The following is a 60,948-nucleotide window of genomic DNA, read 5'->3' on the forward strand; positions in this document are numbered from 1 at the left end:
TAGTAGCATTCTTAGATGCACAGTTATTGAATTACATGTAAAAATTTTATGTTGTCAAATGACAACTACCTCCTTTGATATTCAGACCATAATCAAACCATTTCACGACTTAATTACGCAGTACAGTTACAATGTTTTTACTTTTGTTTGATTATTACAATAAAAAGCAATAATGCTCCTCACAGTGCAACACCCATCTTCTCATTGTTAGTTGCTGTTGGCTAATACACTGTGATCACAGTCACACCAAAATTCTAAGTAAGTTGAGAAATATTATTCTGTGTTGGCTAGATCCTCTTAACTTCAAATGGAAGAGAGAACAAAATGATTTTGATTGAATAAATTGTCAAATATCTGATGTACCTAAATTGAAATATAAATATTTAAATGATTCTTTCAGGGAGTAAAAACAATAGTGTTATAGCAGCATTTGTAACATTGCAGCTTCACATTCCTATTCATAGTTAATAATTTCAGATTACATTCCTATAGATATTAATAGTCGAAATCTTGTGTAAAATATATTTATTAAAGCTCCAGCCACTTTGAAAAATATTCCAGTATACAGTGATATGTGCCAACACTTAACTAACTCCTCCCAAACAGGCCATGAAGGCCCAACGGTACCCAACGGCCGCCATGTCATCCTTAGCCCATAGGCGTCACTGGATGCAGATATGGAGGATTATATTGGCAGTACACTGCTCTCCTGGCCTTATGTCAGTTTCCAAGACCAGAGGTGCTACTTCTTAATCTAGTAGCTCCTCAGTTTGCCTCAAAAGGGCTGAGTGCAACCCCGCTTGCCAACAGTACTCGGCAGACCGGATGGTCAGCCATCCAGGTACAAGCCCAACCCAACAGCGCTAACTTCGGTAGTCTGACAGGAACCGGTGTTGCCACTGCTGCAAGGCCAACACTTAACTAAGGAGGAGCAAAAACAAAGACATTAGGAATGCTGGACATCCAAATTAAAGTAAACATAATCCAGCACATGTAACTTATGTTATTAAAGCATGGCATAGAAGGAAATAGACGCTGCACAAGTGTAAGAAGAAGAATTTAACAAAAATGTTTTTACAGAAAGAGAAAGACTACTGTTACACAAGTAACATAGTGTGAAAAGTAAGAACCAATTTTTCAAGATATGTTCTTGTTCTGTGACAGTACACTAGACGTTGTTGACAACGGACAAGATATGACGATGTGATCACAGAGGATTATAAATACAAGTTGGAGAGTTTGAAAGAAGAAAACAAAACCTTTGGTTATATTTTTATGCAAAATACCTTAAAAGATATGTCTGAAGGAAAAATTCGGCGGAAAGGCAAAAAGAACATGGCACTGCGTAGTGGATCTAAGGGATCTACGAATTAAGGAACGAAAGACAGACGTAACGATCAAAATGCAGTCGACAAAAACTTTATTCGCACAGCCAAAGTGAACGTGCATGGGAAGAGTATGTTAACTACCAAACAGACGAAGTCAGCCTTCCCCCTAACAACGTCAACACTTTCTTCTCTACAATCGTTGACAGTGTCATCCATTCTGTTTTCTAAGAAGGGTATCACTTGAAATGAATTACGGAACAACATGAAGTTCTGTTCCCTTCTGTGTCGTCCAGTGGTAATCGACATTTATACAAAGGAAGTGAAGAAAAGAAAGCAGTAAATTAATCTTAAAGCCTGCACTGGACTTAAATAAGCACATAAATAGGTTAAACAACTTTCATTAAAAATACAGTTCTTTAACAGTGAATAATTCAGCTTTATTGATGGAAAAAATTTAGTTCTTAAATGATCGGACATTCAGAAGGAAAACTTAGGAAAAATAAACGTACGTTACGTTCAATGTTACAAAGGTTGTTTGACATGTAGGTTTTGTATGGCGTATTAATTTTTCGGTCAAACTAAAGCCGGGTTCACACACGCAACGAAAGTGTCGCCAAAAGTCAAGTCATTCTAAAGTGGCGCTGTGAGCTACCGTTCACACAGGACGCCACAAATTCTTCCTAATTGCGCAGTTTGCAAAATGGCGTCACCTGTCTCAGCTTATTAAACGGCTGTACATATTACTAAATAAGATGTTTTGGAAATATAATAAATGTAAAATATTACTTCCCAAAGTGTTTCTCGTCTCACTTGTCTCGACTATATGTTTTGAGAACCGGTCTGCAGCTTCAAACCAAGCAAGGCCGGGTTTATAAATACCGTCTGTGGACGCACCACTCTTAAGTGATTTCAGTACTTTTTTATGTTCATTCATGTAATCATTTCGAATGCTTCGAATTTTTAAATCTTGTTGTAGCTCCATCAATTCCAGGTACATATTCACGCATACTGTTTACTATTTCAATTAATGCAGCATCTCTCAAATTTCTGTCTTTGTATGATTCGCTTTTGTGGTTCCAAAGGCATTCTCGTTCTTTATACACCTCCAAGAATCTCATAATTTTAGCTGTTGACCACTTTTTCGACATATTAATAACAAACGCACAAACAAAAGCGCTATCTGCGAACGAATACGCAATAGAAAGGTTTGAATCCAGCCGCGAGGTAGCAATCGAATGACGTTATTCGATTATGGAGAAGGCAAAATGGCACAATAAAGTAGAACCAAGCTCACCTTTTTGTGCGCTTCTTAAATGGCGCCACCGAAAACTAGGAGTTCACACATGCAACTACAATGCAACTGCAGTTCGCCATTAGCAGTGGCGATACTTTTGTTGCCTGTGTGAACCCGGCTTAAAGCTAAAGTTTTTAAATGTTTGGTCCACAATTTTGTATTCTTTCAGTTCTCAGCAGTGTCGAATATTCACCTTAACCTTCGTCAAGAACAGTCGTTCTAAAGTTTGCTTTGGGCCTTAAGAAACTCCGCTATCATTACTTATTCCTTAATAATGTACATACTGATTTTGTGAATCACGTTTCGTGGCTTGTAACCTCACTTTTGATGTTAGTAAAGGGTACAGCGAAGAGACATTATGTTCACGTATCCTCTAGTTCCATTCCATGTTGGTGCTCGAAACAAACGGATCTACTAAGCAATACACTTTTTTGAGGATATACAGCAGTAGACAATACATTATCACGAATACTTTTATGAGGAAAACACAAATATGTTATTGCTGAATTTCTTAAAAAAAAAATTTAGCTCAATACCTTATGCTGCTGATGTGGCAAATAATATCTTTGGCGTGCGAGAAACCATTTTGTTGATGCAACCTTGATCTCTTCCGGTTCTTCCTGTCATTGTGCGGCTTTGATAGTAAGTTGTTGTTAAGAATTTGTTGGTTTTTGTTGGATTTAATTGCCGTGTTTTGCTGTAAATGTGCTTCAGATACTTATATTTGTTTCTATTTCTTTAGCAACCGCCAGGTTCCCAAGTTATTGAAGAAAGACCTGAAAAAAAAACTGATTTAGAGGAACTGCTAACGGACGTGCTGTAGTAAGCTAAAATGTAAGTTACAATTTGGAAGTATGGTATTAGCCGCGTAACAGTTCAGTTCAAGAGAGGAACATTATGAATGAGATGTTTTCACTGTGTAGCGGTAATGGTGGAGCTGTAGGAAACATGATCGAAGAGGCACATTGATTACCTCGAAATTCGATTCATTATGCTATGAATCTAATAAGGTTATAGAAAACAAAAAAATATCGCTTGCTATAACTGTTATTATCACATTTTTAGTTTTACAGAAAGTGTTTGTACCGGAGTTCTATGTCTTGCTCTTTGAGGTATGAGGAAACTTCGGTTGACTACATCGTCGCCATTTATGATTGGTATAGCTCAGGTTATAGTCCTGGCTACGTCATACTTCCCGTAACTCTTTACCAATAACGTTCATAAATTTGATGCGTGGATTTGCGGCCTTTACTAAACTCGAGCCTTCTATTTTACGTCACGGGAGAAAGCTGTAATTAATTGATGGCCGTTCGTAAACCACGCCAGATGAGTTGCGAGGAAATTTCATAGTTTGCTTATTAGTTCGGTTGAACGCAAATTAATAAAAACGTTTTCGTTTGGTGGAACATAATTTCACACTGTAAAATCGCAAGAGAATATCGATGCCGTTAGAAATCGGTGCACTGTTAACATTGTTGCGTATGTTAGTAATAAACTTAACTGCTAAGTAGGCCTCATTTAGCTCATTGTGTACGTCACCAGTCATTACCGATATTACATTCCTTGTTCGTGGGAGCAGTTTGTTGAAAGTTGTGGCAATGGATGTACTACATATGCTTCGGCAGCTAGAAATGTTTGCTACTGCCTTGGTGAATTGAGACAGACCTTTCTTGATCAGTAAAAAATTACATTTGTTCTAAAGTTACTTCTTAGCGTGTCCCCCCCCCCCCCTCCCGACACATTGTTACTGATAACTATTATGAGGCCTGGAAATTGCTGTAAAATACACAGTAACGAACATTATTGTTTGGTACTTATATGTAGCTCATTTCTTGATACATGGGCATGTCATGTGCTATTACAACTTTTGGTAAAACTAAACCCAGATTTCCAGTTTATCTATCCCATCATCTGTGCTATATACAACAAAACCTGTAATGTGTCCTCAGCTTTACACCCAAAAGAGACTTTGAGTGCCCAGGTTTTAGAACATTTCTTGTGGGGGGGAAATGGGCATGGAGAATGTCTGTGTAGAGGTGCGACTCGAAGCACGTTCACTAAAAGTACATGTTGTTTAATCTGGATGTAGTTGCTCACTTCTTAACTTAATTCACTTATGAACTCAGTCTGTTGTACACATGTAAACCAGCAGGTGGTGCATGTTCATTTGTAATATTATGCAAGTAGTAAAATTTGGCACTTTGTATGAGGATAGTTGGAAATGAGCATCGACAGCTCCTGCTTTGTGAGGCGAACAGATGTAAAACATTTACACGAGTTCCTATGAAATCTGAGCCAGTACTTGGAACTGACTATTGATTAATCGATTTTAGGTAAGGTTTTCACTGCACCAAAACAAATGAACTGCCCTTGAGCAAGCAATTGGTTTGATTACTTCTGAAGTGTTACACATGTTTTGCAAGTCTTAAACCGTACATTTGGTTGATGATTGTGAACATTATTGTAACACTGTAAATTTGGTTAGTGACATCAGGAATTTAGACCTCCAATGCTGAATCGGGCGTAACAGCAAGTCATATAGTTCTGGCTAAAAGTATTGAACCTCGTGATACCACTTATCAACTTTGGCACAGTGTCTAATCAAAGTAATGGACTAAAACCATTCATGAAAATAGAGTTCGCCCTGGTAGCTGAGTGGTCAGCACAGCGGACTGTCATGCCAAAGGGTCCTGGTACGATTCCTGGCTGGGTCGGAGATTTTCTCCCTCGGCGACTGGGTGTTTTCTCATCTCATCCTCAACAACACGCAAGTCGCCAAAGTGGCATCAACTCAAAATACTTGCATCAAACAAACGGTGTACCTGACGGGAGGCCCTATGCACACGACATTTCCAATAAAATAGTGCGTGTGTGAAATATGTGTTATGAGAGTTATAGTTATTTCCATGGCAAAACATTTGTTCGGTTTGTCAACTCTTAACCACATTTTCAGTTCCAACCAGTCTCTACCAGACCTTGGGCTATACTAGAGACCTGCATGTTGTCAGAACCTGCATTCTGAAAAAATGAAGCAAAATAAATATTTTCAGCGCCCTGTTCAATTTTCGTGGATCAATCAAATACCGTTACAGCAGGTTCTACCAGCTGCCAGCCTTGCAGTGAGATGCATACAAGTGAACTGTGTGTGTCAGCATAGGTGCATTCACTAACAACACTTGCAGTACCAGTGCATTTTCAGGAACTTGTATTGCCAAAGGAGGGGGGGGGGATACTTTAAACCCTCCCAAAAATGAATTTTTAAAAGACATAATTTATTGATTATTTTGACTTACATTAACAACATATTTCTTAAAGGAGTATTAATTTGTAGGTAGGGTATGGAACCTAACTGTTGTATCATATAGCACACTAAATACCAACTCACTTTCAGTAATGCTTGCTACAATGGGGGGGGGGGGGGGGTACTTTATGACCACCAGAAAAAATATAAATGCACATTTTGTTGGTTATGTTGACTTCCAAAATACGTTTTAAAGGGATACAAATGTATAAGTTTTTTTTCCCCCATGAACCATGGACCTTGCCGTTGGTGGGGAGGCTTGCGTGCCTCAGCGATACAGATGGCCGTACCGTAGGTGCAACCACAACGGAGGGGTATCTGTTGAGAGGCCAGACAAACATGTGGTTCCTGAAGAGGGGCAGCAGCCTTTTCAGTAGTTGCAGGGGCAACAGTCTGGATGATTGACTGATTTGGCCTTGTAACATTAACCAAAACGGCCTTGCTGTGCTGGTACTGCGAACGGCTGAAAGCAAGGGGAAACTACAGCCGTAATTTTTCCCGAGGACATGCAGCTTTACTGTAGAACGACTTATCTTAGAAGAAAGATTAAGGAAAGGCAAACCTACGTTTCTAGCATTTGTAGACTTAGAGAAAGCTTTTGACAACGTTAACTGGAATACTCTCTTTCAAATTCTGAAGGTGGCAGGGGTAAAATACAGGGAGCGAAAGGCTATTTACAATTTGTACAGAAACCAGGTGGCAGTTATAAGAGTCGAGGGGCATGAAAGGGAAGCAGTGGTTGGGAGTGAGACAGGGTTGTAGCCTCTCCCCAATGTTATTCAATCTGTATATTGAGCAAGCAGTAAAGGAAACAAAAGAAAAATTCGGAGTAGGTATTAAAATTCATGGAGAAGAAGTAAAAACTTTGAGGTTCGCCGATGACATTGTAATTCTGTCAGAGACAGCAAAGGACTTGGAAGAGCAGTTGAACGGAATGGACAGTGTCTTGAAAGGAGGATATAAGATGAACATCAACAAAAGCAAAACGAGGATAATGGAATGTAGTCAAATTAAATCGGGTGATGCTGAGGGGATTAGATTAGGAAATGAGACACTTAAAGTAGTAAAGGAGTTTTGCTATTTGGGGAGTAAAATAACTGATGATGGTCGAAGTAGAGAGGATATAAAATGTAGACTGGCAATGGCAAGGAAATCGTTTCTGAAGAAGAGAAATTTGTTAACATCGAGTATAGATTTAAGTGTCAGGAAGTCGTTTCTGAAAGTATTTGTATGGAGTGTAGCCATGTATGGAAGTGAAACATGGATGATAACCAATTTGGACAAGAAGAGAATAGAAGCTTTTGAAATGTGGTGCTACAGAAGAATGCTGAAGATAAGGTGGGTAGATCACGTAACTGATGAGGAGGTATTGAATAGGATTGGGGAGAAGAGGAGTTTGTGGCACAACTTGACTAGAAGAAGGGATCGGTTGGTAGGACATGTTTTGAGGCATCAAGGGATCACAAATTTAGCATTGGAGGGCAGCGTGGAGGGTAAAAATCGTAGAGGGAGACCAAGAGATCAATACACTAAGCAGATTCAGAAGGATGTAGGTTGCAGTAGGTACTGGGAGATGAAGAAGCTTGCACAGGATAGAGTAGCATGGAGAGCTGCATCTAACCAGTCTCAGGACTGAAGACAACAACAACATGTATAAGTAGGTCCTAGAGTTGAAAATGTGATACTCATTGTGAAGTCACATCTCTGCTACTAAGACTTAATTTTTGGATTACGTTTAACTGAAAAATTGATAATGTTTGTGGGCTCTGGTAGAAGACTTCATTAAAAACATTTTTTTCCAAAATTTAAAAATATTATGTCCCTGACAAGATAAAAATATTTTTAGAAAATGGGCACAAGGTATCCCCCCCTCCCCCCCGGTGTTGTAGGAGTTAATAGCCATGAAAATGACGTCCGCGTGTAACAATTAAAACATTGAGTGAGTGCTGGTAGTTTACCAGAGGTACTAAGGGTTTCGAAAAGTTAAGATGTCCAATATTCTGTTTGAGTTTAAGGCATTCCTTAAAAGTTTCTCTTAGCTTTCCTAGAATTGTAAGCAGCGATTATTGCAAACAATAGGGGAAAAAAAACTAGTTGTAGATGTGAAATTCCTAACGTTTGGAAGCTAATCACCATTGTTACTTCAAAACTAATAGTATATTGTGAACAGAAAGACCTAGTGTTCAGATAGTTTCTGGTGTTTTGTTGCCTTGCTGCAAGATGAACAAGGATATAATAAAGGCTGTGCTTGTCATTAACAGTACTTTTAAACCTGATTTTGTTTTTATGAGGATTTGCTGAAAAGTAATGCCTCCAATTTTTTTTTTTTGTGAAAGCTCTTAAAGCTTTGTTAATAAAATATTACTTTTCGGCATGCTTTTGTATATCCCTTAGATCATTAGTAGTTTTATTGTAACAGTGCAATCACATCTAACTATTCACACTGGTAGGTATGTATGGCAGGGTGGTTTTGTGGCATAGCAATAACATTTGTCCATTGCATAAATGTAGAGAATGATGTCATTTGTTGTTAATGACTTAAACAGTGCATGCCAAGGGAAACAAAAAATTGTATGCCAATACAACCTGCATTGCAGGTTGTTCAGGAAGTTATTGGTAGAGTGCGCTGGCCTTCTAGTTGTGGTAACTTGTGCCTGCCTGGTATTGCATTTGGGAGCCAATCTGCCATTCACCATTAGATGTCAGTGGCATCATTTTAACAGTGGTGTGTGGCCCTAATTCATTTAGTTAACCAGTCTGTACAAAGAATGCGCAAATTATATACCTCAAACCTTCCTCGCAAAGCAATCTTATCTGTTAGTGAAAACCACATCAGAAGCTCTGCAGAAGTTCCTGAGATTCGCACGAACATTTGAACAGAAACGGTGGAGGGGGACCCAATCTTTGCACCACTTTGAAATCTTATCAAGATCTGACTGAATATTTATGCAGCTTCTTTCGAACAGTACTTCATTATAGATAACTGCGAAAAATTGAGGTTGCTATTAATATTGTGTGCAAGGTCATAAATATGTGATGGCACACCCAAACTTACTTCTTCATCCAAGATAATATGGTGTCCTCCCTACCAAAATGTCCTCAGTCCAGTCACAAATTTCACTTGATGTCAGATGTGATCATACTTCTGTCAATAAGTTGGTGAAATACTGAGCCCAATACTTTTCAGTAATCAAGAAATTGCTTTTATCCATAGCTTACAGTATGTCGTGTGAGACAAGTGTGCATTGGTTTTCACTTGATTAGTGTTTTTGGAATCCGTGCTGGTTTACCAGGAGGAGATGGTCATTCTGTAGTAGACACTAATATGTTTTGAACGCAGAATATGTTCAAGATTCTACAACAAATCTCCAACCCTCTTGTAGACTGTTGTGACCTGTGCTTTTTTTCCAACTACTGCGCAGTTTGTTTTGTTAGAGGATCTACAGTAATTATTGTTAGAAGAGGGCCAAACTTGGATGCAAATTCAGTGTAGAATGTGATAAGGATTCCATTGGGCTCTGGAGCTTTGTTCAGTTTTAATAGGTTCATCTGTTTCTTAACGCCACTGACACATACTTATTTCAATCATCCTTTCAGTGATACAAGGATTACATTGGATCAGTTCTCCCGGGTTTTCCTTTGTAATGGAATATTTGATAACAGAGTTCAGCATTTCCGCTTTTACTTTGCTATCACACCAGAATTCTTTGGGTTTTGTGGAAGTTCATTTGACAATATTCTGCTACAGTTGTCTTTGAAGGCATTCTGTTGCTCTCTCAACAACCAAACTGATTTCATTCAGCACATCTCTTACATTCAGTTCCGTGCATTGTTTTATGCGTATTGTGCAAGTTTGTTTCTTTAGAAGTTTTTTTACAATGGCTCTATATCATGGGGGATCTCCCAATATGAACTGTTCTGTAGATCGGTTGGCCAAGCAGGCCACCACTTTGCCACCCCTGTAGCTGGGTCTCGTGGAAAGAGACCTCTGGTCAGCCCTACATCGCAAGGTCCACGATGTCTGGAGCTCTGAATGGTCTGTCTTGAACATGCCAAATAAGCTCCGCATGGTAAAGTCGTCCACAGCCGTATGGAACTCATCCTTGAGGAGCACGCATAGGGACTCAGTTGTTCTCTGCCATCTCCGAATTGGACATGCGCGGTTGACCCACAGCTGTCTCCTTCCCTGTGAGATCCACCCAAGTGTCGCTGTGATGCAGGGCTGACAGTGGTCCATCTCCTGATGGACTGCCCCCTTTTAGCCGCCTTGCGACAGTCCTTTAATGTACCAGCTGCACTTCCTTTAATTCTAGGCGACGATGCATCTATTGCTGACGTTTTATCCGTGCAGCTGAGTTTTATCACTCACTCTAGTGTGGGCACTCTCGCGTGATTTCTCAGGCTACATCCACTCCAGTGACTTTTAATTGTGATGTGGATACCAAAATAGTGTCTTTTATGGTAACAAGTTGTGTTGGTACCTCTATCAACGCTTGCCAGCAGGAGGTTCTTGTTTGTAGTTGAGTGGTTGGCCTTTTACCTGATCCATGAACCACTGTAGTCTGTTTTACTCTAGTAACTATTTTCTCTGCCCCATTTAAGTGTCGTCTATTTTGTGTTATTGCGGTTTTCATTTTAGCTCTGTACCCCATGGTGTTCCCTCCCTCTGGGTGCAGAAGTTACGCTTTTACTGTACAGGCCTTTTACAAGTATGTCTGTTTGGAACAGGGGACTGATGACCTCTATGTTTAGCCCCCATCAAACCCCAAAACCAACCAAACAATATGAACTGTTCTTCTGGGCACATACATATTCAGTGCATGGTCAGTTATTCTATTGAACCTGAGCCATAGTTCCTCTACATGCTGCTGCCCTGTGCTGAAAGTTTTAAGCTCCTCATTGAGATACGACATGCTGATTTTTTTATCTAGTTTACTGAACACCAACTAAAAATATTATGTAAGATATCTTGTGTCCTCCTAAAGTCACTAAATTTCGACTCCTTCCCCTACATTACAGCATCATCAGCAAACAATTGCAGATTTCTTCCCATACTGTTCGCCAGATAATTAATGTATCTGGAAAATAATAGTGGTTCTATTGCATATCCATGGGGCACTCCTAATAATACCTTTGTCTCTGAACACTCACCATCAAAGACAACACACAGGGCTCTATTGCTTAAAAGAAGTCTTCGAGCCACTCTCATATCAGAGAACCTATTCTATATGCTCCTACCTTCGTTAAGTCTACCATGGGGGACTGTGACAGATGCTTTCCTGAAGTCTTAGAAATATGGAATCTGCCTATGCCCATCATCCATGGTTCGCTGTAGACTGTGAGGGAAGGGCAAGCTGAATTCCACACAAATGATGCTTTCAAAAACAGAGCTGGTTCATGGACATAAGGTTTAGTTCTTGGTCCCAAGAAAATTTATTATATTTCAACAGAGAATATTTCCAAGGACTCTGCAGCTAACCAATGTTACGGATATTAGCCTATAGTTTTGTGGGTCTATTATCTTACCCTTCTTAAGTATAGGAGTTACTTGCACAGTTTTCTACTGCTTGGATCTTTGCACTAGGCGAGGGATTTGCGATAAATGCAAGCTAAGGAAGGGGCCAATGCCTTAGAGTACATTTTGTAAAACTGAATTGGAATTCCATCCGAACCTAGAAATGTAATTGTTTTCAACTCCTTCAGTTGTTTCTCTATGCCAGGGATGCTTATTACTAAGTGACAGTATGAGTGTGCGATTCTCCTGCATGAATGATTTCTTAAACACGAAATTTAGAACTTCATTGTTCACTTTGCTATCTTTAACTGCCACTTAAGAATGGTCAATGAGTGACTGGGTGGAAGCCTTAGACCCGCTTAGTGAGTTTACACTAGACATTATTTTCTAAGGTTCTTAGCTAGATTTGTTGCTAAGGGATGACAGTGGTAGTTCTATACTTCGTGCATAGATCTTATCATGGATGCGCGGATCTATTCTAACTTTTGTCTTTCATCCTTTGTGCGTTCTTTTGAATTGAGAGTGCAACAGCCTTTTCTTCCTCAGTGTTTTCCAACTTCATATTTAAACCATGATGGGGTTGGACCCATACTGCTCCAGAGCATGATTTACAACATGTTCAAACTTTGCTCGTAATTCCTTTATGGGTATCATACTGTGACTAATAGATGTCAGTTGATTGTCTAAGTGAGATGCTAACAAGCAGACACGCTCTTCTAGTCTTCTTCACTGATTTATTAATTTAGCAATTATGGTTGCTGTGATGACATTAAGTGCCAGCAGTTCATGTAAATTGCTTAAGCACCTCTCTATTTGCAGTAGAAAATATAGTATACAGTGATATTAAAACATAAAGTTAACAAAGTTGATACAGCCTGCAAGGTGAAGATGGCTTCTGAAGGACTACTACACCTTCATCCATTAGATGGCCATGCATGAGCAGATTTTAGTGACAGGCCTAGTTCAGCGTGAGTTTTTGTTGAGCTGGTGAACTGATGCGCTACTGTGGCATAACAGTGTGCTCACATTGGCTGTCATGCAATCTGAGAAACTATTTGGTAACGTCTTTTTGTCAGTTATGCTTTTCGTATCAGCTTCATGATAAAGCAGCTATCATTTTACAAATGCTCATAGTTATTGTGATCTTCACATGTAAGTAACACAGTGTCTGAAATTCGAAAAGTTTGCAATGAAAAATTGGGATGGCTATGAATAAGCATTTTGTGTATGTTAGACCATGTGTTGCTCTATATGAAATGTAACTGAAGTATTGAATTTTTCTTCAGGCTTGATAGGTGATCTCTTATCCCCAGTCTCAGGAAAACAGATGTTAACGATTGCACTCGTGTTTGTCCGTGTCAGCAGTAAGGCTAGACTGAATTACTATTGCTGTCACTCGTATCTCTCAAATGGTTTGAGAGGAGATCTTGCAAAGTGATAGCATGTAGAGGAGAGTATTTTGCAATGGTAAACAGGTGGAATTTCATTATCTACTGTGGTATACTAGTAACTGCTGACCGATAATTGGTGAAATGTGAATTAGTATAGCTTTGCAACAAGATCAGTGAAATAGGCACACTTTTGTATCGATACTAGGAATTTGCTTTCTCATAAGCTTTTGACTGATTTGTTCTCATTTCCTCATTTAATCAACTGCTGTTTCGTGTTCTATCACAATTGCAACTGTATTAGGGTGTCAAGAAGGTGACATTGTATAAACACTTGGTTGTGCCAAAAGAAGCAAATTTTAACACGGCAACCAGAGATATGAGTGGTTTTCAAGTGAGAGTAAGTTTTAGTTGCTACAAGTATAGTAAAATAGTTGGACCAGTGACCACATTGAAAAATTTGTACAACTGTACTGTGAAATACCTTTTTTGTGGCAAATGATACATGAACATTAGTCAAACAAGAATATAAAAGTTAGGGCACACAAAGAGATGGTTCAAACATTACTAGACAGTATTCCAACTATGGACCAGTGTTATATAAACTAACAGTAGTGCCAAACAAGGGAATATTTTTTTAAAAAAGTGAAAGCCTACGACAATTCCTGATGTGAGCAAAAATCGGATGTAGTATACCATGAGTAACATCATCATCTTTTCTAATAAACAGTTTTTGGATGCAGTAAGCAAACTAGATGGTAAAAGTGTTTCATTACAGACTGCCAAATACTTTTACATTAATATAACAAAATGCATTTGTGACAAATACACATTTTGTTGTAGTAGCATAGATGGATTTTAAGTACCTTCAGTAATATCAGAAATAATCCCAGAAAGATGTAGGTATCCTGAAAAACATGTGAAAGGAGGTTGGGGGAGGAGTTGTATAAATCAACACTGTAGTGAGTGCCAGTAAAATTTTGCATGTGCTGTGATGATTATTATTATTGGCTATTCCCACAACTTTATGTCCATTATTTTATGGGTATTATGAATTACTGTACTTTACAAAAGTTCAAACAGCTGGCTAATCTGCTTTCTTCCTAACGTTGTCCATATTTTCTCTCGAAGATATGAACTACTTTCCAAGTGCGAAAATGTTCTACAATAAAATGTTGTTGCATACTTCAGTCCAGAGACTGGTTTGATTCAGCTCTTCATGCTATCTTGTGCAAGCTTCATCTCTGAGTAACTACTGCAACCTACATCTTTGTGAATCTGCTTAGTGTATTCATCTCTTGATATCCCTCTACGATATTTACCCTCCAGTACTAAATTGGTGATCCCTTGGTGCCTCAAGAACATGTCCTACCAACCAATCCCTTCTTCTAGTCAAGTTGTGCCACAAATTTCTCTTCTCCCCAATTCTATTCAATATCTCCTCATTAGTTATGTAATGTACCCACCTAATCTTCAGCATTCCTCTATAGCACCACATTTCAAAAGCTTCTGTTCTCTTCTTGTCTAAATTATTTATTGTCCACGTTTCACTTCCATACATGGCCACACTGCATACAAATACTTTCAGAAACGGCTTCCTGACACTTAAATCCATACTCGATGTTAACAAATTTCTCATCTTCAGAAAGGCTTTCCTTGCCATTGCCAGTCTACATTTTATATCCTCTCCACTTCAACCATCATCATTTATTTTGCTCCTCAAATAGCAGAACTCATTTACTGCTTTAAGTGTCTCATTTCCTAATCTAATTCTCTCAGCATCACCTGATTTAATTCTTCTACATTCCTTTATCCTCGTTTAAATGCCTATAAAATGCTTCATTGTACGACAGAGTTGATGTGAGACGCAGTTGCAATTGTCGAGCATGCATGGCAGTTCTGAGTCGGTGTCAGAGATTGCTGTGCTTCTGGCCTGTGGTGGAAATCTTATAGTGTGTGCGGCTAGTTATTCAGCACCTTGTATGACTATGTTGAAGACGCCTGTACCAGAAGCTGATGCCTAAAGAAGACATATCTTTAAATGATTACATACCAGTATAATTCCTGTCTCTTATTTTCTAGAATTGTATTGTTGGAAGCTTAATACTATATTAAAATGTGATCCTCTATTTTGGTTTTATTAGGTACAGAGATCGAAGCAGGAATCGCGGCAGGCCAAGGTCCAATGATCGTGGTCCGAGGGGTGGAGGAGGAAGAGGATTTGGTGGTGGTGGTGGAGGGGGATTTGGAGCAAGCAGCCTCAAAGGAAAGCAGCCTGGTGAAAGATTAAGACGGCCAAGATGGGACATGTCAGCACTACCGCCATTCAGGAAAGATTTTTATGTACCACATCCAAATGTGTTAAACAGGTTGGTTTTGGTCGTTGCCCATTATGTTGCTTGTACATTGGTGTATATAAAAGTTGACACTTTTTTCTCATGTTTTTTATAGAAGCCCTCAAGAAGTTGCACGGTACCGTGCAAGTAAGGAAATAACTGTCAAGGGAAATGCTGTTCCAGATCCAGCTTTAACTTTTGAAGAAGGAAATTTCCCAGATTATGTTATGAACGAAGTTAGGTGAGATAGTTATAGTTACAGTGCATACATCATAACAGTTTAAGGTATAGACTTTTATAAGTTGTAATGGTTGATAAATAAATATGAATCAGCTTTGCTTTCCACTATCCAGAACTTAAGCATGTGTCAGTTGACACTTCACTGGCTTCTCATTACAGTTGAGGAAGGAATTTAAAAGCAAAATACACATGGTTATTAACAAGTGTAGATGTTTATGTTGGTGACTGGTTAGTGTTTCAGTAGCTGCTATATGGCAGATAGTTTTTTTATGTCTGTGTTGACATGGGTGAAGCTCTTCAAGGATTTTGTTAAAAGTGTACACATAACATGGTGATCTCAACAAAATATGATAACAGAAATGTGATATATTCATGTGACCTTTTCACATGGGGTACCTGATAAAAACTGCTGTATGTATGCTAGAAGATGGATAATGTGGTAACTGGTAAACAATTTTTATTTATCATCAAGAATTTCTGTAATAACAGTGAAACATCAGTCACGTGATCACAGATACAATGAACGTAATAAAGAGAATGGTCAGGTCTTTTCGCATATTTTTAATCAGCATAACTGACACCTGTTGTCACTTTTTTACTTTGAAGGAAATATGTTGTTTTTCTTTTAAATAGAAAGAGTTACAGAACTTGTGCTTATTCACTCAATTCCCCAATGAGACTATTGCTTCAGCAGTTTTCTACCAGTCGTATTTCTTTTCGTTTCTCCTTCGTGCTGCAAATCTATTGGTTCCCAGAAACACGTGCGATACCTACATCCAACAGTACATTCTCTTAGGACTACTCCATTGCTCATGCAACTCCAATCAACAATAACAAAAGCAGAGAAGATAACAAACATGTTTTTTTGTAATACTAGGGCCAGTATAGAGATGACACAAACTGTCTTCAGTGGTTTGCAGAAAAATTGATAGCCGCAAAACACAGGCAGATATGAACCAAACGTGACTAGATGCAATTTGACCAGAGATAAATCACGTTTGCTGTTGCACGTTCCTTGTGTTTGTGTTGGTATAAAGGAACCTCAGTATGACAATAGAAGACATTGAATGAATGATATTACATGTTGCACTAATCACAAACGGAGAATGCTTCTTGTACTGTTTTCCGAATTTCTTTGGATAAACTGTTTTCTTTTCCAAGTATCTAAAAATCGTGTCTTCATATAATTGTCAGATTGTTTGACAAGTTATTACCATGAGTGACCTTTTCACATGGGGTACCTGATAAAAACTGCTGTATGTATGCTAGAAGATGGATAATGTGGTCACTGGTAAACAATTTTTATTTATCATCAAGAATTTCTGTAATAACAGTGAAACATCAGTCACGTGATCACAGATACCATGAACGTACTTCTACTACCCACACTCCATCTGTAAATATTTTGAATCATGAGTTTTAAAAAGATCTGTATGTGATGATTAATGCTGCGCTTTCATTTAATTTGTTTTACCCTGACCATATAAGACTTTGCAATGTGCATGCAATGAAATGTGAAAAATCTTTAACTGAAATTCTCTTTTGTGCGTACCTGTTGCAAAATAATTTCATACATTAATTAACCATAATATGTGTAATACTTGTATATAATAGCTTCAGGTAACACTTCCTGCATAATTACAGTATATTCAGCCTGATGTTCTTATAACTACTTTGATTTATTTGAGATTTGCAGAGCAGTTTACTGTTATAAAACATTTTTGTTATTTTTAATGTTGAGATAATAAAATTAAAGTATTTGCATATGAAGTGAAATATAGACATTAAATTTGCCTTTTTTTGTTAATCTTTCCTCAATAGACGGCAAGGTTTTGAAGAACCCACTGCCATACAAGCACAAGGATGGCCCATTGCTCTTAGTGGAAGAGACATGGTTGGAATAGCACAAACCGGTTCTGGGAAGACACTAGCGGTAAATAATGAGTATCAAATAAATACTTGTAAATCTGATTCAGTCATCAATTCGTGTCTTAATTTATTATTTTTTTTCTTTTTAGTACATTTTCCCAGCAATTGTCCATATCAATCATCAACCACGATTACAAAGAGGTGATGGCCCTATTGCACTAGTGTTGGCTCCCACTAGAGAACTGGCACAGCAGATTCAACAGGTTGCCTCAGAGTTTGGTGCTTCATCTCTTGTAAGAAACACTTGTATCTTCGGAGGTGCGCCAAAAGGACCACAGGTGTGTTATAACTGAAATGTTTCTCATGGTCAGGCAGAGTAATTCTCTCTCTCTCTCTCTCTCTCTCTCTCTCTCTCTCTCTCTCTCTCTCTCTCCTGTGTGACATTTCGTAAATATTTGAAGATACTATTGCTATTGCTATTAACCTTGAACGTAAAAGGTCTGAGACATTAACTGACTGTATTGTAACATTTTGTGTGTAAGTTCTGGACTACAAAGGTCTAGAATTTGACTTCGTGTCATTGATATAATCTGGTAACTTATGGTTTGTGAAGAGGAAAAAGTCCATATTTCTTTAATCCAAAAAGTATGCATCTCATTTACCACCATTAATCAGTCTGTCTACAATTCTGATAGTGGTTTGTCATTTAATATCTTCATACTCCAGCAAAACATGAAAGATGGCTGTTGAAACTGCATATTGCACATGTTACAAGAGAATTGTCTAGCGACAGTTTTATCTGTGACTGGGTGTATAACTTCAGTAAAATGTGGGCCACTGTTGGAGGCAGAGGATTCTACTCATGTCGGGCAGCTCCAGTCACTGCTCATTACTTTGTCAGACCCAGCAAAGATTTTTCTTGTTGCATGAATTTTGTCTCATTGCTTAGTAATAAATTGAAACTCCTATTTTACATTTTCATACAGTCTAGGCTGAAAAAACGCCAAATTAAAGGCAGTGCAGAGTCAAGGAAAATGTTAAAACTCTCCAAACACAAGCAAAAACAAATATATATTACGCTTCGCATATATAATTAAAAATTGTAATCCTGTAAAATATATTGTATAAAATCTGTATAAATGAAAGAAATTGAAAAATACAATACAATGCGTATGCAATAATTAGAGGTAATGAATTTCATCACTTCTTAAAAAAATCACGAATTTGTAACAGTAAGTAAAACTTGTCAAAATATTGAAATTAGTATCTGAGTACAAGGAAACAAGCTATTTTCCGACATACTGTGACCACAAATGGAACATCAAAACATGCGTTTTTGAGAGATCTTTTGTTTGTGCTCACACAGAGAAAAAGCAAAAATTGATGAATACGGTGAATTAAACCAAAAACTCTGAAGTGCAGTGAAAGGTGTGGGAGTGTTTTTTTCCTCCTCTAGCCAATGACACAGTGCACACTAGTGATTTGAGCACAGTAACCACCTGTGTATCCAGCAGGTGAGCTTAATTTGTGTGTGTTAAAAGCCCCATTTATACAATGGACTCTGTCTCAGTTGACTACTCGGGACAGAGGTGCCTACTGTGGCACTCCTGGTGTTTTATTTCTGTACTGAGAATCATCTGTTTTTAGTGGTCATTTTTGATCACACGTCAGTACCAAAATTGCAGGTGTTGTGAAACCTGTCTGCTATGGAATTTGACATGTGTATGGTGAAGGTGAGATTATAAGGGATTATCCTGTTCGTAGAAAAATTGATACAGTAACAAAATGTAGGAAAAAGCAGTGATAACAGAGTTAATGACAGAGGCAGAAATCACAGTTGATGTTATAGTCAAAGATCTTGTGGTAAATAGTTCATACTCCTGAGAACTGCAAGAATGGGAAATGTCATCCAAACATTTCAGAACATACACATTTAATTGCTCGAGAAAATATGTGCTTGCAAACGTATCGGGCACTATGTAGAGATCAGCAAATAGTGCTTTTTATCCTTTGTATCTTATTTTTATAGATGCCAAGTAACATCAAAAATTATTTTTTTCATCCAGCAATTCTGATTTTTTTACTGTTGAAATAATTATAATTAAAACATATATCTGTTTACATTCTTACCTGTGCACAGTATAGGCACTTTCTATGTAAAACTCAAATGCTTTTTGCTTTCAGATATTTCGTCTCTTGTAGGAGAATGGTAGTAGGAAAAAATACCAGAACCTTGTGTAACTTTTCGGTGTGCCACGACAACAAAGCAAACAAAACAATAAAGATTAACAAGACAACAAATCACAAAATGCATTTCTATAATAGGAATGAACTCAGTCAGGATTGATTATAGCTCCCAGTGGTAGCAGATGCTGCCATAGTAAGTTGTCTGCACGTGCGCAGCATATGGCATACTTGGAAATTTAGAACTCCAGCACGATCTATAGATCATTGATGTCGTAGACACACTTGTCATGGTTTTACACACAAGTACGAGAGGCGCAAGCACTTAGAGTACTCGATTTTGACCAGTAAATAGCTCAAGTAAAACCAGCTTCAGTGTGGTGTCATTGCACTGGTTGATGGGTGACGTAACAAGTTGTCAGCCAATAAGAGCACACTAGCCAGAAATCACGGACATTTCTTTGATTCTGTTGTTGTTGAGGTGGTCCTGAGTCTGGTTTGATGCAGCTCTCCATGCTACTCTATCCTGTGCAAGTTTCATCTCCCAGTACCTACTGCAACCTACATCTTTCTGAATCTGCTTAGTGTATTAATCTCTTGGTCTCCCTCTAAGATTTTTACCCTCCAACACTAAATTGGTGATCCCTTCATGCCTCAGAACATGTCCTACCAACCGATCCCTTCTTCTGGTCAAGTTGTGCCACAAACTCCTCTTCTCCCCAATTCTATTCAATACCTCTTCATTAGTTACGTGATCTACCCATCTAATCTTCAGCATTCTTCTGTAGCACCACATTTCGAAAGCTTCTATTCTCTTCTTGTCCAAACTATTTATCGTCCATATTTCACTTCCATACATGGCTACACTCCATACTTTCAGAAACGACTTCCTGACACTTAAATCCATACTCGATGTTAACAAATTTCTCTTCTTCAGAAACGCTTTCCTTGCCATTGCCAGTCTACATTTTATATCCTCTCTACTTCGACCATCATCAATTATTTTGCTCCCCAAATAGCAAAACTCCTTTACTACTTTAAGTGTCTCATTTCCTAATCTAATTCCCTCACCATCACCCGACTTAATTCGACTACATTCCATTATCTGTGTTTTTCTTTTGTTGATGTTCATCTTATATCCTCCTTACAAGATACTGTCCATTCCGTTCAACTGCTCGTCCAAGTCCTTTGCTGTGTCTGATAGAATTACAATGCCATCGGCAAACCTCAAAGTTTTTATTTCTCCTCCATGGATTTTAATACCGACTCTTAATTTTTCTTTTGTTTTCTTTACTGCTTGCTCAATATACAGATTGAATAACATGGGGGAGAGGCTACAACCCTGTCTCACTCCCTTCCCAACCACTGCTTACCTTTCATGTCCCTCGACTCCTATAACTGCCATCTGGTTTCTGTACAAATTGTAAATAGCCTTTCGCCCCCTGTATTTTTCCCCTGCCTCCTTCAGAATTTGAAAGAGTATTCCAGTCAACATTGCAAAAGCTTTCTCTAAGTCTACAAATGCTAGAAACATAGGTTTGCCTTTCCTTAACCCTTTGCACTCCGTAAGGCAGACACAGGGCGGCTCCGTGCGCTCTTATTTAAATAGCCGCCGCCTGGGCGGCAGTGCACCGCAGAGATTTGCACGGATCTCTTTGTAGAAACAATGTGACCGCTGGCCAACAATTGGGGTATACATAGGGTATCAAACTGCAGATATAACCATTCGATGAATCCGAAATTACTACTCAGACGTGACTGAACCTGACTGTTGACATGTGTAGCACTCGTCGGATTAGAAACATGGAAGTGCCCAGGTAATTTGCATAAATCATCGGCGACGAAAACAGTCTGGAAAGAAGTTGGATGATTGTAACCATTTTCTTGAAAAAAGTCCTGCAAATTCTTACTCTTTTGTAATGCCATATTCAGTAGTACACCGTGGAAGTGTTTCATTTCTTCCATGGTAACATTTCTCCAGTCCCACCATGCAGAATGTTGTGGAAGTGGTCACTTTACGTATTTTTGATGTAGCATACCTATTCGTTTCATCTGCTGTTTGTTGAAATAGGTTATCTGTAAAAATTAATTGAAAGAATCCGATGGGCGATAATGGAACAAAACTAGTTTCTGTTATAAAACCACACTTTGATTCGTCAAAAGGAAAATCTGTGAAGCCAGTGTCGCTCCACATTCGCCATGAATCCTCTGCTGAACCACCAGAAACATGCACATTGTCACTGTTTTCTTAGTCATTGTCACTCGAATTGTTTGGAAATGAATCACTATCATTATCAGAATCATTTTCACTCTTGTTTTCACTTAGAGAGTGCTCCTCAGAAAGGACTGTACGTGAAGAACTAGCCATTTCGAACGCGTGGACTTGAACATAATAATTACAATCTTTGACTTAACACAGCTGCTACTGTTCGACAGAGTTAACACTAGTTCTCCTAGATGGCTGCACACTGCGGCAATAATGCCTAGTAGGCTCAAAATACGTCTGAGAGCTTCGAAAAGTCGTGTCGAATGAGGCTCGACATCGGAGCGGAAAACAAATTTCGCGATGTCGAGTGGCACTCGACATTGGAGTGGAAAGGGTTAATCTATCTTCTAAGATAAGTCGTAGGGTCAGTAGTGCCTCACATGTTCCAACATTTCTACGGAATCCAAACTGATCTTCCCAGAGGTCGGCTTCTACAAGTTTTTCCATTCGTCTGTAAGGAATTGGCGTTAGTATTTTGCCGCCGTGACTTATTAAGCTGATAGTTTGGTAATTTTCATATCTGACACACCTGCTTCCTTTGTGATTGGAATTTTTATATTCTTCTTCAAGTCTGAGAGTATTTCGCCTGTCTCATACATCTTGCTCACCAGATGGAAGAGTTTTGTCAGGACTGGCTCTCCCAAGGCTATCATTAGTTGTAATGGAATGTTTACTCCTGGGGCCTTGTTTTGACTTAGGTCTTTCAGTGCTCTGTCAAACTTTTCACGCAGTATCATATCTCCCATTTCATCTTCTACATCCTCTTCCATTTCCATAATATTATCTTAAAGTGCATTGCCCTTGAATAGACCCTCTATTTATTCCTTCCACCTTTCTGCCTACCTTTCTTTGCTTAGGATTGGTTTTCCATGTGAGCTCTTGATACTCATACAAGTGGTTCTCTTTGATTCTGACTGAGCATATTCTTCTAGACTCGGGGTTTGGATTTGAAAGATTTACAATCAGTGTTGTTACTGAATACAGTACATTGAAAATACTTGCAAAAAGATGAGACTGAGTTACAAGTGACACAAGAAAAGGTGGCGGCTGGGCCCCTTCGTCACATATTGGCTCGGTCAGGAACATGTCATGTTGACTGCTCTGTTTTTTCATTGCTGCCACAATCTAGCAGTAGTTGTATCATTGTGCAATGATGCTGAATGTTGCAAGTTGTGTTGACATTTCCTCTCACATCTCGTCTCTTCACAGTGGCAAAAAACATTCCCTTAAGTCCGTCACCATCCATGGTGCAAACCGTATCATCTTCTGTGCCACTTAAAACTTGTTGAGTCACATCAGATGTCAAGAGGAAGGAAATGGGATGAAGTCAAGTAAGATGTCAAGTAAGAGTGTAGAATTGAGGTAAACGTTACTGGGAAGAAATGTAAAATTGAGGAATTTTTAGCATTGATCATAGTTTTTTCTCGGGAGGTATGAATTTATGGTGTATAATTGCGAAAAATGTAAAATTGAAGTTAAAGTGTATCTTCATTGGGAAACTTCTGCTGCCTCTCTTATGTGTAAGTGAAACTATACACCATAAAACCTGCTACCAGAGATCGTTTTTAAACTTGCTAAGGAAAGCAGAAGTGAAAGGTGTGTAAATTGAAACTCGTGTGTTTCATTGTGTTCTGTGTTGACGTATGTTGTGAAGTGATGTGTATGCAACAGTGTCTGTTGACTCCAAAGGAAACTGCTTAAATTTATGGATGTACACATACATCTACTTGGGTACTCCACAAATCATGCTTAAGTGCGTGATGGGGTTCGTCAAACCACCTTCATAATAATTCTCTATTATTCCACTCTTAACAGTGTGCGGGGGAAAAAAATCTTTCTGTGCTCGCTCCGATTTCCCTTATTTTATTATGGTGACTGTTTCTACATATGTCGGTGCTAACAAAATATTTTCACATTTGGAGGAGAAAGTTGGTGACCGAAAAAACCAGAAATGCCTTTGTTATGATGATGCCCGACCCAAATCTTGTATTCTTCCCTCCCATATTTCTCCATAATGCAAAACGTGTTGCTCTTCCTTGAGTTTTCTCGATGGACTCTGTTAATACTATTTGGTAAGGATCTCACACTGCAGAGTAGTATTTCAAAATAGGGCAGATTAGTGTAGTGTAGGCAGTCTCTTAAGTAGATCTGTTGCGTCTTGTCATTGTTCTGCTAATAAAGTGCAGTCTTTGGTTTGCCTCCCTCACGTAGAAAATGTGTTCTCTCCGGTTTAAGTTGTTTCTAATAGTTATTCCTAGATATTTAGTTGAACTTATGGCCTTTAGATTTTATTAGTTTATTGTGTAACCAAAGCTTAACGGATTCCTTTTAGCACTCATGGATGACCTCACACTTCCCATTATTTAGGGTTCATTGCCAGTTTTTGCACCACACACATAATATCTTTCCTAAATTGTTTTGCAGTTTGTTTTGATCTTCCAATGACTTCACTAGACAATAAGTGACAGCATCATCTGGAGACAACATAAACCGGCTGCTCAGATTGTCTCCTAAGTCGTTTATATAGATAAGGATCAGTAGAGGGCCTATAACACTACCTTAGGGAATGCAAGAAATCACTTCTGTTTTACTCTATGACTTTCCGTCAATTACTACGAACTTTGTGATCCCTCTGGTTGTGATTTCTCTGACAGGAAATCATGACTGTAGTCACATAACTGAGACAATATTCCATAAACACTCAATTTCATTACAGTGGAAAATCCAGGATGGAATGTAACAATATTCTGAGAAGGAAAGTCGCTACTCACCATACAGCGGAGATGCTGAGTTGTGTGTGTGTGTGTGTGTGTGTGTGTGTGTGTGTGTGTGTGTGTTGTTGGCAAAGGCCATTTGTCGTAAGCTGCAAGTGTGAAAATCTTTTTGTTGTGCCTATCTGCGACTCAGCATCTCCACTATATGGTGAGTAGCAACTTTCCTTCTCAGAATATTGTTAAAATTTCACTACAAGATGCTTCTGAGGAACTATCAAAAGCCTTATGGAAATCCAGGAATACGTAATCAGTTTGAAATCCCCTGTCAACAGTACTCAATACTTCGTGTGTCAATAGATGGTTCTCTTTGAGGTAATCATGATGTTCGAACACAAAATATGTTCCAAAATCATGCTGTGCATTGGCTGTACTGATATGGGCCTCTAATTTAGTGGATTGTCTTGAATATTAGTGTGATTTGTGCAACTTTCCTGTCTTTGGGTACAGATCTTTAGTCAAGCGAGCAGTTGTATATGATTTTCAAGTATGGAGCTATTGCATCAACAGTCTGAAAGGAACCTAGTTGAAATATGGTCTGGACCAGAAGACTTGATTTTATTAAGTGATTTAAGTTGCTTCACCACTCCAAGGATATCTACTAAGTTACATTGCCAGCTGTTCTTGATTCGAATTCTGGAATATTTACTTTGTCGTTGGTGAAGGAATTTTGGAGGGCTGTCTGTAGTAACTCTGCTTCGGCAGTACTGTTGTCTATAGTATACCATTGTTGTTGTACAGAGAAGGCATTGATTGTGTCTTACCACTGGCACACTTCATATACGACTAGTCTCTCTTTGGCGTTTCTGACAGGTTTCAAGACTTACGTTTCTTTGTGTAAATTATTATAATCATCTTGCATTGAAGTCCATGCTAAATTACAAGCTTCTGTAAAAGGTCACCAATCTTGGGGATTTTGCATTTGTTTAAATTTGGCTTGCCTTTTTCATTGTTTCTAGAACAGTGTTGTGACCTGTTTAGTGCACCATGGATGATCAGCTCCATCATTTCTTAATTTATTTTGTTTAAATCTCTCAATTGCTGTTAATACTATTTCTTTGAATCCAAACCACGTCTAGTCTACACTTAAGTGTTAATTTGGAAGGAGTGGAGATTGTATCTAAGGAAGGCGCCAAGCGAATGTTATCAATTGTTTCATCCGAGTTGGGTGGTCAGTTAAAGGAGTCAATTATTATTTTATTCCGGTTACCAAACATGACCTCTACACATACTAACTCACAGGAACTATCTGCTTCAGTTTCATTAAAAGATAAATTACTTCTAAAGTAACAAACATGCCACCACCCCAATTGTATTTAGCATATCCTTTCTGAACCAATTAGGTCCGTGGCGAAAATGAATACAAAGAAAGGCTGGATGAATGCTGCACCCACAAATTATTTGAATAAGAATTTGAGATGTGATGCCCTGTGTGTCAAGTATTAGATAAAGTTTCCAATCCTATTGCTGTGAAGAATAAGGTACTGTAAGCTTCAGAGTAGGAAAACAGAAGAATAAGACAGGAATTTATGAAAAGTGGATATGAATACTGGGGACATACTAGAACAATTGTGGAACTGACATCTGAAGAAAAGAAGTGATGATGAAGTGTGTGTAGCTTCTTAACAAACTGCTAGAGTTAGAATTGAATGATATTGATGATGCCAAAAATATGTATTGGAAAACACAACCACTGGTGGTTTGCCCCCCCCCCCCCCTCCGATGAAGTTCCCATATTTGTATAGTCTGAGAAGTTGTTAATCTGCATATAATCTTTCATGATTAAAGTTGTGTAAATAACTTTTTATAAAACAAAATACAAATTATGCATTGAAAATTAACCTTAATATAATGACTAAGAACCTCCCTTAAGTATTTCTTTTTCAGAAATAAATCATTGAAATGCTTTGTTTTGAAATGCAAAATAAATAGTTGAAACTGATACATAAATTGCTAGCTACTAGCTAGGGGAATGTTATTTCCAGCAAGTTCCCAAGCAGAAAATCTGAAATCTCTGTGACCTGAAATTCACAAACAAAACGTCGTCATTTCGAATTTGTCTTACCTTTGTTATCTAGATACATCTTTACCTCCAGTCGCTTTTGTGTGTTTTTTTGTTGCCTTTCATCTCAATAAACGCACCGCAAGCCCTTCCAAGCAAAGAAGGGGGATCCTTAGCAGACTGCGTGTGCAGTGTGGCAACATGTGGACGTAAAAAAAGTACATGGGTTCTTTCCACCAACTTTTGTGCTTCCCCATTTACTCGGTGTGTATGCAATTGTGCACAAGGAAACAGACATTGTGTCTACATATCTTTAGGGCAATAATATAGCTTTCCACATACGCTTCTGCATATTAGCACAAATGTTTTGAAAACCACTCACGGTAGACATTTTGCTTCCATTTTTAGATGTTTCTGTTTGCAGCGTAAGTCACTTATAAGGTTTTCTTGTAAGTTTATTTTGCAATATGTAGGCTCACCATTGTTGAGCTTGATAGTTTTCTTATGGTTGGATCAGTATCAAGTTTGCCTGGAATTATGCTTTTGTTTATGCCTTCTGTGTTTGTTTTGCTGAGATGTATAATTTCTTTGTGCTGTATTGGTCCTATGAAAGTATTCAGTTGTTTAGTATGATAGCAGAAACAGTTCAAGTAATGCATCTATTATTGGTATTATTATTTCATTTTTACACAAGGTGCAGTACCTCATACTGAATAAACTACTGCAATAATTTGTTAGTATTTGGTTGTATTGCAAGATAGTGTGTCCAAACACTGTATTTTGTTAAAGTACGCTTCTTCAAACTCTTCTGGCATAATTCGTCTAACTATATAGGGTCTGTGTATGATTCACTCACTAAGAACAACGATAGTTTTAATGGCTGTGAGAGAGCACAAGCAGGTACTCTGGAAATGCTGTAAATATGTTAACTTTCCTCAGTGTTTCACTGCACTTGTTATGAGTATCTGTTTCAAATGTTTCGTCTAAGTGTGAAACAACTAAGTAGCTATAGTTTGTGGCAACTGTACTGTGTTTTTCCAATGTCAGTTAGATAAAATTAGAGTTGTCTTATCAGTTCTAAATCAATTCCCATTCACCTTTTAGGCAAGGGACTTGGAACGTGGTGTTGAAATAGTGATTGCAACACCAGGACGTCTGATAGACTTTCTGGAGAGAGGGACAACGAATTTACGTCGTTGCACATATTTGGTTTTGGATGAAGCTGATCGTATGCTTGATATGGGCTTTGAACCACAGATACGGAAGATAATTGAGCAGATTAGGGTAAGTATGTCCATGGCACAAACTAGCTTCCAAGCATTATCTAACTAATCGTAATTTTAAACGAATTTTGTAATTCTTATTTTCAGTGTTACAGTAGATTTAACCACATAATGTGTAGGTTGTGTGTAATCTATCATGGAAAATAGTCTTATGTTCTCACAGTAAGTGTTGTTTTCTGTGTTAAAAGCCTGACCGACAAGTCCTGATGTGGTCAGCAACGTGGCCAAAAGAAGTTCGTAACCTGGCAGAAGAGTTCTTAACAGACTACATCCAGATAAATATCGGCTCTCTGCAATTATCTGCCAATCACAATATCCTTCAGATTATTGATGTATGTCAGGAGCATGAGAAAGAAGCAAAGTATGTACAGAAGTTATAAGTGTACTGTTAATATTTTTATTTTTATTATGTGTTTCAATGTTTTTTGTTTTCGTTCACAGGTTAATGAAGTTGCTGTCAGAAATAGCTGCTGAACCAGACAGCAAAACCATAATATTTGTAGAGACTAAAAGGAAGGTGGATGATATAACAAGAAGCATTGTTCGTTATGGGTAATGTATTCATTTAGTTGAAATAACTAGTACCATCTAACATCACATGGCAAATTGTCATCTGTTTTTAGAAAACAAATGGCTGCAACATACAGATCATGGTTGCAATATGATATAGGCTTCAGTGTCTTTACATTTCCCCAGAATTAAAGTATTATAGGAGGATATTTAATGGAAAATGCCACAGGCAGATTGTGGAGATGCACCAGAGTAGCTGCTATGTGGAAAATACAAATAAAATTTGTGTATTGTTGCACAATTTCAATCTACATGTGTTACAATGCTATTTACATCTGTTCAAAAGTTTATTCATGACATAAAATGAGGTGAGGAGAAACAATCTGATCGCAAATTTTCATATGCTCTGGATACTATTTTAGGAGGGTTGAAACATTCATAGTGGCAACTATTTATTTACATCTTATAAAGAATAGGCACATGTTTCAAAGTTTTAATGTTTATCAAAGTAGTCACCAGCATTGTATATAAGCGATTGCTAGCAATTTGTAAGTCTTAGGATATCCTCGGCAGTGTCAGTTTTGTTGATAGTTAAGTGTAGCAGCCTGTAAAATCTCTGTAACAGTTGTGGAGCAAGTGCCATGACATGCTTCCTTCAGTTTAGGAATTAAGTTGAAATGACATGGTATTAATGTTTGGGGTGCGTGGTGGATGATAACCCAACAAATCAACCACAACCTGCGCCCTATTATTATCCTGCAAAATCATAGGCTGGTCCTGCACATAGTGTCACCTTGTTTCTCTAAGCTGGTCACGGGTTATGTTTCACAAATGAACAGCTTTGTGAAAGAAGCAGGGACACTGTTTGCAGGACCTACCTGCCATTTTGCATGACAATGCTACAGTGCATATGGTGAAAGCAGCGATTGATTTGTTCAATCGATAGCATTGGGAAATGCTGTGCCAGTCACCACAATCTCTGGACTTAGCCCCTGTGACTTCAACTTGATTCCTAAATTGAAGAAAGCATTTCATGGCATTTGCTTAAGAACTGGCACACCGTAACTACCAACACAACTGGCACTGCTAAGGGTATCATAAGACTGCCATGTCACTGGCAATAAGTTATACACAATGCTGGTGACTCTATCACACTTGTCCTGGTGTTCTGCCACTGCTGATCTGGTGTTCTGCCACTGCTGACCTTGTGCGTTGTCCCAGATAGATGTACGTTTCGTGCTCTGCAATTTGTGTGCTGATTGGTCTCGCCTACATAGACCAGTCCACATTGCACACCAATTTCATAGACTCCTGTGGAGGTTAGCTTGTCAATTTCCTCTTTCGTTGAGCCTAAAACATCTTTTATTTTGTTATTGCTTCAGAAGATTGGCTTGATGTCGGCGCCGTGGAGAATTTTGCCCACACGTTCAGTGGGGTAATAGGGATATGTTCTGTGCTTCCTTCTGCTGTTCCCTGTTTCCTTCACTGTTGTCGTCATAGTTTTATCTATCATATTCTTGTCATAACCATTTGCTCCAAAAATGGATCTGAGCTTTCGTAGTTTTGCCTTCAGGTGTATGTCATCACTGATCGTGTGGACCCACCTGATTAAAGTGTGAAGGGCAGACTTGTGCGTAGTATGATGGTGGTAGGAGGCATGGTCATGCTGGTGGCTTTTCTGTATGCTCTGCAGCCAAGTATACCATCAGGCTTTCAGTAAATGTATATGTTGAGGAAAGGCAGCACCCCATTCTTTTCAATCTCAATTGTAAACTATATTTTACTATGCTGTTGATTGAGATATTGGTAGAACTTCAGTAGTTCTTCCTCACCATGTGGCCAGATGAAAACGCATCATCAACATAACGTAGCCCGCAATTGGTGTAATGGTGCGCTGTTTCTTCAAATGCCTCCATGAAGATGTCTGCTGCATTAGGCAAGACAGGGGAACCCAAAGCTAAACCATCATTCTGTTCATAAAATTCCCATTTCCACCGTGCATTTAACATTCTTTGTCTTTTCCGTGTAGTACCAAAGTCTCGATCAGAAGGCATGTAGCTATGACCAGTCACAAAAAACTTGATTTCAACACTTATTATATCTTTCTGAAACAACCAACATTAAAACCATCAACATCATACAATTTTTGTTCTAGTTATCATACCACAAAATGAGTTCCTTCTTGTGAGTTAATCCTGAAGCCATGAGCTTTAATACACGGGATACCACTTCATTACGTCCTCGACCAGTTAGGCCTTCGTGCCACATGCACTTTAGTGATGTTCCTGCATCGGTATGTATTCCCAAGTTGTGGTTTGAGAGCTGTCATGAGTAAAACTTGCTGATGTGTGTCAGCGTAGGTGTAAACATAAATTGTCGCAAATCTATGGACACAGTGCATGCCTCACTTAAGGGCATCTGTGAATATGTAAAATAGATTTTCATCAAGTCCTGAGGTGTCTTGGTGTGATTGTGACAAGTTTGTGGTGTAGACTTGGCAATTCATTAGATGTTATTTTTGCCTGCATACTCACTTTATCACATAGTTCACCCATCATTTCTTGGATTGCTGAAAGAAACATTGCTGTAGAATTTTTTGAAGATGGTAGAATGATATTTGTAAGTAACTGAAGGAGCCACATATATTTCTCTAAAAGAAGTGTACGTGTGGCTTAAATTTAAATCAAGATTGAAATATTCTTTACTTGACTTCCTTTTGCTGTTTCTGAGGAAACTATTGACACATTCTGTGATGTGGTTCACATTTTCATTGTTGAACTTCTTTTATGAGCTCGAGAACTTGGAGTGTGTCTTCTACAGTCCTTGCACAGTGTTCCTGCCTTCTGAAGTTTCACCGTGCCACTGCCATTCCTCTTACACCCATCAGATGTTTTGTGAACTAACTAAAAGGAAATCTTTGTGGTACTTCCAACCTTTTCCATGTTACTGACCTTGGCTCTTACAACAGTTTCCGTGAAAAATTTGACATTGCACAATTTTGGTACTTTCAGCATTTCCAGTGCACAATTTTGGTACTTTCAGCATTTCCAGTCTTCACTTTTGATAATAGACTGACATTGTTGTAGCTATATTGTAACCATCACCTTTTGTTATGATCATGTACAAAGGACATTCACACCAGAAAGTTCTTTGATCCTTGCCTCCTGTGTAAGCATTAGAATTAAACCTTCTGAAATGTGTAATAAACTTTGGATCATTGTAAGATGAAATGGAAAGCACACCTTTAGCGTGTAGAATGTTATATTCCAAGTGATATTGGCGAGGTGCTGAAATTTTGCAAAAACATGTAGGACAAAAGATATATTGAGGAGCACTATTACCATTGGCTGTTGCCAGGATCAGAATGGCAGTTTAACTGATAATCATGCTGTCATTTAGTTTCGATGACTTCATTATTTCAAAATATCTACTTATTATCCATATTTTTGTACAGACCATTTGCCAACTGTTGTTTTTCTTTATTTAGATGGCCAGCTAAAAGTATTCATGGAGATAAATCACAGCAGGAGAGAGATTATGTATTAGCAGGTAAGGTCAACAACATTTTATTTAAGAATAATTGGAAATTGAGCCCAGTTTGCAGTTTTGTGTTGTGTGATACATTGTAATTTGTAAAGCAGTCGCACTTGTGCAGTATGCCTGTCATCATTTTGAAATCATGGATCCTCTGATTTTGCTGAACTAAAATTTTATTCTTTGAAGTGTAGCTTGGAGTAAAAATCCACTCTCTAAATACACCAGTTTAGGGACTGGATGTGTATGAAGTTAGCAAACTGTCTCAAAAGTTGGCAAGTCTTAATCTTCAGGGTTTGTTGCTTTTGCTAGTGCTCACTATTTGCTGCATTGTGTATGTGTTGAGTAGTATACATACAAATAAACAAGATCTTTAATTTGGAACAAAGAAGAAATCTGAATGTAATTTTCTAAGTTATATTGCCATGTTCTACTTATTAAGGTGCCTGTGAATGACATGTCTTCACTATTTGGTGAGTAGCTATCTCTGCATTCTCTATCAGCCCCACCCAGGGTTTGTCAGTATTGTCCATTTCTGTTATGTGAGAATCATAATTGAACATTTGATAATTAAGGTAATTAGCTCATACAGACAAATTACTAGCATTGACTATTAGCCAAACCTTTCTTACTTTGCTGTTACATTTAGAACAGTGGAAACCAATAATATTTTAGAAGGAAGATCTCATTTGATGGTATTTTGCAACCACCCAGAAATCATTTTTATTGCAATTATTAAGAATTTTTATTCTACATAAAATTTCAATGTAATTGTGTTTTTCCAGAATTTCGAAATGGGAAGGCAGCAATTTTGGTTGCCACAGATGTTGCTGCCCGTGGTTTGGGTAAGTACAGATAGATTACTCCAAAACATTATTCATTTCTCCATGTTTCAAAGGTAATTTTGCCATTGAAAATTTGGATGTAATGGATTTGGAGTACAAAATCTACGCATTAGACAGTGTTCGTAACTTTTATTTCTGTTCACTGATAAGAAAGACAACACTGTTAGCTCAGGCAAATCACGCTTAATACAATACTAAAATTGAAGCAGTTATTTTTATACACATATGACTGTGAAAATTTCTAGTTAAAATTTTTCAGTGTTGATTACATAACAGAATCATTTGTTTCATCCAGGGAGAAAACACTATACTCATAAATTGCATTAGTAATTTAAGGAGTACAGATAAAACCCATTGAATAGTTGAGACACTAAGTAGTTGACAGATATGTGAAAAAGCTAGTAACATACTCTATCTTATTTATCTGCCTGTCAGTGACTTAGCACATAAACTGTTGTGAGAGTTGTTTCTTCTGCTCCGTACATAACATTCCATCAAGGAACTTATTGTCATTTATATTGCATTAGTGTATCTAATTACAGATAGTTCTGAATGAATGCCATGAGATTAATGCACTGTGTTCATGTGAGTGAAAACATTCTGTTATTTTCCAACATGGAGTTAAGTGTGTTATTACAAATCTGTGTTTCTTTTTCATCTGTGATTTCTTTGTTGCACTATCATTCACGTAACAGTACATTTTGACAGTTTTCAGTATGTTAGTATTTCTTCATCAGAGTTTACAGCTGAGAGGTTGATGTATAAAAGGGGAAGTTAAATTCAGGTAACAGCCAATCATCTCATGATGACATTAGCAGACAATGCTGCATTGGAGTGGTAATAAGTTATGTTATTTGTAATATTCCTTAAAAGTGATCATGCTATTTGTAGTTACATAAATCATTTAAAACCCATATCTATATAGGTTATTGGAAATATTACACTTAGCACCCATAACATATAACAGTAATAGTTCTGAAATATGTTATAGGTTATATACTGCAGCCAAGTTCAAGATGTCAAATTATTAGATAAAGCTGACCTGTTATTCCCTTAAGCCTGCAGTGAACGTGATAAATTTTAAAATATATGCACTACCAGTTATAGCTTATTTATTGCCCGTGGTCTTTTTTAAAAATAAATGTCCAAAATTTATACCAGGTGTTCTGTTGGAGGTGAAAAGACAAATTGTGGCAGTGGTCACCAGACTGGTTGACAAAATAGGAAAAGCTGATGCCCTGTAAACATTATATCTTAGGATTATTCACGGTTGTTTTCATGCATCAACATTGTACATGAAACATCTGACAGTGTTACAGCGAAACCCCTATTTATTGTTGATTTGACTAGATGAAATAGTGTATGGAGGTGTGCTGGAAACTACTTAAACAAACAGCATTTATGGATCACTCAGGTCACACTAAATGGTGGTTTCACTGTTCAGCTAGCTGTTACTTTATCCTTAAGAGGGTCTCCCAAATTTTATATCTAAGAATCCCACAAGAATGTGAAATTCCAGTGGAGCTATTAGGTAAATCTATTTTTTTCCCCCGTAACATTTGGTGGAAGGAAACCATTGCTCACTAAAGATGCAAATGGAGTAATAGACGTTCAGTGAATTTGTGTGGAGTAATCCTCATTAACTTCATAGTTTTTAAGCTGAGTAGTGAAAAGTCCTCCACCAAGTGTGTTTCATAACTTAGTTGCAGTCGTGATAATAACATTCATTCAACTTTTTGTAGTCCAGCTGTCATCTTGTAAGCATTTTTAATGCCAAGAAAAAATATACTGGTGGGTGTTTGGTTTAATTTATGCCTACTATGACGGTTGGAAAATGACAATGTGTTGTGATAAAGTCTATCTCCTTAATTAGGTTTATCAGATGCTAAAGATTACACATTTCCTTTGCTTTACACACTGCCTCACTTATAGAATATTACTCTCTAAATTTATATCATATAGGAATTGGGCTTCTCAGGGCATGCCTTCATAATCTTCTGAAGCACCACAATCTCTATACAAGTAAGATGCTTGAGAGAGAACAGTTGTTTTGTATAGTACAGTTGCAGTAAAGCTGGGGAAACAGTTAGATCAGGTGAATGGAAATCGCCAAGTAGAGATTATAGCATGATTTACAAGTAGAATGTACATACAACAAAGCTTTTAAATGTAAAATGGTAATTGCACAAAATGCAAGTGGATTTGGGTGAAGGAAAGTTCACAGTATTGGAAAGACAAAATTACGCAAAGGTGGAAACAAATCAGGTGGCCAAAAAAGTGGATAGCGCAGTGTCAAGACATCCTTTTCAGCAATGGACTGGTGATTTATTGCTGCTGAATAAGTTAAGTCGTCGTCATATAGCAAGAAATAATCACTAAAGATGAAGAGTTCAGAGTGCACTCATTTAAGTTAGTGTTTCAACATTATAGGATTTATTAACTGTTTTACAGTTTCTTTGAATAACACCACAGTTACTTAAACTTTGTCTACAACTTCCCACTGATCTATCATAGTGCAGCATGTTTTTTTTCCACTTTTGAACAAATTGCATCACTTACCCAATCAGATTTTGAAGCTTTATATCAGATTTTATAAATCTATGTCACTGTAAAATCAGCAGTGTTGTGAAATTTGCTACCCCTCTTTCTCCTCTATATATTTGCAAAAGTTTTTCAGCCATTTGGTCTCTCACTGTGCATTTAGTCTCTTCACTGTGTGTGTGGGTGGGTGTGCGCGTGCGCTCACCTGCCATACTCAAATATGTGAGAGTATCTTCATTTCCATAATCTGTCTTTTAAATTTAGAACATGTCAGTTACTCAATGCTGTTAATGTCTGTCAGCTCTTATGTGCCCTCTTGGGTGCTTTGCTAGGGTACTAAAGATTTTCTCAAGTGTAAAGTAAATTCCCCAGCTATGATTACTGCATATTTAGAAGTCATTGTGTTGACAAGTGAGAGAATTCCTGTTAGCAGTGTGCTGTTTACTAATAATGATTTTTATCAAGTGAGTTAATTACAGCATTGAAGTCTTATTAATCTTATAAAATTGTGTGTTTGCAGTTGAAAGTGCATGCCATTCATTGACCTTAAAAGCCAACTGCTATCACCTTCAAGCAGCATATTTCATAAAACTTCTTATGAATGAAAAGAATTTTTGAATAGATGCATTATATAATGCCAGAAAAAATTAGTAAACACTTTTAGAAGTTTAAATTTCACTAAAGATTTATTGTTGTAACAGTGCATATGAAGCACATGGAAATGATCACACTTACAGGTCAATAGCACACGCAGTTCTGAGGTTCCAGATATTTTATGCTATTCCCACTCAACCTGATCATGTCATTCAATAAGAGATTGTTGACAGACAAGTTGCTCAAGACACTTCTCGTCCCATCATATACCACTTATGCTCAATGGAGGGACATATCTGGAGATAGTGCTGGCTGGGAAAGTTGCTGCATGTCTTGCAAGGGAGCATCATCCTGTTGAAACAGTACATCACATTCCTGTTGCAAGAACGCGTCTTAACAACATTCTGCACCTACCGAGCTTCGGTTACGATCCCCTCCAGAAACGAGAGTTTCAGCGTATCGCACCCCAGGCCATAAGGGCTGGGGCAGCACCATTGTTCATGGGTGGATGCATTCTATGTAACAGCATTCACCAGATCTACACTGTATACACAAATGACCGCCACATGCACGCAGGCCAATCTGCTTTCATCATTGAAGACCAGGACGTGATGTTCCATCTTCCAGCTGAGCCAAGCATGTTGATGCTGTGGCATGTGTGGAAGACGGGCTAGAGATGTGTGTGCCCATAGCCCCACTGCTAATAACCAGTTCACAGCATCTGGTTTGACAAGCCCTCTTATCTGTGCTGTTCGTAGCTGTATGATCTGCCACGGCTGCCCTTACAATACGACAATCCTCGTGGGTGTCTGTGCTGAGTGTATGTCCAGAACCTTGTCTACAGGCAAGAGAATATTCACGTGGCCACTACTGACACCATTGGTGCACAATTGATGCAGCACACCCAACTTGTTTGATAATTTTCTGAAAGGACCATCCTGCGACTGCCACTCAAACGGCAACAATTTGACCCCTTTTAAACTTGCTGAGTTGGCTGTAGGAAGCACGTGTGTGTGTCTGTGGCACTGTTGCTTGTTTGCTTCACACATTTGCATCTCACTGATCCTTCTGGCTGTGAGAAGTCCCTATTAAAAGGTAGACATAAATGGAGCTCTGGTAGCTATGCCACTACGCTATCTGTTGGTGGACAGTGTTGATACCAGTGCCAGTACATCTACTATCACCAGGAGCCATATGCTCTCATTGGATCAAAATTGTCATCTTCCTTAAGTGCACTTTTTTTTTTTTTTGTCTGGCAGTGTGTTCACTGGTTACTCGGGTCAGTATCAGTATTGAATATTGAGTAACTATCTTATCATACTTTGTGTACTAATGACAACAAATCTCTATGCATCTTACTGTCAACACACTATATCCTCAGGCTGTGCATCTAAGAGCATCCATGTTCCATGAGCATCATAAAGGTCTTCTCTCAGAATAAGGTAGTGAGAGAATCAGTGAAACTGAATCAAGCATACCTGTAGGAGCAGCGTAAGTTTATACAGTCCGTTAGGGATATTACTTTTTAATTGTGTCTCTTCAGATTTGCTGTTAGCAATGTTATGGTGAAGTGTAAATGTTTGACAATACCAAAATACAGTCTGGTAAGGGTGATAAATGTACTGAGAAGTTCTGTCAAACTCGCATGTTACTGAATGAACCAATCGGAAGACAGCATAAGAATATAGTGCATAGCACTTGTAAATCAACCCTGGCATGGAAGTAATCGACAGAACAATCGGTTGGTGTTCATGGACATGCAGTTGTTGAGTAGCCTCTGATCACAAATATAAATTCACTGCACCATTTAGTGGGGCAAGTAATGCTGTGATTGGTATGTGGAATTGGTTTTATGGAGGGTCAGTTCACAGTATATGAAGTTCCTCTTTGGGTCGGTGGATATCTAGTGGATGCGTAGGGAATATTATTGAGTGCATTGTAGTGGCACTGAAATGGAATTGAGGTGTTGTGGTGCTCTTTTAACTACACCTCTGATTTAGGATCAAATCATTAAAGCCTGATATGATGATCATGAAATAGTGTCATATAGATCTTATAATTGTATTTTTCCCTGAGACATTTAAGTCTCTTCTTTATCTACGATTAATGCCTGAAGCAGAAGAAATGAATTAAAATTTGTATTGTGGCGTGGACTTGAACCCAGGTCGTCTTGCTTGCTAGGCAAAATGCTAACCATTACACCACCAAACAATGGTATAGTGAAGTGGAAATGTCGGAGAATACCAAATACTTAATCATAGCAATGTTATAATGAAGTGGAAATGTTAGAGAATACCAAATTTCAATTCATTTCTTCTGCTTCAGTCATTATTGTAGATAAAGAAGAGACTTAAGTCTCAGGGAAAAATATAATAATATCTATACGGTCATGTATGGTACAGGACTTTCCCATTACATCCAGCACTGGGGTGCTATTCCAGTGCTGGAGAGATCTGGCAGTAGTGACAATGTAAGGGAAAATAAGCTGAAGATACGGATTGAAGTTTGTGTTGGAGAGGGCACTCAACTTGGGTAGTTCGTGCAGGAATGTTAACCATAGAGCTGTGGTGGTGTAATGGTTAGCATGACAACCTGGGCTCGAGTCCCGGCCGCAGCACAAATTTTAATTCATTTCTTCTTATTCAGTCCTTATCGTAGAAATAGTGTCAGTTACATCAAAAACCAGTCTGACAAAGGTTCTGATAAATGTTGTTCACCAGTCTTTGGTATGGTAGGAATGGGAAAAAGAGTTCGCCATTCAGTAAGAACTTAGTGGAATGCCATTTTACAGATATGGTGATGTGACTGTAGCAAAAGGGAAGCATTCAGACAGTTAATTAGACAGTTGATGTCTCTTCAAAAAAAAAAATGACAGAAATCGCCTGGAGACTTCTGGCCATGTGATGTATTTGAAACTCCAAATTTGGAGGTCTCAAAAGTGCATATACAGTCAAAAGGGGCAAGTACTATATGAATTGGAGTGAGCAAACCCATAGTGGAATCGGTGTAAGTTGATTACTGTTAGTTACAGTGGGCTGCTATATAGATGACTTGTTTTCACCTGCAGCCATTTGTGCTTCAGAGTTGAAAGCTGGCAACAGTGCTGCAAGCTCTCGGGGATCTTTCTATGCCATCTCGACTGTAACAGGTTGTATACGCCCCAGGACAATCTGGGAAAACCTGGAAATTTTTTATAATGCCAGCAATGTTTCATCGTTTTAGTTTTCAGTTAAACTTTCATAATTTTTACTGGTAAGAACTGATATTCCAACAAAGAATTTTACTGTATCCCACTACTGCAGAATAATACTGCAGCAATAAAACACATAAGTTAGAGGGAAAAGTGTAAGTTGCAAAGGAAATGCACCATTTACAACAGCAAAACACAGTGCACAAAGCGTCCGTCAACAGCAAAATGTCTCAAAGGATTTAGGACGAAGACAATGCAATACTTCATAACAAACTGCTTCTAATGAGCATGACATTATAATGTTTACATAAGGCTCGTTTGAGCAATTGCCAGTGGAGCTTGTGCGCATGCGCACTTGAGTCACATATGAGCAGCACATTCTCCCACATCTAGCTACTTTGTGTGGCAGTTAGCTGAATCAGCAGTAGGAACGAGCAGCCAGAAGGTACATGGAAAATTTTTCTGGTGCACCCAAGCTGACCAATTCATGGATGCACAAAGCAGTGTGAGTTGCAGTGGGAGAGAGGTTAGAATGCATTCACATGATTAAGGAAGGTTGAAATATGTTATTAGTTTATTTCGGATTTTTAGTTTGTTTCTACATTTTTGGCAGCGAGTCGTTAATCGCCTTGTGGAAAAATAATCTTTTCTGCACAGGCAGTCAGTTTATTTGAAACAAAGTGTTTCATTTCACACTGTTGGCTAGTTTCAACTGTTTGCTAAATTTCAAATGCACGTTTTCATCTTCTGACACGTATGGCATTATACCATAATAAAGTACCAAACATGAAATAATACAGTACTGATACTCCCAAAACAGTTTGAGTCCTGAAAACCACATTGAAAAGCTTAATATCAGGCTGGGGCCTTACTTTTCTGTGAAGCTGGACATAAGAACGTGTACTTGTAAGCCAAATTATGCATTCCAGTGTGGTTTAAGGAATTCCAATGTTATTGGAATATCTGATGTCCTGTTTATTTTTGTAGCACAATATAAGATCTCTCAATGCTATTATGTACGAACATACAGGCTTCCTATGTCATTGTAGCTGGGCACATTCAGTGACGTTTCGTTTCCTGGTGCTCTCTAACAACTGCGTGACTTAAAACAGGTTGCGGAAAATATTGTGAATATTGATTTGATGAGAGTTACTTTTAAAGTAATTTTGATTTCACACAAGATGAATTATGTTACATTCAAGAATGTGCTTTGAATTTCTTAAATCACAGTGCGTTTGACTCTCATTTATAACTTAACCCTTTGAGTGCCAGTCACTTAGCAAGAATTTCGAGCCCAGAAAACTAGACATTGTCGTCATTTAAAATTTTACTGACACACAAAAAACGTGTATATTATATGTGAAAGCTTAGCTTTTCTATTAGTTAAACTATGTATGTTAATTTAAACCACTAACTTTTCCTACTGTTGTGTTTGCACTTCATAAATATTGTTGCTATTGGCTGATTACATCACGTGTCCTGTGCTGTGAAAATCTCCTGTCATCAGCTGACGAGATCACGTGACATGAGCCAATGAGCTACGATTGGCTTACAAAAGCTCATTGCAATCTCACTCAATTACAATGCTTTGAAAACTAATGTGCTGTGTGAAATTTGAGTACATGATTTCGTAATACGAAAATATGCAGTGTACAGGTGCACCATCAAAGACCTTTCCAAAATCCTTTTTCGTTTTCTAAAGTGCCAAGAAGTATAAAAGCTTAACAATTCAAAATGATTGATAGGTTTTGTAGTTCCAAGGGAAAGAATACTGTCACTTAACACAGAAAAAGTGTATTTTTAATCCAGGGGAAAACCAGGAGTTTTTTCTTGTACCTATATACACACCCTGTGTACAAAAATTTGATATAATTATCACAGGAATGAAGTTACTGAAAAGCTTAAGTTTTAGTGTATTCAAATTAGTTGGTCACGTGCAGTTTTGAATACATGGTGTTAGATCATAGCATGTGACTGCAAAATTTTTCATTTCCCATTGCCTTTTCTCGTTTCTCTACCCAGTCAACATTGTTCTATATTGATTTTGGTTGTGTTGGTGACATTAGGTGCCTAGATGGCCTTTTCGATGCTGTCATACTGCCCCCTACCCCATCTACATGTGTCTGATGTAGATTTCAGATCTGATGTTCAGATGTGATATTTCCCAAGTGTTTGCCTAAAGTGTATCTGAGGCAGAAAGTGGGTACCAGCCCAACATATACCTCATTGAGTGTGGGTAACAGGCTGGAAACCACACGCAGGCTGGCCGGCTCCCCAGCCCTCGACGTTAATCTGGGGTTGGTAGCCAAGGACATCCCATCTTGACCAGTAGGTTGTGTTATAAAGCACTGTGTTGTTACAATCAATGAAAATAAAGATAACTTTCCTATGAGGTAATGACTCAGCTAGTCTCTTTGGTATGTCCTCTATCCTTTTGACACTACCACTTTAGGTTTAAGAAGAGCCTTAGGGGCAGTAGCAAGTTGAATTTCTGACTTTCTTGCTGTACACAAGACTCTTTTGGTCTTGGGGCTTAGTCTTAGTTTTGTAAACAGTGTTCACTTTTTGTTTTTGTGTGATGCCACCCTTAGTTTTAAAACACTATTTGTCTGACAGGTTATTCCTTTTAAATGGCTCTGAGCACTATGCGACTTAACTTCTGAGGTATCAGTCGCCTAGAACTTAGAACTAATTAAACCTAACTAACCTAAGGACATCACACACATCCATGCCCGAGGCAGGATTCGAACCTGCGACCGTAGCGGTCGCTCGGCTCCAGAATGTAACGCCTAGAACCGCACGGCCACTCCGGCCGGCTGTTATTCCTTTTAAAAATAAGTAAATGCATAGATAAAAACGTCTACTTAGCAGGACAACACACATTTAAAAATGTATTACAGTTTGCAAGGTTTTAGAGCCAGTGGCTCCTGGCAGAAGGGTTGATGATAAAGGAAAATAGGGAAGGAAAGTAATGGTGAGGTTTAGGGAAAATGGCAGAGTTCAAAAGAGTTACTCAAAATACCAGATTAAGGGAGACTTACCAGACAGGGTGAGAAGGAAACGATAATCATGGTGGACTGCCTGCAGTCTGTCTTTCCTTCACAACCTGTTCGGGAAGTCTCCCCTGGCCTGGGGTTCTGGGCGACTTTTCTGAACTCTTCCCCTTTTCCTAAACTTCACCAGTCTCCTCCCCCCCCCTCCCCTCCTCTTCACCCCTCTTCTGTCTCCTGCAGCCCTTCTGCCAGAACAAGGAACCACTGGCTACAAAAGCTTGCAAACTGTAATACCTTTTTGTGTGTCTCCTCCCGCCGCCGCATGATGAGTAGGCTTCTTTTATCTATACAGTCACTTACAATTTCAGAAATTGATTGTTTTCTTTGATAGATTGTTTCTTCTCACACAGAAGTGGAGGTGGTTTGTTAAGCCTTTCAATTATTTTGATATGATGGGGAAAATAAATAGATATAGGAGATATATTGCACATGAATGTAAAGAAGTTACTATTCTCCAAGATTGAATATGTATCAACATACTCATAGGGGCATTGTTGGATTTTGTGTATTTAAATTATTGAGCCTAACAAAAATTAATATTATCAAATACTTGTGTTCGGAAAACGTGTTCCAAATTGTACAATATGGAACAGGTTTAGTCATTTGTTAAAGCTCCATTTGTGAAAAAAGTTCAAATTCTTGGTTTTTAAGAAAAATGGAATAGCAGTTGACAAAGCACAAAGTTAAATGATTATATAAGAAAACAGGAGTGATAGAATGTTTGGTAAATGTTGTCATGATGTAACCTGCAGGATAATGAAATATTATTCTGTAGCACTTAAGAGAGAGAAATTAACACCTTGAAAATCGTTTGGCAGTCATTATTATAAATATCATTGCTGCTAATTTCACTCACAACAATTTAAGCTGTGCTATTAGCTCCCAACCTAACCAACACCTTGAAAATCACTTCATATTCTGTATGGGGGCCTAAAGTTTACCACTTGATAATATCTTCCTTGAAATGAAAAGTATTGCTCATTTGACGAAAAATAGCCCAACAAGTTTCATGTAGTTCATATATTTTCCTAACAGATGTCATATATGCAAATGTTCAAAACTAGTTTGTATATTATTCGAAAGACGCACTACCATAGCTCTTGTTCATCATTGCCAACTTTTCCTCTGCTCAGACTAAACTGAAGTCTACCTTAACACAGCTACTAAGTGTGGGAACACTTGTAATAACTACATGTATATTTATTGTTAAGTTGACTTTGGTGGGGGACGCAGCACTGGTGGCACAGATTGTTCAGGCTTGATAGACATCTGTCGATACATAACAAGGAAGTCCAGGGCCCAAGAGTGTTTTCTGCTTAATATTTGATACTTGTAAACATTACTAGAAGTTCAGTATAATGTCAGCCACTTTTTTTTTCCCCCCCCCCCATGAGTTTTGTGGTGTGAACTACGCACAAATAGGTGCAAATCATTGTGAGTATAGGGAGCTTGAAGGGGCCAATAAGAAGGTTTAAAAGGTTGGAAAACATTAATACTTGAAATGTTCAGTGGGGTTATACTGTATGCCCACATATGAAAGAGTAGTGGTTCATTTCAGCATAAGAAGTAAATATAATGTTCATTCTCCCTCTCTATTAACTCCTCCTTCCATTCTCTTATTCATAATTTTTTAGTGAAGTATACCTGTCAGTTTTGTTAATTTAGAAACACTGATTTCAATTTTGTTAACATGCTTCAGAAATAGTACAGCTGTTGTATTTAAATTAACTGTAAGTAAAACAGTTGTTGTCATGGAATGTCTCTTGCCCAGTGATCATTTCTGTAAGCAGACTGACTGAAACGTGACAAAACAGGATCTACAAATAATAGTCAGTCACACTGTTGGGATTTGCTGTGGAATATCAAACTGCTCCAGCATTTAACACATACTATTTTTCCTCAGTGAAGTGGCACACAGTGTGTATACACATAAATGACCCTGTACGCTGTCAAAATTACATTTACATCTAGCATTACTGCTGAAATACATCTGTGTGCAGAAATGGATACTTCTACTAAACCTATGTTGAGGTTCAACTTGAGTCCCTTCATTTTGTACCTTTTGAACTACTAAGCATAACTTAAAAACAGTGCTTAAAATATGCATGTTTACTCAGTCTAATGATTTTTTTTCTCTGTTCAGGCTGCAGTTTTTCCGTTTACAAAGTCTATAAAAATTTGTTCTCCCTCCCCCTCTCCCTTCCTCCTACTTCGAATCCCCCCCTCTCCCTTCCTCCTACTTCGAATCCCCCCCTCTCCCTTCCTCCTACCTCAAATCCCCCCCCTCTCCCTTCCTCCTACCTCGAATCCCCCCTCTCCCTTCCTCCTACCTCGAATCCCCCCTCTCCCTTCCTCCTACCTCGAATCCCCCCCTCTCCCTTCCTCCTACCTCGAATCTCCCCCTCCCCCCACTCCCATGCAAACACACACACACACACACACACACACACACACACACACACACACACACACACACACTTGCTAGCAATTAGTCGACTGTCTATTACTAAAATGCCACAATATTTACATGTTTGTAAAGGAAGTCACAGTTGATTTATTTTGTAAGCTGACCTCTATTGTAATTCAGTATTCTTTCCCCCTCTACATTTTTGTGAATAGTAAAATAATAACTGTATACGTAATGTGAATTTAGATGCACTCTGCTGATACAGTATTTGTAATAAACTAGATCATAAATATATTATTAGAAAAGTCATTAGGTTTCTCAAAAATACACAAAGTCCAGAACTGTAACATATTTGTAAGAAAGAAAAGGAGAAAAAGAAAGTAAACATTTCTGCACTCATTACACTGTTTATATTTTTCGGTAGCCTAAATTTTACTTCATCTTAATGACTTTTACGAAGCATTTATAATATACCTAGTTCTGTCACCAGTACTCTCTTTACTTTTTTGGCCACGTTTTCAGGAAATGTGTGATCTTTGCCTGTTTTCCTTCCTTTTGTTTAAGATAATATAAAGTAGATTGCAGCTGGAGGTGACCAGTGTAAATTTTATTCTACATTTACCAGTTCGTTTGTGATGCTCCACTGAATTAATGGTATATATTATTGTTAATCAAGCTTGTGTTATTAGTTAAGCACAATAATTTATGTACCCTTCAGTTTATTCATAGAGTTTAGCAACAACAAATTCCATTTATAAATATGAAGTAGTGTTTCTATAAAGAAGTTGTGGATGATTCTTTATTATGATTTCTGAGAACCTCGTTTTAGCACTAAAATTGCTCAGAATTTCCTTGAAATTAATTTAATGTTTGCTTTTATACATAGTTTAGAAGTAACTCAATCAAATTATTCATTTGGCACTTCTGAAAATTGCTTTTTATCTGGTGATAAAGCAGATACAGTTGTGAATCAAACCAGTAGTTCCTTTCTTATTTGTTGAAGTGTTGATGAAAGTTTGATTGCGTACATATTTATCTATAAATCATCAGACTTTTGGTTATATCTTGATAGTTGGGCATCAATTTTATATTTGTCAACTAATCAGTCTGGTTGTTTCTTATTTTTCAGAGGCACATGCAAGATAATTTAGTAAAAAACACATGTGCTTTATAGCATCTGTCTGGCAGTGCCTCTGATTGGTTGGTTACTCCTCGAGGGCAACGGTGTTGAAGCCCACGGGAGAGCCAGCCACAAGCAGTTTAATTCATGCCACGATTCTATGAACACCCTTCTCCTATCGTTTGTCACACCCCTACCCACTCAACTCTTGAGCAGTTAGGTTCACAGCTGAGTGATATGCTGTCAAGGAATAGACAGGTAAATAAGTTCTTGCCAGAAATTTATATGCATATTGGCACACACAACTCAGTATAAAGAAAACTCAAAATACACAAATTTAACTCCTTGGTATCAAAATTCAGTGCCAGTATGTATATACGAAATGGTTTTAAGCATTTTGTCATTCAGTATGTTATACAATAATATTACTTTTTTTTATTTTAAAAACTGTTTTGTCATTGTCAGTTCAATACTACAATCATTTTATAGATGTTGAGTATTGCAGTAGTGGAATACCAGGTAATTTGAGTAATCGGTTTTTAGCTGATAGTGTGCATTCATTCTTCTTTACAAACTATGCTAAGGCAAATAAAAAAGGACTACAGTTGGTGAATACATAAATAATGGGAGGAATGGCAACAATGCATAATGGATACTGAAAATATTATTTTTAATTTTAATTTCATTGCTGAGGTACAGTGGTAAAGAACAGAAGAAATAAAGGGAATAAATATTTGTTGCCAGTACAACCACTGAATGTGAAGTAAAGGTTGGTTCATTCATATCCACTATTACATGGTTTATTTCTCTGGTGGATAAGACTAACCCACTCTTTCCAATTTCTCATGTATTTTTTTCCTTTAGTGTCTGAACATTCAGCTATGAAGGATTGAATTCAGTATACATTTGCTGTTGCCCTGTGACCATTTTTATGTCGATTTATATTTTTTATCTGTCTTGGTATGGATATTATAAGCTTTATAGTTTTGTTGCTTGTAAGCCATATAATCAGTGTCACAATGTCTGTGTTTCTTTGCCTTCAGATGTTGAAGATGTCAAGTTTGTCATCAACTTTGACTATCCTCAGAGTTCAGAGGATTATGTCCACAGGATAGGGCGAACTGGACGATCAGATAAGACAGGAACAGCGTATGCATTTTTCACACCAAGTAATGCAAAGCAAGCAGGTGATCTAATTTCTGTGCTAAAAGAAGCCAATCAAGTAGTGAATCCAAAGTTACAGGAAATGGCCTCTATTGGAGGTGGATTTGGAGGAAGAGGTAAAACCTGTTGTATTTCCTTATTTAAAGTAATTATTTGTTAACTTTTATGTTAATAGATGGGGGTACAAAACATTTACTGATGTAATTCACTATGCACAAATTGTATCACATCATACAAGTTAAGAATTTGTATTTAATTTGGTTTTTTCACTAATATTTAGATTAAAGAATTCATGATTTTCCTTCCCCACCACCTGTACATCAGTTGGTAAAAATGGAACTCCTATAGGATCACCATGTTCTGTCTGTTCCGATCCCTTTGCTAAGGAAGATGTAGAGGTATCCAGTTGAAATTTGTCAAATACTAATGTCCCTTGGTGGTGTGAAAATTGGCTTGTAAGTCAGTGCAGTCAGAAGATACATTCATGTCACATATTTCAGTACTCATAAGCTCACTCGTCAAAACCTATAGATCGACTATCGACATGTAATCAAGTTTGTAAGGAGCTTTCAGTGCGTGCTACTCGCACTCATGTTTTTTCTTGTTTTTGTTATTATGGAGAATTTCCCTAAAGTGTGATAGCTGGAATGTATGTGAACAAGTGAAATGTTAGCAACATCTACTAGTCCCTAATCTGCATCCACATAAACAGAAATTTTGCAAACTACTTTAACCATTTCAGGAGGTTAGAGTTCTTGATGTGGGCTGTGACCTAAAAGTTTCCATTTGCTCGAATCGATTCCCATGGTTTTGATGCAAGGCTAGTAATACTATTTCCTGAAGCTTCACCAGTGTATGTGAAGAAATTAAAGTCACATGTTTGTGTCCACTGTAAGAACATATGTTTGTATTTAAAGCCATTGTATTAGTTTTTCTGTAATTAAATTTTAGACACTTCATTTGCTTTAAATTGGTTTCCCGAATTAGTATACAGTAATCCTGCTTCACTCTACATGTCATTTGGTCCACGATTTAATTTCTTGACACACTCTCAAAGTGAACTTCATTGCCCACTTCAACTGATTACTTACACTGTAAAGCAGCGAGAAGCTCACAACTAGTGCATCGTATGTAGGTGATAGTCAAGAATGACTTTGTCAATATGCTTCACAGATTGTGTGAAAGATATCTCACAAACACGATGAGAATATGTGGAGATAAATGAACATTTGTTGTCTTTCTAGTTCTTCCACACAAACTGCAGCTAGTCTTTGGCCTAACCAGTCCTCCTCCAATTCTTCAATCCATGTATTTTCCCCAGTCAGTCCTATCATATTCATATCAGTCTGTCTCAGCCATAGTCATCCCCTGGGTCTGTTGGCTGCGATACCTTCTTCCACTGCCTGCCTGGTGATCTGGTAATGCCCACACAACTTCAGTCTCCACTCTTTAATCACAACCATACTGTCCAGTGATTTGCACGACCCCTGAAATTCACTATTCTTCCTTTTCCTTAGTCACTATCCTTCACTGGTCCAAAAATTTGCTGACAGCATTCTTAAATGTCGAGAATTTTGCTTTTTATCTTTTGGGTCAGAGGCGAGGTTTCTGCTTCATGTAGGACGGCAGTATTACAAACTCCTATTGAATCTAATTTGAGTCAGAGCTGGGACTGGAACTGCTTTCTGAGTGCAAATGGTGCCTGTCTCATGCTTGAATTCTTCCCATTATATATTTTTCTGTCTCAAACCTTTCACTGAGTTACCAAGATATTTGAACTTTCACCCTCTCGAAGATTTTACCATCCACATCTAATGGTCTGTCATTGCTCCCTCTGCACACTGAGGTATTCATCTTCAAACCAGCTCTCATTGCCTCTTTCATTAACATCATTGCCTTCTGAACCAGATCTTGCTCATTATGTGCTATTAAAACTAAATCACCTGCATAGGCCAGGGTGTCGATCCTCCTACTCAGTTGAATTCCTGTCTCTAGGCTTGTTACCTTTCTCAGTGCTCTTACTGGAGCCAAACAGCAAGGACAGGGGCAGTCTCCCTATCGCACTTCAGTCCTCATCTTGACTGCTCTGGCATATTTTCCATCCAATTTTCACTGTGTGTGTTGTCTCATGTATACATGCTTGTGTTAGTTTCATTAGTTTTCTGGGAACCTGCACAATTTCCAGTTCTTGCGATATTGCTTGCGTGTTCACACTGCCATCAATAGGAAAATTTTGCTGATACTTTGTTGCAACTTGTGACAGTGTAACTGTGTATGTGCCCTGCAAAGGTGCATCCATATTTGTCACAGAAGTCATTTTTTCGAAATCCTCTCCCATTCAGCATTTTTGCTGTTAGTCAAATGTCAAAATGGAAAACAAAATAGTGTGGGAGAGGGATTTTGAAAAACATAACTTTGTCAAATGGTTGCACCATTGTAATGTACAACAAGACCCATATTAATGTTACTTGAAGTTTTAATGTCTGTTACTGTTTCAATGGTATTCATTCAGAAACATTACTCAGCCCCCCCCCCCTCTCTCTCTCTCTCTCTCTCTCTCTCTCTCTCTCTCTCTCTCTCTCTCTCTCTCTCTCTCTCTCTCTCTCTCTAAGGGGCATTTCACACTTTAAAGGCTGTGTGGGCTTCTATGGAAAAATATATCTTTAGTTTTGCTCTACATTACAACATACGCAAAGCCTATCAAACTTGAAGTGTATCATTTCGGTAGTCTTACATGTAAGTTATTCACTCATTTCCATGTTTGCAGATAGTTACCTTTGTGGTGGAATTTAATTTCCTCTGAGTTTTAAAATCGCATTGTTATTGCCTGGCTCTGTTTGCCAACCTTTCTGTAGGGATGTTTTTGTTTAATGCAGTGTAATTAAATCTGAACAAAGCACCTATCAACAATAATCTTTTAACATATGTGCAAATATTATATAACATTTTGACCAAATTCTAAAGCAGACACTTAACTGAGAAACTTTACTGACAAACTATAAACAAATGGGTACATGTTTTAAACCTAAACATTGAAATAATATGAACATTTATATCACTTCTGCCTGTCCCAAATTATTTCATCATCTCCTTCCCCCCACTCCTGCTGCCAGAGATGGTTCAGATATCAGTATTTAAACGTAAAAGTTGTGATTCCTTATGTAGCCTCCTGTAGAACTGGTTTGTGTGTTATAATTGTCATAGAATAATCATTGTATTTTTTATATATAGACTTAGCAGGAATATTAATTTGTTTCAGGAAGAAACCGATGGAGCAGTGGTCGTGGTGGAGGAGACAGAGGGCGTGACAGAGGTAGAGACCGTGATGCAGACAGAGGTGGTCGTGATAGAGGCAATGATCGGAGTGGAAGTAGGTGGGGTGACGGAGATCGCGGGGGTGGCAGGCGAACCCGCTTTTCTGACAGAGACAGAAGTGATTTCAGTAGGGACAGCTCTCAGAATGCAAACTTTGAACCACTTGGTGGAGGGGGAGGCAGTCGTCCAGGTTTGGGTTCTGCTAATAGTCCAAGAGGTCTGGGCTCGGGAAGTACCATCCAGGGAGGACTCGGTTTGCAGAATATCCCAAGCAGTAGTGGTTTAGGTGGTGGATTAGGAAGCCAGAGGCCAGCTCCTGTGAATCATGATACTGGTGGTCCAGGATTTGGAGGACTTGGCAATCAGAGAACTGGTCCTGCCAGTGGTAGGGCCGGTCTGTTACAAAATCCTGATTTCTCTCAGGGTGGTGGCCGCAGCATTCTTAATCCCGACTTTCAGCATGCTGGGAATAGACGTTCTAGTAACACTGATTTTCCACCTGAAGGGAACAGAAGCATGCTGAATTCAGATTTTCAGCAAGGCGGTAACAGGAATATTGCAAATGCAGATTTTCAGCAAGGTCCTAACAGAGGCCCACCAAATTCAAATTTCCAGCAAAGTGGTAACAGGGGACCCTCAAACCAAGACTTCCAGCCAGGAGGGAATAGGGGAATGCAGAATTCGAGTTTTCCTCCGGGTGGCAACAGAGCGGGCCAGAACCCTGACTTCCAACCTGTTGGAAACAGAGGCCCACCTAATCCTGATTTTCAGCATGGAGGAAGTCGTCCGCCCAATGAATACCAGGCGGGAGGAAATCGTGGGCTGCAAGATTTCAACCAGCCGCATGTTGGAAGCTCTGCCAGGTATATATGCTTATTGCATTAAAAGGAATTCTTTTCTCATATATTAAATAGTAGTTGTTATTTTCAGTCTGAAGACTGGTTAGGTGTTGCTCCCTTTGCAAGCCTATCCTGTGCGAGCATCATCATCTCTGAAAAACTACTGCAGCCTACATCCATTTGAACCAGCTTACTGGATTCATGCCTTGGCCTTCACTACAGTTGCCCCAACACTTCCTTATATTGCCATGCTGATAATTCCTCGAAGTGTGGGGATGTGATCTATTGACCAATCCTATCTTTTAGTTAGTTAAGTCTTGCCACAAATTTCTTTTTTCTCTAGATCAATTCACTACTTCCTCATTACTCAATATACCAACATAATTTTCACATTCTTTTATTCTCCTCTTGTCTGAACTGCTTACCGTTAACATTTTCTTTCAGTAATGGATGACATTCCATACAAATACCTTCAAAAACATTTTTTGTGTGCATGACTAGTTTTGCAAATTTTAAAAATCCCTTGTGTTAATATGAAATAGAAATATGATAAACTAGGGGTTAAATTATATAAGTTAAAACAAAATTTAAATGATGTACTGTAATGAACAGCATCCATAATTGTGGAAGTGGAAATGAAGATGTCAGAAGAAATGTCAATAAAATTGTGGGCCAAAGTTCTAAATTAGAATGGGTGTTGTCAACATCATAGCATCAGAAAAGGAAGATAAGCATAATTGGGGGAAGAGATTCAGAGAAAGCTGTATATCCTGCAAAAGATGAATAGAAGATAGCAAGAGTGAGACAGTCACAAGACAAAGAGAGAAACAAGGACAAACAAATTACAAAGAACTTTCCATCAGTGGAAACTTCTGCAGTTGCTACTACTGTACTAAAGGACATCAAATAGGTTGCCAAATCACTACACTTCATGGCATAAAATGTTAATTTTATGTATTGATTTGAATTTTGCTGTGAAAAAGTTGCCAAGGACATTCCTGTTTCTAAGGTAGTCGTTGTTATTGAGTGAATATAAATTAAAGCTGGTAGTAATTAGAGATAGCATTTAATGAAAGGTTTGGACAATTATGTTACCTAGTATATATAACTTTTTATTAAAAGTGACAAGATAACAGTCAAAGCCACCTGTGGAGAAAATGGGTTTTTACCAAATTATCTAATCCAATGTACTCTTTTTCTTGTCTTGTAAATTATTAGATATAGTCACTTCTCAATTCACATTTAAGTATCCTACAGCTAGCAAAAATTTACATAGTTGTTATAACCTGCTTCGTCACTGGTTAATGATAGCGGCATAAACAGTTAAATTTGTGCAGTAACGTGTAGACCAGATTAGAATGCAGTGTATACAATGTAATTCCCAAAAAGCAATGAAAATATGGACAGATTCAGGAAAGTGCTTTGTGAAAAATTTGCAAAATTGATAACTTAGTGCAATTGGACAGTTTAACTGGAATATGGTATTTTATTTCATTTTTATTCCTACAACAAGAGTTTTCTAAGTAGAGTGTTTGCTTCTGTAAAATCTACACACACACACACACACACACACACACACGTATGTTTAATGGTGCTGGTTACTTTATACTTTTCGTTCTATTTAAGGTTTCAATAATTCTGTGGAGAAGCAGCTGGATTCTCTCACCCAATTCGATATTTGCAAAACCTACAGAATGTTGATTTCAAATAAGCACTGATGTGCATAATACAGATCTCTTTCATGGCCATTCAGAGCTATGTGACATGTACTTGAGAACACTAGAAACAGAACCAACAAGGCCTGGGCCTAGGATTAGAACTGAAAACAAGTAGTTCTAAAGGAAGACTTCGCTTGGTCGAAATGTATTGACCAGTTTTGTGTTCACTGCAGTGTGTATATTAAGAGGCATTCGGCCGTGAACATAAACATCCGAGAACTCTGATTGCTCAAGAGGAGAGGAGCATTATGGGGAAATAAGCCCTGTCTTCCTCTTAGAGGGCAACCAGCATGGTATTGTAAGAACAAATGCAATTTATGGAACATAGTACTTTATAGAGAAACACACAAGATACAATGAATACAGGTTGTGCATAGCACTGAACACATCAAATGGACAACAGTAATTCAGGTTACAGAATAGGCTGAGTACCCGTTTGCTCTCACTTAAATAATACTGTTTCTTCAATGGCCCACCAATACGTGCCAGGGTGCTGACCCAGGTGGTCTGTGTAGGCAGACTGGTGAACTCTAGGGACATGCGATCTCTGAAATTGTGTGCATATTGAGTGAAGGTATGTCACAGCCTGCACCCATTTTCTGTGTTTTATGTAAAGCAGAACTGACTCGGTCAAAGGTATTACTGATCCCTTACGACGATGTGAGACTTACCCTCGAATCCCATAACAGATAAGGATTAGTCTCTTCACTCTTACACACAGCAAAGCAGAATAGATAGAGCATTTGGTAATGGCAACCACACAATTCCTTGCCTAGGTTGCTAGTGTCATAAACAAGGCTGACCAGTATATTGCAGAACACTCGTCACTCCTAAAATTTGCTAAGTTAAAATGGCTGCATAATACCACAGAATGTATACGCCTCAGGAAAAACTCGGTAATTTTTTCATCCAGAAGAAAACTGGGGGAAACTCCGAAACTTTTTAGAACTCTTGAGTTTTTTTATTGTTCTAGTTTTCAGTTAAACTTCTGTAATTTTGATAAGAAGTGATACTCCAACAAATAATTTTACTTTAGCCCACTATTGCTGAATAATGCTGCAGCAATACAAAATAAACAAGAGAAAAAATACCAAAATAAAACTTAAATCACAAAGAAAATACACCATTTACAACAACAACACAGCGCAACAGTAAAATGTGTCAGGGCTTTCGGACGATAGCTATGCAGTACTTCGTAACAAGAAACTGCTTTCAGCGAACACAATGTCACAACTGTTTATATTAGTTTCATTTGCTGGCTGACCAGCAGGCTTATCCACAGAACTGAAGCTGTGTATGAGCAGTGCCTTCTCCTGCTTCTGGCTACTTGAAGTGTGGCTGTTAGCTGCACAAGCAGTAGCAGCAAGCAGCCAGATACTAGCAGCAAAAATTTTTCTAGTGCACTCAAGCTGCTAGATTTCACTCATGCGCAGATCAGTCGGAATCATAATGCGGGGGGGGGGGGGGGTGTTAGTCTCCACTTCTGTTAATTTCAATACGTTCAAATAATTATGCCAGACTAAAATATGCTGTTATTTTAAGTTTTCTGATTTTATTGGTTTTCCTCATTATTGGCAATCAAGTATTAATTGATTTGCAGAACAGTTATTTTTGTTGGTTTGCTAAAGAAATTTTGCTTTTATTAATCTTTTCCTCAAAGGCAGCCAATTTAAGTGAAACAAAGTGTTTCATTCCACATCAGTTTCAATTGTTTGCAGAATTTCAAGTGCACATTTTCATCTTCGACACTTACAGCATAATGCCTCACTAAAGAACCAAACATGAGATAATGCAGTATTGGTACTCCAAGAAAATTGGCATTCTGATAATCACAATGAAAAGATCAATACCTGGCAGGGGCCAACCTCAGTGTGAATGTGGACATACAAATGTTCACTTCGAGTGGAATTATGCTTTTTTAGCATGGTTTACAAAATGCTAATGCTCTTGGAGTATTCTGACGTGATGTCAGATCTTTTAATGTTACATACTATGAAGGTATGTAAATGTTCACTTAGAGATATCTAAGCAGGCAAATTTCGCCTGTAGTATTGAATAAAATGTTTTGTTTCAAATAGACTGAAAGCTTCAGCAGAGTTTTATCAATCTGTCTTCTGTGAAACAACATTTTTTCGATCACAAGGCATTAAACACTTGTCTGGTACCTTCTCTAGGCTTTACATTATTTCTTAATTTGTGTTGTTTCCATCTTAAATTTACAGAACACCATTCTTCAGTAAATTATAGACTTGGAGCACACAGTCTTTTATCATTGTAACTCCCAACGAGGCTTTTTATTTACTTCTGGAGTAGAATATAAACTGCCAATTATGCAGTTTCTGGCTTCACAGAAAACTTTAATTTTTTGTACTATTTCAAAAAGTCATGAAAACTTATTTTCCGTAGTTCTGAGGTATACAAACAACTTTTTTCCCCCCTAAAGAAATTTGTATTCTTTGTTGTTAGCTTTTTGCAGTGCTATGTTGGATATAAACCTGATTGGAAATGTTAGATAACAGTATTTCAGAATAAAACTAAAAACTTTGTGTTAAACTCAACACATAGCAAAATACTAGGATAGTTTGAGTTGAAGAGTATAGGTTTGACATGATTATTATGTCAACAACTGCTTTATTTTGCATTCCTGGCCTGTATAGAATATGAGAAAAAAATTGCCATAAGTACAGAACTCCTTATGTCCCCTTTGAACAACACACTGCAATGCTGTACATTGGGCTCATGATGCCCCACCATGCACAAAATTCCAAACAGGAAAGCAACAAAAGGAATAACGAACAGTGCAGACACCAAGCAATGGCTTCCTACATCATCGTAGCTGCACAGTAATGCCCTTTTCCTGGCACACTCTGGCAAGTGTTCAAACAAACCTATTTCTAACACATTGCAGAAAAATATTGTGAATGGTGATTTGAGAAGTACTACTTTCCAAATAAATTTCCTTTTACACAAGATGATATATGTTAAGTATGAGAATGTAGGATGAATTTCTTAAATCATGAGCGTTTGACTCTCATTCGAAACTAAATACTTTGAGGACCAACCACTTTGAAAAATTGCGGGCCCACAAGACCAGCCGTTTTATGTCATCATTTAAAATTTTACTGGCACTTGTATGTTTGATACATCTTGAAGAGTAACACATGCAAGAAAGGACCAATATTATATGTGAAAGCTTAAATTTACTGGTAGTACATTAATTTAAACCATTAACTTTTCAAATTCATGTGTTTGTGCTACTTAAATGATGTTGCTATTGGCTGACTACTTAATGTGTTCTGTGCTCAGTTCGAGTGCTTTGGAAACTAATGTTCTATATTTGATGGAATATGTATTTATACTTTCATAATCGAAACACACGCTGTGGACAAGTTTCTGCTTATCGAAGATCTTTCCAAAACACATTTTGTTTGCTGTTTTTCCTTTCCTAAAGTGCGCGGAAGTTCTATCTGATGTCTAAAACCTTCATCATTCAAAGGAATCATAAATTTTACAGCTCCGAGGGAAAGTTTACTGTCACTTAACACGGAAACCATACATTTTCACGTGGGGAAAGAGTATATTTTCACTCCGGGGGTGGGGGAGGGGTGATTTTGAACGGGAAATCTGCGATTAATATGCCACCCCACCCGCCTGTACACCTTGTACCAATTTTAATTAGCAGACAAATGTACACTTCTCTTTGTCTAAGGTGCTAGGTCCTATGGCTGTGTCCTGTGTTCCAACAGTTGGCAGAAGACTGGGACGTATCTTATAAACACATTGATACATCATTGCATTTGTGTGTTGGTAAGCTCTTTCTTTTGAAAACACGTTCCTACACACATTCTCTTTCGAAGTTGTGCTCAGCCTAGACAGATGTTGTGCAATACCATTAACTGAAAATTGGTAGTTTTCCCTACATTCGTAAGCACAAAATAGAGCTCCTTCGAGCTGTCTCAGATAAAGTAGTTTGCATTTTGAGGTAGAATTTACATTTATCACAAAAGCAATTTCTTCAGACTTTGTGTTGTTCATGTGTCTACTGGTAATTTAAGTTTTCTCATCAGTTTTATCTGCATTTAAAATGAATTCTCCAAAGTGTTGCAGATAACTACATATTGAACCTAGAAATATTTGAGGAAGTGACTAAAGTGTTAGTCTTTTGTGCTAGGAATCAGTTGTTCTTTGTGAATATTTTTTAAACTAGTTGTCCCCTCTTAGTTTCCTTGTTTGGATTGTGGCACTGTAATAGTTCATGTGCTTCATTACTTTTAAATGTGTAAGCTCTAAGATATTCGTTATTGCACATATTGTGTTTTTGTTAAACAGTAATGTGACTTTTGGTCACTTTACACTCTTAATATTAAAGCAGTCAATTTATTGTACACACACTTTTTTTTCCAGGGGACCACCTCACAGCTTCCCACACAATGATGATGTCAGCAGGGGGCCTCGCGGTAGAGCTGGAGATGGGCAACTGTCAGGGCCAAGCAGGGGTGGTCAGCCTCTTCTCAATAACCCACCGTCATTGTTATCAATGAACTTAGCTAAACCACCACCTCCACCACCAGCACCTGCAGGAAAAGCAGGTGGTCCACCAGCACAGATGCCATACATGAATAAAGGGTCATCTGCATATGGTGGTATGAGCAATAGTGGGAATTTCAATCACTACCAACAGAATCCACAGTCACGTAATACACAAAATGGTTTTGGCTACCAAAGGAATTAAACTGGATTCTTAATATTTGTGTAATAATTTCAAAACATTGTCACAATTTAATTTGTGTAGTTTGTCACTGTGATAGTGTGAATGGAGCAAGGAAGCTGCACATCACCTTCATCACAATCTTAATAGAATTGTTTAGCACATGACTGTGCATCCATTATAATCTCATATTTATCATGATTTAATGCATATTGACCACTACTTGTGCATTGTAAGCTGTCTGGTTCTGTGTGAGGCTTCATAGTTTCTTGTATTAAAATGGATTTGTTTCGTCCTAGCTGTTGTAACTTAAGACGACATTACCTGGTTGTAAAGCATGGTGCTTAATGACAATGCATGGTTTTGATTAAACAAATTTGTGTTTGCAGATCGATTTCTGCTCAGACATGTGCAAGCTCATATTACTTGCTATTGTTGCACCTTGACCATGCAGTGAATAGTAGAAATGAGTAATTCTCATGTACAGATGAGATTGTTCAGCAGATGTGCTTCTTACAAATTTTTAAGAAGCTGTCTTAATGGCACAGCTGTAGTTAAATTGGGCAGGCATATTGGGATTATTAAAATATAAATCATACTGTCTATCTTATCTGACAGCTGTTGACATTCCCATTCACAACTTCATGAATTTTTCGTAATTTATAAATGTGAAAGTTAATTATTTTGTGTTCTGTTGAAAAAGTCATGTGAATTTTTGTTCAGAATTTTGTACGTTCAGTATTTTATGTTTGTATATTTTTAATAGTTGTGCTTGAAAACAATTTCACACTGATGGAAATAAATATTGTGACAGGTGTGAATTTTTAAAGCATTACCAGTGCTACTTGCACACACAACCTTTCTCAATGTTAATTGGCACAAGAAAAAAATGTGCAGTAATGTAAAATTCATACATGTGAATAAAATTATAAACAGTCTTCCATTGACTTATTTCTCTCTCTCTCTCTCTCTCTCTCTCTCTCTCTCTCTCTCTCTCTCTGTGTGTGTGTGTGTGTGTGTGTGTGTGTGTGTGTGTGTGTGTGTATTCTGATGCTAACTTTGCTTGAATGTATCTGGAACCTGTAACAATATAAAGAGAAGGTTGAGTATTTGAAATTGTAACTTTAATTTACAAAAATTGGCACACAAACCTTAAACCATAGCTTACCTTGTGTCGAACTAAGGCCATCGTAAACAGATGTCATCTTCCTTTCGTGCAAATCCACTTCGAAAATGTTTACTTATTGATTCTGACTGTTTCAGTGTCTCCCAGGCTTCTGGAAATGTCATCATATTGTACTGTGATGGCCTTTAGTGAAGGATTTTAAGATATTCCACATATTTTCAACATTATAAATTTTGGAGCCTGGATTGTCATTGGCTGTTGTGAGGTGTAGCAAAGAAACCACCTATAATAATTGTTTCCACAATTATGTTTAGTGCCACTGCGTTGTTTAGAAATAAAGTTATTTTCAGCTACAACTACACTCCACAGACCAGCATACAGTGCATGAAAATGCATACTTTGTGTACTACTGTTCTCAGTCCAGATAGTTTATTTTGCATATTATTCCTTCAGTGAAATGTAAGTTTCACATTCCATCAGAACTTAATTGTGTACACTAAAACAAGCACTGATTCCTCTGTACTGCATTGTCAGAAGGGTAGCTCTGAAATTACTAGGTGCAAAGTAAAACATATTTGTGACATTAGTGCAGTATATGACTTGATGTAGGAGAAGTTATATTGTCTCTAAAAGCTGATTAAATGGTATTCTTGTATTGATTTTATTTTGTGTTTCTGACTTTACAGCATTTATGATTCTGAATAGAAAGTTTAGAACAATAGGGTAATTCACTGGAAGATAAAACAACTTTATTCAGTGAGAAAGAGCAGTAAAATTTTCGGAGTGCCATCAAAATTGGGTATAACTCTGTCATTTCCTTCTGTAAATAAATCGTTTACAAGTAACTTGGAGGAAACTTTCAGCAGGTTAACCAAAGAAGCAGTCAAACCCACATATTATGTTGAATGTAAACTACTGCACATGACAGTTGTGCTTCGAGAGAATAACAGTGGATATGGAAATAGTTCATACACCTACAAGGTATTTTGTGAAGTGCTCATCTTTTGGAATCCAGCAAAAAATTATATTTTATCAGTTGTCTATATGTGTTGGTAAATATTATACCCATCTCCATTTCTGTTTCAATATAGTCACAATCTTCCACTTCTATCTGCTCACTGAGCAGCCCTAGTTTTTAAGCCCATACCTCACCACTGCAAGTAAAAGTTATACACATGTTTTGAAATCCACATGGATTTATTAACTACAGTTCACTGGGCATGTAATTTCAAATTTTAATATGCGGACATTCTGGTGTTATAGCTTTTAACTTCAAAGAATGAATCCACCAAAGTGAAATTCCAGCAGTCTCAGATCACACACAGGAGTAACATCAAACGTTATGAAAAGGGAAAAAAGAGGGGAAAGAACTGGCTCATCTTGTAATTGTCCTATTTTCTCCAGCCCCCACCCTTCATCTCCAGATCATAAATGCAAATTACAAAATATTATCATCATCCACTTGTTTGTGTTATTCTCAGGTATGCATATTTTTGTTTTCGTGACAAATCAGTGTTTAATGCAGTCATTACATTTGCTGAATGTGAAGATGATAAAGAAATTAGAATTGTGGGATGAATTTGTTCACATCAAATTTGCGCATGGTTAACATCAGATTTTTGTAAGTCAGTGTCATTTTTTACATTGGCAAGAAGTGTGTTCCAGTGTTCAGAAAAATACGATCTTGTGCTGACTTGGTTGGACCAGTAATTATTTATTCTTTCAGTGTCATTCTCAATAGTGAAATAATAAAACCAATGTGCTCAAAACTCAACCCTCTTAAGGGGAGTTGGAACGCCTGTCCTGACAATGTTAAATTTAGTCACTTGGCTTCCCTGTATTTCAGGAACCACTGTAGCCATTGACATTAAACCATATGTTGTGGGTCTACTGAACTTCAGTAATTGGCCACTGCTTTTGGAAATACATTTTTTAATTATACATAACATTATGTTCTTCTTTTAGTTCAGTAGTCTCAGGATATAGATGTTATTACTCCCTGAAAATTTAAGTACTCTACTCGAAGTGGTTTCTGAGACTTGGGGAAAAAGCAACAGAAAATGTAAATTTTTTAGGAACGACTTCTAAATTTTCAAAAGACTGTAATTCACTTAATATATGCTTAATTTTTTATTTTTAGTCACTTAGAAGCACCCTGCACCATAGTGTGTATCAGCCTCTCGATCTCTTCCCAAGTTTTTTCTTCTTCCTGCACTCCTTAGTGGCCAACTGTGCTGCGTGCTCTGCTTTATCAGTGTGAACCTTGTCTATCTGTTCAAGTTACCTGATGCAGTTTGCTCCAGGATTAATTCCCATATGTTGTAGCATTTTCACCCTATCAATGTTACCACCATTAAAAGCAATAACAGCTCCCCACTTTAGTGTCTTCATTCCAACAAAGCATTTTTTGATAAACGAGCCCATATAAGATTATTGAACAACTCATTGGGATTTTGAGTCTGACCATGAAGACACAACTTCAGGAATTGCCAGGTCTCTGTAAATAG

General features: G+C 37.9%; 1 protein-coding gene across 1 annotated transcript; it reads left to right on the forward strand.

Annotated features, from left to right (window-relative positions):
- The first annotated feature begins 3,203 nt into the window (after positions 1–3,203).
- LOC126252894 (uncharacterized) lies at positions 3,204–58,253 on the forward strand. Its single transcript, XM_049953864.1, has 14 exons — positions 3,204–3,264; positions 3,365–3,456; positions 14,971–15,195; positions 15,278–15,403; positions 17,224–17,335; positions 17,421–17,609; positions 27,599–27,778; positions 27,966–28,138; positions 28,219–28,329; positions 31,775–31,836; positions 32,607–32,666; positions 46,615–46,851; positions 49,995–50,913; positions 57,012–58,253. Coding segments are annotated over exons 2-14 (2,724 nt in total). The 5' UTR covers positions 3,204–3,264; positions 3,365–3,454; the 3' UTR covers positions 57,340–58,253.
- Positions 58,254–60,948: the final 2,695 nt, after the last annotated feature.

Source organism: Schistocerca nitens, chromosome 4 (genome assembly GCF_023898315.1).
Source record: "Schistocerca nitens isolate TAMUIC-IGC-003100 chromosome 4, iqSchNite1.1, whole genome shotgun sequence".
In the NCBI taxonomy this organism is placed as follows: domain Eukaryota; kingdom Metazoa; phylum Arthropoda; class Insecta; order Orthoptera; family Acrididae; genus Schistocerca; species Schistocerca nitens.

What these genes read in the sequence shown, in the direction of transcription:
- LOC126252894 (XM_049953864.1), top strand. An exon ending in AGAAGCATTGTTCGTTATGG is followed by an intron (nt 28,330 to 31,774) that starts GTAATGTATTCA and finishes TTCTTTATTTAG; the next exon opens with ATGGCCAGCTAAAAGTATTC. An exon ending in CATGTTGGAAGCTCTGCCAG is followed by an intron (nt 50,914 to 57,011) that starts GTATATATGCTT and finishes TTTTTTTTCCAG; the next exon opens with GGGACCACCTCACAGCTTCC.